The sequence below is a fragment of the Thalia democratica genome, chromosome 1, assembly GCF_965202585.1.
Source record: "Thalia democratica chromosome 1, ktThaDemo2.hap1.1, whole genome shotgun sequence".
In the NCBI taxonomy this organism is placed as follows: Eukaryota; Metazoa; Chordata; class Thaliacea; order Salpida; family Salpidae; genus Thalia; species Thalia democratica.
The window spans coordinates 104,444,589-104,516,677 of record NC_139165.1 but is presented as its reverse complement, the minus strand read 5'-3'; the positions used below and the strand labels follow the sequence as shown (position 1 = coordinate 104,516,677).

The window sequence follows — 72,089 nt, the reverse complement described above, 5'->3', positions numbered from 1 at the left end:
AAGTTTTTAAAATATAAAAACAGTAGCCCTTATTTGGTTGTAAAGGTAGTTATCCTAGAAGTTTTCACTATTCGTATTGAAAATTTTTAAATAAACTTAACATATTTTGCCATTTACAATAAGATAAGTGTTAAAAGGTACACAAAATCAAAATACGCTAATTTTAGCAGCATTTATTAAAAATATCTTAAATAATATTCCCAATACAGATGATAAACCATTACTTGAAACAAACACTAATTGATATGTATTTTGCTATAAAATTCCCTTTTGATTAGGTTGTATAAGTTTATTTGTAAGTAAATATATTTTTTAAAAGAAGATAAAGTAAATTTAAAAAATAATGACATACTTTTTAAATAAAACTTATTTATATATCGAGAATAGAGTGTGTTTTGATACTCAAAAATTTTAAAAGTTAATGTTTGTGATTTCATTTCCTATTCAAAAAAGCTTTAAAAACAACAAGTGTTATATAGTAAAGGGTAATTTATATTAAAATTAAGATAACACTTCATAATTATTGACATAATATTTTTAACTACCTTTATGCAAACTTAGAGTTCGTATTTTAAAAATTCGTTTGTAGTTTATCATGTCTACTATTCATATAAAAAATGCGCTACTTAAACTTTTTAAATTAGCAATTGACAAACTTTAGAACTAGTAATCACAACTTTTTAGTAAAATCATAAAATTTAGGCTCAGGTGCAGTAATGAGGTTTCTAAACTTTTTTACTTTTAATAGTATACTATTAATATAACAAAAAAATCGAAAACAAAGTTTCTTAACCTAAAACTTTCAATAAAAGTAAGTGAAATTTTAGCCAATCAGAAACGCCTAGAGATTGCAGCTGACATCAAAATCTAAGCTTGAAAAACTTTTACTTGAATAAAAATCATAAAAAGTTCTAAAAATATATTTGTACTTTTAAAATACTATGCACTAATGACAAAAATCTTAAAACTTATCATCAGTTTAAACTTGTACCGAACTGTTTATTAAACAAGGTAACCTGTTTGGTAATATATCTTAACTTATCTTTAAAGTAGAAAAAACTTTATCTTTCCTCATTTTATAATTTCACTTCTAATTAAAAAAAAACAACCTTTGTTTGTTAAGGAGTTAGCAATCAAAATAATAACATTACCAAACAAGATCAAAAAGCAATATTTGTAGTAAAACATTAAATATAAAAACTTATAAAACTTAAACGGATAATAAAAGAGTTTGTAAGCCTGTACGACTCCTTAAAAAAGAAGTTGAGAACATTAACTGAATGTTACCCTTTACAAACAGAAACTTTTGATATACTAAAAGCTGTGATAGTGCCTATAATTGGTTATTAAAAGCTGAATGTTGAACTTAATAATTAAAAAATGTATATAAACTAAACTTATTCATACATCAATTATGTGGAGCAGACTTTAAGTGATTTTTAAAACATAGCATTTAAAAAGTTTGTTTAAATCAGATTTTCTCACATTTATAACAAGTTGTTTTCGTTCAGTTTATCATTTTGTATAGGCTTTAATTTTAGTGAAATGAATAAGTTATTTTATTGAAAATTTGTACTTCAATGTTCTTCAGGTTTTCCCAAACTTTTTTTCAAAAGGTCCCCTTTAAAGAAACTAAAAAAGCTATGGCCCACTCGAATAAGATTACTTCAAAATTTACCATTACAAACACTTCAGGCCTTTTTTTACTCTTCATCAGCAACTCCAAAATATCTAGTGTAAGTTTCAAATTATGACCTCATGGCCTTCCCTCTGGCCTCTTTACTACTCATGCCCCCCTAGGGGCCACGAGGCCCATTTTCGGAAACTCTGATATACTTCCTTTAAATTCTGAATCTAAGTATAAAGCAGTGAAGATTAAAACACTTTAGTACCACCAATACCAACGTTTTAAATTATATTAAATAATATCTTAACTTTAAAATATAAATAAACATTTAAACTTAAATAATCAACAAATGTTTAGAAACAATTGATTTGTCACTATAGAAATAAATGTTTAAAAATTGTTTAGTAAAAATATTTTTTTTGACAGTTGTAGTAAACAAAAAATACAATTTATATATTTTAAATAATTTTTTTTATCAACAATTTTGAATTTTTTTTACAAATATACTAGTCTGTGTTTTATTATATAAAACTATACTTAATTAATTAACAATTATTATATATGTCAGATCCTCAGTTATAATAAATATATAATTAAACTATGAAACTTTTGATTTTAGATCAAATATTTATTATAACTGATGATTTAATAATTATTTTTTTAATATTGAGTTAATTATTGTTTTATAAAGAAATTCATGAACTAATAAATTTGTAACTTTTTTTGGTTGCAAGTTAGAAACTTCGATATTATCTTATAGAATAAATTAAAGTAGGCAACTTGTGTTTTATATGAATACTTTTAACTTAAATAAATAGGATATTGATGCAATTTTTTTTATCAATACTTAAATATGTTCATCAAAAACATCGAAATATATCTGATGCGATAAATAAACAAAAAAGTAAACATTAACTTTATCACATTTAATTTTAGTATACCTACTATTTGTTTTCTTATAGTGTATCACTGTGTAGTATTTTTTAAATTATAAATTATTACGTTTTTTAAAACCAGAGCTGACTAAATTTTTCCACTTTAACTAGTATTAATTTACTTCGAATTTTAAATGTTATTGGAAAATAGCTTACAACTTTTTAGTAATTATAGTCGTTGAAGTTTATGACCAAGCATCGCAAATTAAAAAAATCATTTTAACAAAAAAGTTGCAATTAGTTTTTTTCAAACATTATTCAACTTAGTTAAGCTACTATGATAATGAAAAGTAACAAAATTTTATTTCTTATATTCTTTTTTTTTCCTACATAAACTTATTAACTTGTTTTCTATACTTATTTTATTTCCAATATACAATTTTTAATGAAACTGCTCATTTTGCACTTAAAATAAACTTAAATTTAGAAAATATTTTAAAATGATTTCACCTGAACTTTAAGTTTATTTTTGTAAAAATATTTACTACACATAAGAATTTTAAGAAAGAGTTATTTTAGTTTTGGTAAAAAAAGGAGTTTTCTTTTGTGTTTTTAATTTAAAATTGGTAATTATTTTTGATACTTTGCGCAGTATAACTTTTGTTTTTCGGCTAGTTTGAAACTTTTGAAAAAAATTTAATAAGTTTTAAAAATCTCAGGCTAAATTTATGACTTTTTTGTGCATATTATGTTTTTTTAGATATTTTATTATTATTTTAATGACTTTGGGTATATAAGCATGATTAATAGTAATTGAACACTTTGGCTCATATAAATATTTTGTTTTATACTCAGTCTAGTTTTTACACAATCAGAATTTTTTGCTTATAAAGTGACAACCCTGTTTTCATTGAGAGTAAACTAAAAATGTTTAGCAAGGTATTAATTATTAAAAATATGTTTCAACTCTTTTACATTTCATTATCAGGGTGTCTTTTTTATTCGGAATCCTTTGAAAACCTGGAATTAAAAATTTTAAGCAACAATAGCTTACAAGTATTTGGAAGTAACTACAGTTTATAAAAAAATCTGAAAATACCTCACACTTTATTTATAACTTTTTACCAAAAAAGATAGTACAACTTTTACTTCAAAATCCCGGAAAAAAATCTAAAAAACTAAAAGAAAATTTTAAAACTCAAGTGGACACTCTTTGTAATGCCTTTACTTATTGTGTTGAATTTAAATTTTAATATTCAAATGTAATGTATATATTTTTTTACGAGGATTATTTTGGCTCAAATAATTTTTTTCGCAAATTTTAAATATGTCCAAACATTAAATCTAACCATTTTTCTTATCTTCAAAGCTAACTTAGATTTTATTCAAGTGAACGCTAGTTTCAATAAAACTAAGGAGTCCTCCGCATTTTATTAAAACAAAAATTAATTGGATTGGGGTTGAAATCAGTAGTATGATCAGTTTAAAAATTTAACTTTTTGATATTTTTTTTACTTATTTTAGCTTTTACAATACTAAACACTTAATAAACTTAAACTTAAAATATTATGGTTGGTAGTTTTTTGTGGATTAAATTCTCCGACCTACTGTTTCTATTTCTCATCGTGCCGACTGAAAAAGTTGTCCTTTTTTTGAATTCAATTAGAACATACGATTTGTTTTTATTTGTAAAGCTATGATAACTTAACAAGTGTTAGACTTATATGAAATGCCTTTATTTTCTAACATTTATCATACATTAACAAAGCTTTTATATTAATAAACATATTAAATTTTCTGATGAGTATGAATTATATTTAAAGCTCTATCATACAGTATCTGATAACTATTTTCGTAATCTGAACATAAATGTTTATAAAGATAAATATTTATTTATAAAAACTAATACCACTTGAGGCGTTGCAATTGGATGTCTGTTTTGTTGATAAAACAATTACGTTTTATATTATCATGTTAACACTATTGTTATTCTTAAAATATAATGGTTTTTTATAATACAAAAATAATAACTAATGTATTTTTTCTCACTAGTAACTTTTTCTGTTCGATTTACTTCACAATTTTTTTAAACTTCACAACGTTTGTAATGATAGCTCAAGCATTTAAGTTTAAAGTGTCTAGTTTCCATATAAAAGCTGTTGTTTTTGCAGTATATTGAACACATTTATACTTCAAAGTATATTGGTAGATATGTTTGCACTTGTAAACAATTAATACTTGGTTTAAATATAAAAGTTTGCATATAAGAGCTGTTGTTTTTGCAGTATATTGAACACATTTATGCTTTTAAGTATATTGGTAGATATGTTTGCACTTGTAAACAATTAATACTTGGTTCAAATATTTGCTAAAAACATAACACTTGTTAACTTTGTAATATTACTAGATCATGAATATTTTACATAATAACATACGAAAAAGTAAGTAATCTGCCTACAAACAATGGATGCAACCAGAGCGAGAGTGGATGAATTTCTTAAAAATTATCTGGAGTTTAGTGACCTTCTTTTGACATTGTGAAAAAGGGTGAAGCCGAAATAACTAAGGAAAGAGATGAAGATGAAAATAAAAAGTTATAATAAATATTGCTTAGATTACGAAATTCGGAATTTTAAAAAGACTGCGATGCGCAACTTTAAATACAGACTGAATCTGTTGAAGAACAGCGATTTTGATTATAAGGTCGTCAGAGGAGCGCTTGGTTCAATAAACAAAACATTAAATCAGTTTTTGCTGGAAATGGATGATGAGAATTTTAGAATGTACAGAGTTACTTCAAATGAAAAAGTTTCAACGGTGTCTAAATCTTCTGAACGCTCCAGAGTTCTTTTGCTTTACGGAACACAAGCACGAAAAGTAGAAGGTATTTTGAAAATAGGATTCAAACCTTCACAAGGTGGGTTGTATGGGCCTGATGACCATACCAACAGGTTTGATATTTCATACGACTATGGTAGGTATTATGCGCAAGATCAAGGCATCGTTAAAAAATTTGTGTACATTTTTGTAATTGAATTAGACCATGTTGATGGAATAAATCCAGGCACGTATTTTGAAAAACTTACTTTTCAGCAATATCTCAGCACGGAACCATCAACAAAGGGTTTCAAAAGTCGTGTATATTTACCCTTCTCAGCGAGAACAGCCGAAGTAGAAAAATCATGCAAGGCACGTATCAAAGAGAGCACAAAAGCAGGCAAGTAACTTTAGCTTATCACAGCTTGGTAGCTCCCGCTTACTTACTCGAAATAGAAGAACAAGTACTTCTGGGAGAAACAGTAGAATATTTACTTTATTCCGAAATAAAAGTAGCAAACTATAACAAGCCAATACATTTTCAAAGATTCGACGACTTTCCAGCTCGAAGAACAACGATTTTGGTGAAGTGAAGCGGAACTAGAATAAGAAATAACTTCTAATACGCTTGCGAAACTGACGATGCTTGGAACTCAACTGGATAAGGATGTGAGTTCGGCTATGGAGCAGCTCCCACTATACTGGAGACATGTCCTAGAAACTAGTGACATCTTCAAAACCAAAGATTGCGCAAACGCAAAATACAAAACCGAAGTTTTAAGTAAAAAGGACGTCGATTTCAAGCTAATATCGCGCTCAATCAAAAGTAAAAACAACCTCAAAGTTTTCCAAGTTTTAAAAATAAATTCGGTAGATGAAAAAGAAGCCGTTATGCTGAAGGGTACGCTCCTTTCTGTGAGAGGAGTAGAATCACCAAAAGTGGAAGAATTTTTGAGTTTCGGTCGTTACCCTGACTTGGAACAACCGAAAACTCGAAATAGACAGATTCAAACTTGCATAAAGAAGAAATCGTGTTCCTACCGCCTTGAAAATCAACTTTCTGCTTCAGCTACTGTGAAATCGACGGAGCCGTGAGAAAATTGTTGTTCGCGGCCAGCTCGGGGGACAAACACTTGGAGTCGCGAGCGAGTAAAGAAGACGCTAGAGGGAGCCGTATCGGATGTTACTGGTTCAAAAACGGCGTCGGTCACTTCAAGGATATGAAAACCTCAATTCCTGCCTGCCTGGTAGTTTTCGATTTTGGCAAGAACAAAAGAACTAAAAAGAATATTGCTGCTCGTCTGTTTTTTTTGTTAAAGTTATTGTTTAAAAAATATAATAGTTTTTTAAATACTTTGGGTAATTTTCCCGATTTTTTTTAGTTATTGTATGTTTTCTTTAGCTTACTTTAAAACTGAAAGTAGTAAAAGTAGTAAAGATAATTTAGAAAAAAATTGGCATACTTGTTTTTATTCAAATTTTTAGAAAAGGAAACAATTAAACCAGGCTTCATAAAACTGCGGCCACAAACTTGCAATTAAGACTCGCCAAAGAATATTTTAAGGTTTGAACTGATTAAAAAAAAAGAGATCTTAGGTTATATCTCAATGAAGGTTCGAAATCTACATTATTTTGTTTTATATTTATGTTATGAAGAACAAAAACTAAAACTATAACTTCGGCAAGTAAAAATAAAAAAAATACAAACTTTTAAATGCGTGCTGACTTCTGTAACATATTATGTATCTTACTACTGTATTAAATTAAAAAAAAAACTTTTGTAACATTTTAATTATCTTACTACTTTTGTCTCATGGCATACGAAAGTCAAGGCAAAGGCTTATAATTGCTATTTAGACCCCAAATTTAAAACAATATAAGTTTTCAAAGCAAAGTTGTTATGAGTGAAACTTTATTTATTAGAGCAGTTCACTAAACAGTATTTTAATCATCTCTACTAGCCACATGATGAATTAAGTATAAAAGCTTGTCTAAAAAATTATTCTTAGCTGTTACTCTCAGCTGTTTTATATACAACTGATATTATTTTACTATTTTTGTGAATGCAAATTTAAATATAGATTGTTTAGGAAGCTACTAATTATTAATTAGTATCAATTGGTAATAACTAAAAACATTAATTTGTATTGTATTAAAAAAGAGTTGTAGTTTTTTTTAAATTTTGTTCAGGCGGGGGAAAAATAGGTAGAAAAACAAATTAATAAACTATTAAACCAGTATTGTAATATTGAAACAATATGTCATATATAATTAATTAAACAATATTGTAAAATAGTAGTAATGTATAGTAGTATAAAAAACTTTTGCTTAATTTTACCAGAACAACTTATTTATAAATCTGAACTTTATACTTAATTTGTAACTTTTTTTTACTTAATTTTATAAATATTGTCCTAGACAAGACGTTAAAAGGTATCCGTGGTGTGAGACTCGATAACCGAAAGGTTCTTTGTGCACCAGGTCCCGGGACAAAATATTTTGAGCGCTTTATTGTCGTTAAATAAATTATAATAAAATGTATCTGATATCAGTTTAACTTCCAAAGTTCTTACTTAGCTCTCTTTGTCACAACTGATTTTATTAGATGCCATACAAAGCAAGGAAAAGTATACGTTCAAATCCAAAATTTTCCCGAATAAACAGAGCCATGTTGTAGCTCAACCAAAATGCGTTTAAGAAAAATGAAAATTTTAATTATATTACTATGGAAAATAATAAGTTTAGTTAGATTTACATAAACTTATAATACTGAATAATTATTATTGAATATATCATTTGTAAAGTAATCTAATTTAAAAACTAAAACTGTCATGAGTCACCCTGAATTTAAAAAAATCTTTTGAAAAATGCTAAAAAAATATTTAAAACTTTTATTAATTACTTTAGCTAAAATAAGTTAAAACTTTTTAGGTTATAAAATGTAAAACTGTTTAATATGAAACAACTGAATCTCATTCAAGATCTAAAAAACGGACTGAAATTAAAAGAAAAACTACCCTGAGTCTTTTTTAAAAAACTAAAACTGGATTAAGTCATCCTGTGTATAAAAAAAACCTAACTATTCTGAATAATCAAGGTTTAAGAAAACTTCAAATTATCTTGAGTATCCTGAGTTTTTGTCAACCCTAATTAATTTTTGTTGCTATCAGCTCTACCAGCCACAACTGATTATATAGTAATGACATAAACGTTATATATGTTGTTTTTAATATTAACGCAATATTAAAAATAAATATCTATCTAGTGTGTTTAGTATTTTTTTCTAATACTTAGAAAAGGAAATTTTGTTGTAAAATTATGAAACTGCAAATTGAAATTTGTTACTTTAAATCATATAAAACTACAGGAGTTGCCGCTCTTTGAGGAAAAAGCTAGCCTGGGTGACTACAGACTATACTAAGTTTATCCAGGCAGTATTGAAATGACTTTTTAATTTATAAAAAAATTGAAAACTAGAACAAATATTTGCTAACTAGCATAAATGTTGCCTTAAATGCCTAAAACATATAAGTATTATCATAATGACTTAATAAAAAATATAAAATGAAGAGATTTTATGATATAAAAAAGTATAGCTAAAACTACTTTTAAAAAATATCTAAACAAGCCTAATTTATCTAAAAAAACTAGTCTGAGTAAAGCTGAACTTTTGTAAAATATAAATTTGTGTTCGTTGGCCTGAGAGATCTTAGTTTGCGTAAATTTTAAGTAAATTTTAAGTATATTTTATAATAAATATGTATAAATAATACAACAACTGAAAACTTTTAAGTTTATTTGTATGAAAATTTACCTTATACTTAGGCAAGTCATCAGATACTTGTTCATAATTCATGGAAGGCAAATTCTCAGAAGAGGTCCCGACTATCCCACTGAGTTGTCAGGAATTCTGATCTCTGGTCAAGCTTTTGTGAATTTTTGAAGTAGGGTATTAAAGTTTTGACCATGGTGTGTCAATATGCATTAACAATGAGCTCTGTAGAAATGTTTAATTGATAACATTTTACTATAGAAAAAAAATAATTAAAAACAAAAAAAAATCTAAAAAAATATTTCTTAACAAGCTTATTGAAAAAAACTGTCCCAAGTGACCTTGAACTGTCCTAAAACATATTTTTTTGGTACTACTGTGATTGGCGACGCATACGTGTTGGCGTGTTATTAACAATCAAAAAAGTATTACGTAAAGTAATCAAAAGTATCATTTAAAATGAACCAAAAGGTTTTTATTGATCCAGTTTGAGAAAATTGTAAATTTCCCTTTCTATTTTTCTTAACATATTTTTATGAATGCAACGAGAACACGTTTTACATAAAATTATTGTAAACCTAAAATATCTACCATCTCCGTTATTAAAAGTGTCTGATACAGTAACCTGCCAACTAGGCACTTTGAACACAGTGCAAAAATGCTTTCGAACCGGCGGTACGGAGATTTTGGCCTGGAACTACCTACTTTAACCCTAATACAAACACGTTAGAGCCAATAAAGATCACAAATGACTATTTGCCAAAACAATAACATTCACTTCAAAAACAAAACATACTTGTTAATGTAACAAGTCTAGAGTATTCATTTGTTATACGTTTTTATTTATGTATGTATGTATGTTTAAATTTCAACCCACTTAGTTTTTTATCAATATTAAATCTCCTTGTACCTTAAAAACTTAAATAGTACGCCTAATTAAACACTAAATTATAATAAATAGATATTTAAGTATTTACGTATATTCATTTACTGATCATGCTTTTATTAAGTTGTTTTAATTCATAAAAGCTAGTTCATGGTTATAAAGTTTTACTCCTGCTTACTTTTTGTTTAGCAATTTTTTTACATTTCAACTAACTATCTTACTGGAAAACACAACAACAAAGGATAAAGTGGTGTGGTGCTCTCAGGAGAAAAGACTGTAGTTTTCATAGTCAATATTGGCAATGCTTGATTTAAGTAAGAGCGCTTAAAAGTCTTTAAGTTGAACTTTACTTTATTTGTTTGTACGTATCAACCTTGGTTACCATAATCTCAGGTCACTTTGGCTAACCAGTTCAGGCTTTAAATTTTAAAATCATTTGGTTTGTTTTTTTTTTTCGATTTTTGAACACAGCATTTTCGAATAAAAATACGTACCTTACTGGCAATACGTACCGAGGAATGCGTACTTAGTTAGTATGTTAGTGTACTTTGGACTTATCTATGTTTTATGACCTACTTGTGTCTTTTTAGGGAACTTTTTGTTACAACTTAATTATGTTTTTTTTTATAAATAAGTTTTATTTAAAAAAAAAGGCAATTACTTTCAATTTATCGATATACTTAATTCTACTTAAATTTTTGCTGGACCTGGTAAATCATTGTATAGAATTTAAAATAAAGAAATGACAAAAATTTATCATCAAATAATCATTACTACAATAAGCACCTTTACAATAGTGAGTTTAAACAAAAAAAAAAAGCATTTTAATATTTGATTATTTTCCAGTAGTAACATTAAACAGTTACATATTTAAATGCGTTGGAGCTTTCAACGAATTGCTGTATTTCATAAACAATTTTGAGAAATTTGATTTATAAGCATTTCCGAAAAGGATAAAGTAATTCAGTTCAGCCTAATAATTTTTAGTTACATATTTAAAAGAGTAATAGTTTTTTAACGAGTTGCTATTATACAATTTTGAGAAATTTGTATTTATATGAAAGGATATCAAAAATTTAAAATAATTGTGTTTGGCCTAATAATTTTTTAGTGTGAAAATTCGCATTAGTACTTCCTTGTTGGAGTTATTTTGTCGCCGTCTGTTTGAAAGCGAAACGGAAGCGTATATGTTAACAAATGAATACAAGTCAATAGTAAAATGTATTAAAAAAATCACTTAAAAAAATGCTTGTCGAGTTTCAATATGACGTAGGTTGCAGTAATTTCAACAAAAAACGCAAAACTCGATAAAAAAAATTTCACGAGAAGCAAATGGCGTCGGGCGTACCAAAAATCGCCTTTTGTTTCTTCTTGGTCGTTTTACAAGCAAACGGCCAGGTATGGATGGGAGATGAAGTGGACTCCAAGCAAGATTATCCTTACCAGGTGTTCATCGAAACCGTTTACCGGGAAGAAGCAAAACAATACCAGGAAGGGGACTCGGTTCCGACTTACAGGTGCGGAGGGGTGGTGGTGAGCGCTCGCTTTGTCCTGACTGCAGGCCACTGTGTGCGAGAGGAAGTAAGGGAACAAGGACGGTTGTTAAGGCGCCAGTCCTCCACACTTTACTTTGGAATGGTCCAACTTTACGAATGCGAGCAGCAAATAGAGGTGGACCGCGACAGAGACTATATACTGCACGGTCAATGGAGACATGAAGGTTCCGACATCGCGTTGATTCACACCCCCCAACAAATCAATATCGACAACATCGTGGTGGCCAGGGCAGTGCTGGGCAACCAAAACAGCTTGAGCCAGGTCGGATGGGCATGCGACGTTAGCGGATGGGGACCTTCCACTCAGGAAGAAGTAGATGGCAAAACACTTTCGCCAGTGCTGAAGTTCGCAACAAACTCTATCAGGGACATCCAGGGCGGGATAATTGAAGTCGAAGGCGTGAACTACATTCCCACGAAGGGAGACTCGGGCGGCCCGCTGTCGTGCTACCCACAGTCCAGACCGTACTATCGCGATCAGCACCAGTCTGTGTACGGCGTCGGGTCGAAGCAGCCGCATGGACAAGTGTCGTATTACACCAGGATAGCCGCGCACGTCGACTGGATCACGGAGCGCATGGGGGAGCGCGGTGACGAGAACGAAGTGCTGTGGGACGGGAGGCACGCCGTCATGGGTCAGTTCCCGTACCAGGCCGCAATTTACACCGAGAACAACGAGCTGTTCAAGTGCTCGGGCGCCGTCGTGAGCGAGTCGTTGGTCCTGTCGGCCAGAGGGTGCTTCGAGGGGCAAGGGCGGGTTTTCGTGGGAGCGGTGGACCTTTTCACTTTGGCCAACCTGCAGTCGCGTCGTTGCCGTGAAGTGGTTCAGCAAGACAGGCTCGAGCTGTGCAGGGTTGAGAGCGCGTTCCGGTTCGGCAGGCATGTCGGACAAATCGATTTGCCGCCGCAACCCCACGAAGGGTTGAATCCGCTCGAGTGCCAGTTTGCCAGCTGGGACAGGGACAACCGCGATGGTGATCATTACGACTACTTGACATGGAAGAAAGTGCGTTTCCACGGGTTCGGTCAAAACGGCGGACACTTGATCGTCGGTGAGGTCAACTTGTTTCACGTCGGTCCAGGTGACCGGACGAGCAAGGGATCGGGGCTGGTGTGCGGCGGAGCGGTGCGCAGAGGAGTCGCGCGCATGGGAGTCGCGGGTGGCGCGGGCGGCGCAGGTGGAGGCAGGTACTTGATCGGGATGAGCGCAGACATCAGGGAACGCGCGAGGTTCGTCGACATCAGAGGATACGTTGCGTGGATCAACCGAGTTAGAGCCCAATAGGAGTGATGCAGACTAACATACAAACAAATGCTATAAACGGTTTAATTATATCAGTAAATTAATTCAAAATAAAACTCAAGTAATAAACTATTATGTTAACAAAACTTGTTGCAGTTTTTATTTTTTATTCATCGCAAATAATTTGTTTGACAGTCTAATGCAGTTAAAATATACGTAATATATAACTTAAACATTTTTCGGTAGGACTTTTTATGTGTGGTTTTAAATATTGGGTACTTTTAATTGCAGAAACTTGCAAAAAAAAAACTCCATTATTTTGTTGACGTCATACCCTATTTTAGGTAGTTTTCTTTTAAAAGTTACAGAAATTCACCGCGCTGAAAAGTTAATTGAACAATTTGGCTTCATTAAAATTCGTACTGCTAGTTTTTGGAGCTTTATTTTTGTTTACACATGAATAAGCGTCTCTGCCTATAAAAATAAAACTTTCTATGCGGTTTTTAATTGTAAACAAATAAAACCACATGCATAGAAATATAAAGAAAACTAGTTTTCAATGTTTTACAAAGTTTTAATAAAATGCAATGACAACTATAAAGTAGGTTAATTTTAACTTACTTGTAATTTTATTTGAGTCGAGGGTACTTTTATAAACTTGTTTACTAAGTTACAGCTACAGTAGAATAGTCATTAAATTGTAATTCCAAATTGTTTTAAAAATACATACTTGGAACTTATCTAACATGATACAATAACACTTCTTCTTTATTATGATTTTCTTACATTCATGACTAATTAATATAATGATTAAATGCATTTATGTGTGTAGCAGGGGCATCGCGTGAAGCGTTGCGCTGCCGCAATTGCAAAAATGTTGTAAGAAAACATTAAGTATCTATAACGTTTTAGTTCTTTTTTAGAACAAAGTCTCTTATAGAACTCAAATTTAGGCCATTTTGCTCACTACACTGCCGCAAACTCTAAGCTGACTGCCGCATATTAACTCAAAAAAGCAAAATTCTATCAAGAATTACCGCAAAATCAATATCTTGCGGTAAGTAAGCTATGTTGAAAGTTTCCTTAAGCAGTAAAGGCTTAAGTATCATTCCACAGGCGATTGTAAACAAAAAAATAAGTACAAAGCTAAGCAGAGCAGGAGCGATTCGAGCATGGGCAACTCAAGAAGGGACAACTCAAGAAGGGACAACTCGAGAAGGGGCAACTCAAGAAGGGACAACTCGAGCAGGGACAACACGAGCAGAGGCGATTTGAGCAGAAGCAACTCAAGCAGAGGCAACTCGAGCAGGGACAACTAGAGTAGGGACAACTCAAGTAGGGACAACTCAAGTAGGGGAAAATCGATCACCGGCAACTCGGATTTTTTTTTTCTTCACTACCTAAAAAAATACCACGCGACGCCACTAATGTATAGGTAAACTTTGCTAAGGAATAATTAACCAATTTACTTCTAAACTAACTTCATAGAGGCTGCTCACATCGTTTTTATACAACAAAAACTTAGTAAAGTGGTATGTTGTTGTAAGCTGTTTATCATATTTATTTAGTCAATACTTAAAACAAGTCATAAGATTGTAAAGTTTATTTTTTACAGATTTTTTCACTTACTTCTATTTGAAAACTTAAGTTAAAACTATGAGGCTATCCAATTATAACTATTACACTTTATTTTTTCATTAACTATAAATCGAATTAAAACTTATTTTAGTGGTATACAAAATTATATATCTACTTTAATTTTATTAAAAAACTGATTATTATACTTACTTCGTTTCCAATTGTTTTACAAACAAAAATGTGTTTAGAAAAAAAAATTTGTGCTTTATTATCTTTTAGACAACTAAATTATGTTTAAAATGTGCTAGTACATACATTTAGTGTCATTGCACTGCATGCAAAGTGGGCAACTCCCATCCACATTTGTGGTGCTTCCACTTACATTAATAAAGAAAATACTGAGTCATTTCTAAAATGTGTGTACTTTCCTCTTTTTTGTACAACTGCATCTTTTTTGTTAACCTACCATTAAACAAATACGATAAACAGATTACAACAATTTGAAACTATACCAAGTTTTTGTTTTAAAACACAATGCGAGCAACCTATTTAAACTTAGTTAATAACTAAATTGGTTAATTATTCCTTATTTTAGTTCACCTATACACACACATACCTTTAATCATTATATTAATTAGTAAACTACGTTTTAATAAAAAAATTATAATATAGAAGAACTCTTATTGTACCATGTTAGATAATTTCGAAATATGTAATTTCAAATATGTAAACATTAGTAATTACCAGGGGTGTAGCGTGGGGAGGGACACTGGCGCATGCGTGCCACCCAAAAAAAAGAAAAGAAATAAAAAAAAAAAATTAATATCTTTATCCTTTATTGTTAATTTTTCTGCTTAATTTGCCTTTTTTGAGTTATGTTTATCTATTATTCGAAAAGTTAAGCGAAATTTTGAATATTGATTAGTGACAAGTCAGGGAAATTACCCAATGTACTGATTCGGTGCGTAAGCACAAGTTTACTGTTTACAAGTTTTTTGATGGAAAAAACTGAATATGCAAAAATTTTATAACTTCATTAACTTCATAAGAATTTAGACTCAAAAAGAACGCAACTAATTAGTGCACCGCAGTAGTATAACCTTGTGACAGATTTTTCTACAAAAAGTTTACAAAAATACGCTTAAAGGAAAATTAAACAATGTTAGAAGTGTTTTTTATGCTACAATAAATGTTAAGACTACTGCTAGTTTTCTGATCTTTATTTTCGTAAACATACAAGAAAAAGCGTGTCGGCCTATGAGAAATAAACTTTGTTTGAGATTTTTATTTTAAACCAATACAATCAGTTGAATTAAAATTAAAAAGTATACTTTTAACTATATTACAAAGTTTTAATAAATTGTAATAACAGTTATAAAGTTGGTCTATTTTAACTTCTGTGTAACTTTATTTAAATTATGTGCAATGAGGTGTAGTTATCACTGTTGTATTGTATATTATAGAGATTGATACTTTTTCGTAAATAAAATAGATACTTTCGTTTTATTGAATATATTCATTTAAAAAAATTAAGTTTACTGTAAGTAGTAAAAAAAAGTTTTGTTTAGTAAGTTTACATTTGTGCAAGTATGAGTAATTCTAAAGAAATTTATACTTTTCTTAATTGTTTAATTTTGTAATATATAAGTATTTTTAAAAACAGTTACTTTGAACAATGAATTTATTTCAAATATATTACTTATAAAAAGATCTTTTTATAGCTAATAACAAAAGTTTTAATTCTGGGGATTTTTTGAGAAAAAACATTTGCTCACCCTCTGACAAAAGTACCACGCTACGCCACAGGTAAATACAATTTAATTAGAATTCTTCTGTAACTGTAAGTTAGTTAATAAGTTTATAAAAATACCCTTAACTCAAGTAAAATTACAATTAAGTTAATATCAACCCACTTTATAGTTGTTATTGCAATTTATTAAAACTTTGTAAAACATTGAAAATATGTTTTCTTTATATATCTATGCAAGTGGTTGTATTTGTTTACAATTAAAAATGACATGGAAAGTGTATTTTTTATAGGCAGACACACTTATTCTTGTGTAAACAAAATAAAACTCAAAAAACTAGCAGTACGAATTTTAATGAAGCAAATGTTCAATTAACTTTTCAGGGCGACGAATTTCTGTAACTTTTTTGTACAATTTTTAAAACAAAACTACCCAAAATAAGGTATGACGTCATCAAAATGTTGGAGCATATTTTTCTTTTCAAAATTTCTGCAAATATACAGATGAAATAGTACCCAACATAGCTCGATAAAAAACTTTCCATATAAAGTCATACCCAACATTTTGAGCGGTGTAGTTTTATTTGACGTCAAAGGCGACGCGTGGTGACGTCATCGGATGTGCGAAACATTTTGAACTATATCGAGTGTTACTACATTGCATATCAAAATAAATTATTAAGTTGATTAATTTTTCCAGTTATCCAAATTAAAAAAGAAAACAGATACCAAGCTTACTTAAAAGCAACAAGTAGCTTTATTTTAAGTAAGGGATATAAAGTAGTGTAAAACCACACTGAAACCTTAAAGAAATTTAAACGCTTCTTTCACTAAATGCTGATATTAATTAATCTGGACTACTCTATACAAAATTAGGCATGAAATAAATGAAATTATTGTAATAAAAAACAACTGATAACACTTACATATATGTAAAGAACATCATACTTTAAATGTGATCAATTCTTTTCCAGAACATTTAATCTAGCAGGACCATATTTTAAGAATGTTTAAAATAAAACCAGGTTTAACTACTTAAAACGTAAAAAAATACTTGAAAATATCAACATCACTAAAAAATACTTTATATAATACAATAAAAAAATATAAAAGCCTATTCTGGATTAAAATGTCTACTGCAGCAGTCTGTAGCTAGAATGCCTCCCGGATTCAACTGTTGAGAGTTAATAATTATGGCTGTAATATTGAAATGTAAACTTGCATCAGTAAACTCGTGACTGCTATTCATTTTCTTCTTATCTAAACTTGCATCAGTATAACACGTAGGCTTTCTCGTAAACGCTTAGATAAACAAGAAATTGAACTCAAAACTTAAACAGTTATCAAATGCAGTTTGATATCCTGTTACTGAACAATAAAAAATTCCTAAGTATATTTAATAGTTTCAATGTTTCTTTATTTTGTTTTTCAGCGCAAATGCCATCCTATACTTTTATATTTTATATCATAAATTCCATAAATTGAAAAAAAAGTGTTATTTAAGTTTGCTAGAAAAAATTCCAAAAAGACAAAAACTGCAAATTTGGCTGAGTTTTATATAAGTTTTACAGTTTTTAGAAATTATAATACACAAGTTCAGATTAAACCCAACTATTTTTTTTTGTGGGGGAGGAAAAATTATGTAAACTAAAACATAACTTTTTTTTTTTGCTTAAATATCCAGTTAAATTAGTAGTGTTATTCACTAAACTCACACTAACATAAAAACAGTCAATTTATCAGAATAACTTAATTTAAGTTTGAATGCTACTTTATAGTTATAAAGTTTTCTTATTTTAAAATAGTTTTACGTCCTGAAATGTTACTTTCTCAATCTTCGTAACAATTGACTTAATTAAATATTTTTTAATACTTTAAATTTTTTAATTTTAATTAATAATCTGAAACAGTTCTTGGAGTTAGTTTTATATTCATAGTATATTTAACTAGAGTATGAATTTCATACTCTAGTTAAAGCATACTTTAAATATTAGTTTTAAGCGATTTAAGTGTGCGGGCAATAAAAAGTAAAGAAAAAACTTAAAATTTATGGCAATATTGGAGCGACAAACAACGTCATTTTAAATTTTTTAGGTTGAAATAAACGGGGAGCGAAATAATTTTTTGTTTAAAAAAAAGGGTAATTACGAAAAAAATTTTGAAAGACCCACATCTACAACACACTTTTTAAAAAATATTTTTACTTGTTTTAAAATATTCTTGAAAAACGCAAAAAAAAAACTAACAAAAGGATCATCAATGAAAACATATTATTTTTTTTTGACATAACCTTAAAAGTTTTTATTACATTTCATAAAACATTTCAGATTTTTTTAAATGTTTTGTGTATGTATTTCGATAACTAACTAAATAAAGTACAAAAACTTTGTTAGTAATTTATAGTTTATCGCAATAAACAACTTTAAAAAGCTTAAGCTTAATAAAAGATAAACAAAACACTACAAAAATAATTTTTGGTCACTATTTTCTACTGTCAAATCTTTGTTAAACTTCATGAGATCGAACGACTGAGCAATAATATTTTCTCTACAGCTTGGGCACTTTTTATTGTTACTAACCAAAATGCTATCAGCACATTTACAACATAATGGATGTCCACAGTTCGGAACTACAATATGAAGGTCTTCATCAACTATCTCTTTGTAATTACTCAGGCAAACAGAACATTTTTTGTCTTCAAAAAACTTCATGACTTCACTGTCCTTGTAAACTTCTTTTAATTTTTGTTTCAATTCATACTGAGATACTTCGTTTTCTTGTAGATCTGTCGTGGAATTATCAATATTGTTCGTTTTACATGAAGAATGGGGTTCTGGTAGAACAGGAATTTCCATGACGTCAATACCATATGGTGATTCTTCTCTTAAACGCAACTGTTGAAAACCTTGAATGATTTTCATCCTGTAATATTCAGACTTGTAATCTTTTACAAAATCATCTGCTATTTTACTTACAGCTTCCTCTTCAGTTAAACCATATGATCTACTGAAACCAAATTGGCGAAATTTGTTATTTCTTTCAATTTTCAATATTAAATGGTCAAACTGACCAGAGGTAGTATACCTCACCGTTAGTATTTTATTAATCGAAGTAGACATTTTGTCAGTTTAAACCTGTAAAATATAATTATTATAATAAAATAAAGAAAATACCTAATTGTATTAACTATAAAAATATGTATTCTTGAACACTGTGTATGCAAGAATATTAGTATTCTTTACTTATTTGAACTATTCATCATAACTAATCCTACCTTATTCAATTTTTATCTCATAAATATTAGATTCTGTTTGGAAATATTTATATATATAAGACAAGACAATTTGAACAATATATGTTTTATATTAAGAACCACAAAACACTATTATAACAATACTATTTCAAAAAAAAAAGTTACTTGTAAAAATTATTTAAACTAAATAAAACTTAACAACAGTTTAACTTTAAGTGAAAAATACTTTAAGAATTTTAATTTATATGAGCTATGAAATTTTTTAAGTTTTAAAACAATTAAATATCGTTTAAAAAACATTTTTTATAATTCAATTTCAAAAGTACAGTAAGATATTTGCATGTAGTTTTTATTAAATAATAAATTTAGTTTTTAATAAAGGTCTTATTCTCAGTCCCTAGGACTTGCCAACAACTAAAGGAATAAATGCAACTAGAGAGAGTTATTCAATAGTATGCTTGATTGCACAAATCCAAATATAGTCATTTTGTTTACTAAAACTTTGTAGTCAAACAATTAAACCCCATCATCAAAATATGAGATGCAAGTAAACACAGCAGTCTCATTACAACTGAAATTATTAAACATTATGTGATACGCTCAATTCCAAACCGCACACATTTCAATTAAAAACAATCCCATCCGCACAATTTCCATGCATATAAATTTCCACCGATCAGTTCAAAGTGAAAAGGAACAAAAACACTAAATATATTTCGAGCAATTCTCTTCAGAAGAGTACAATGCTAACATATATTTAGATTTTACACACTTATATAAATACCAAGTAATCATAAAGTAATCAAGAGACTAATTAAAAACAAAACAATTAGTAAAAGTTAAAACTCATTTAAAGTCCATTTTCGTTATAATTGATCTACAGTAAGACTAAACATATATAAAATGAAAACAATTCTTATAAAATGTTACGAATGAAAAGAAACAGTATAGTACAAATCTTTTTGCTTACATAAAACAGGTTTCCTTAACAAAATACAAATGGCTTCTAGTTTAATCAAAATAAAAACATTAATACTAATTTTAATAATTTAAAATCTACCTATATTATAATTATTTGCATGAGTTGGATTATTAACTAAATGTTCTGAAACAAATGAACGTTTAGATGAATTTAAAACCCTAACCGGTATATCATCTTTCTTATCTGACAGGCAAAAATTCTCTACACATTTTGGTATATGTTCTTTTATTCTTTGCCTTATATGTCTAGTTTTAATCCAATATAACTTGCTGTACAACAGCAACTGTACTGGTAGATTACCATACTTTTATTTAATTTTGATACTGGATCCTTACCACCTGGTGTTATTAGTGGTTTAGATGTAGAAACAATTCTAAGGTTCACTGCATAAAAAGTATTTTTTACTAATTATCTAATTCTCTTTTCTAACATCTCTGAGCTTTTATTAATAAATGGAATTATTAAAGTAACTACACATTTTCCGGTCCTATTGTCTTTATTCTATCCAAATTTTCAAATGTTAATGAACTGTTTTGTTAACTAACTCTTGTGGGTAAGCGTTTTTGTTTATAAGTGTTTGGATTTGTTTGATTTGACCTAGTAGCAACTCTGGGGAACAAATTGTGTGTGCCCGATGACACAAATTTCTTATTAAACTTACTTTTATCTTTAAACTGCAGTTTGACTATACTGTTTCTTTATTTTCGTAACATTTTATAAGAATTGTTTTCATTTTATTTATGTTTAGTTTGACGATAAATCAATTATAACAAAAATGGACTTATTTGGTTTTAACTTTTACTAATTGTTTTGTCTTTTATTAATCTCTTAATTACTTTATGATTACTTGGTTACTATATAAGTGAGTAAAATCTTATTATTTGTTAGCATTGTACTCTACTGAAGAGAATTGCTCGAAATATATTTAGTATTTTTTTAAAGTGTGTTTGTGTAACTTATTGTAATTTACTGGTAACTTATGTTCCAATATCAGAAAAGGAACAAACACACATAAAATAAAATACCAACCGAGGGTAATAGTTAGATGTAATAGTCGGAGTAAAAAAAAAATGAACAAAAAAATAGAAAGTAAAAAAATATGTTTTTGTTAAAATTTGATCTGATTTAATTCAGATGTAAAATGGCACGGTAAGGAGTTGTGAGTAAACCAAACAGTATAACATGAAAAGCTCTCAATTTTAATAACATATAAATATTTTTAAACACATAGTTAAAATATATTTTATTTTTATTAATCAATTTACAATAATAAACTTAGAGTAAAAGACCAAAACACATAAAAATATACAGCACACTATAAATACCTAATCTAAGTAAAAAGGGTGTAAAATTAAAGATCTTAAGAGCTTAAAAAATCTAACAAGCACAAGTTGGCTTGCAGTTTTTTTATACTTCATCAAATTATTATTTAATAATTTTCATGTATTTCCAAAAACCCCGATTAGTTCTATGACGACGAAACTGTAAATGAGTAGTAAGAAACTAATAATAAATTTGTACATTCAAAGAAATAGTTTAGTAAAAAAAGACATATTTATTTTATAAAACTATAGATTTTAGAAAAAAAAGTTTAAAACCAACCTGAGTTTTACAAAAAATTACAAATATTTTTGAGTTTAAATAAAGTTTTAAGAATTATATATACGTTAATTTAACAAATATATGTGGCTGAAAAAAGTTTAGTTAACTTTAGATTTAAGCTTTTGATTCAAGTAGTAAAACATGTTTTATTTAAAAATTTGGACCGTTTGCTGCTCCTGGACCTCTAAATACCTGTCATGAACCCATGCGGTTTTTTTTTAATTTTTGTTCAAATTCGAGGCTTTTTACAAAATTACTTGGATTCGAAGTTGTTCCAGGTTATTTTTGCCTTAATTGTCGAATTCCAGGTTTTTCAAGATTTTTCCACGTTTTCAGGTAAAGTGGCAAACATGACTACATTACATAAATTTTACTCGTCTATTTTTCAATTACATGATAATATAGTACAAAATAAAAAGTATCTTTTTAAAGTCAATTTGCAAAATATAAAGAAAAAGTTATTATGTTGAACTATCATATTGTAAATCTACTGATAAATGTTTTAATTTATAACCTTTTTAATTTAAACAGAATAAAAATTGAGATTTTTGTTAGGACTTAAAGTTAAAAACTAAATAATTAATGATTTTTATCAGGAGTATGATTGATAGCTGCAGGGTTGCTACAGATCAAGCTGAGAAAAATTTCCTGACTTTTTACTAAAATTTTCCTGACTTTTTAAAATCAAACTCTTAATATAAACTTATTCTAAAACCTATAATTTATCACTTAAACATTTATAACGCTTTTAGTCTTATTTGAATACAGGTTAAAACAACAGTTTTTTTTGCTGAATTTAATCATTAAACTTACATTACATCACTTAAACCAACTGTGTATGATTTATGTAATTGCAATAAACAGCTCTATGAGCAAAATATTTGTATTATTACCTTATAAACACAGCTTGTCTGAAAAAAGACACTATTTTTTAACATTTATTACTATTAATGTATTAGAATTTCCTACCAACAATGTGTATATATACATAAGAAAATGGAAAAATATACATTAAAAAGACAACTATATACTGTTGTACAAAATATTTCCTCTTATCATTTAGTATAAAATTTGTAACAAATAAATATATTCTTATATATTTTGAAAACTCAAGTTATTCTAAAAAAAATACATATAACTAAAATTAATCATCACATATACCTCTCTTATAACTTAACTTACAAATTTCAACAACTTAAATAAAGTTTTAAAGAGCTTTAATATACACATCAACTTGTTACATAAAATACTAAAGTTACTGCTTAATTACAAAAAACTCAATTACTAACTTAAACAAAAACACTATGATTCTAAATTTATGCTAGATAAACTTTTGTGTATATATCACAGTTTCAATATTAAAGTGTCCTTGCTAAAGATCATCAATAATCAAAAACTTACAAAAACTGCTTGTTCAAGAAGGGTACTTGTTTAATATGTTAATAGAAAAATTTTGCAGTTTTATATAGAATTTTTCATTAATTTATGCCAGATGAAGGCATTGGAAATTAAATAATTCTGTAAACTTCTAGGAAATTTTGGAAATTTTCTATAATTTTTTTTCTAAAGTATTTTTAACTAATTTTCAGTATTGAAGGATTTAGAAAATAATGAATTTCGTAAATTTAAACAGAAAAAATCTGACTTTTTTTTTTAGTCAAATTTTTCTGACATTTATCTTTTTTTTTTAGTTTTTCCTGACTTTTCATTACTTCCTGCATTTCCTAACCTTGTGGAAACCTTGTTAGGTGTGCCTTATTGAACCAAAACAAAATCAGTCTGAGGAACCAAAAACAAGCATGAGCAGGGTTGCGATTTTTTGAGATAAAACAAACAATCTCAAATGACTTTAAAATTTCCTGAACAATTCTGAGTTTTTATGTAAATAAAATAAATTATATATTTTTTAATTAATAAAAAATAATAGACAGACTTTCAACAAAAATGGTTGAAAAATACCTGGACAACAAAACTAAAACAAAAACCTTATCCAAGGTGTAAAAAAACACTGTTCAGAGATTCTATAAAAATTGAAAAGTATGGATGTTGGTGCACTTAATTTATTAGAACAACTCATTATAATCTAATCCTAAGTTGTTTAATTTACTACCTTAAAAGTACTAGATTCTATTTGAGATTACAAGAAAGTTTAAACAATGTATGTATTATAAAAAAAAATCCACAAAATGTTATTACAAAAGATAAAATAATTTTTCAAATCACTCGGATTTATTAAAACTTATTTACAAATTAAGTTTAAATGAAGAATACTTTTAAACTTTCAATTATGGAATCTATAACACATTTGAAGAACTCCAAAACAACTTAACATTGTTTTAAAAATAACTCTTATATTTATACCAGAAATTTTGCAATTAGAATGAAGTTCTAAAAAAGGTCTAATTGCTACTTTGATCAAGATGTTAATACCAATTTTATATTAACATATTACAAGTTACTCTTCTAATATGTTTTTAAAGCAAATGCATAAGTATTTTCCAGTGTTATTGGTTGGGCTTATTTTGTAAAGCTCAACATTCGAAGTTACACAATAGAATATTGTATGAAAGATGCACTCCATTACAAAATAATAAAAGTAAGGAGAGTTTTATTATAAGTAAATGATAAGAACTAAAAAAACGAGTTAAAATTAGTTGGTCAACAATATTTTTTGGATACACTTTGACAACTAAGTTTGTTAGTTTTTTATAGCCTATTTTAACTAGTAAAAATAGAAGTGTAGTAAGTAGTTCTGCATAAATAATATTAAAGTTAACTCAAAGTATAGAATATCATAATACATTTTAACTTAAATAATAATTGAAAGTAGTTAGAATGACATGATATGGTTAGTTTTAGTAAATTATATAAACAAAACTAGAAAAAAGAAAGTATGAATCAAAAAAAATAACACTTGATATTTTTTTAAAGAATGTTTTTGAATATAACCCAATTTTATTTACTATAAACAAACTTAAAAATAACTGAATCTTTGTTGGGAATTTTTGACAGTTTAAATATAGAAGATAGTAAAGTTTACTCGTGTTAAAGTTTCACCTCGTGCTAAAAAAACCACCAATAAAAACTATCTTGACTAAAGAAAAAAGTTTAAAAGAAACTGTATTTAAGAAATTATGTTTCGTTATTTATTAAAAGCCAGAAAAATAATAGATCAAAAACTAAGAAAGTAAAAACAAATAAATAAATATGATATATATATAAACTAGCAAAAGCTCACAATAACGCGCAGCAGTTTGGTCGAGGTGTTAAGACGCCGGCTGTCAAGCACGATGAATCGATGTGTCGTGGGTTCAAATCTTGCTAGTTCCAGTCTAGCTAGTTGATTATAAAGATGTTTATGTTATTAGGAAGAGATAGTATTGATAACTAAGATCTGAATGTCTACCCACTAAGCTCCTTTGAAGTAAATATCAACATCATGACTGATTCATCGTTTTTTGATCTAAGTATTATTTTTTTTTTATTTTATAATTTTATTTGTCAAAGTTTTTTACCATAAATGCTATATTTTTTATAAAATGATAAAATTAAGCAAAACTTTACCATATCTAACATGTTTTTCTTAATGTAAAAATAATGCTATATTTGCTATATATTTGTCATCCTGCCATAGTAGCTAAATTTAAACATATATTGCCAAATTTTTCTCAGTTTGGAAAAACTTGGCCACATTTGCCATTTTTTAAGTTTGCTTTTATTGCTATAATTTGCAGTATGTTTGCTATATTTTGCATAGTTACCATATATTGCGAAATTTTCTTATATTTGCCATGGTTTGCCGTTATACTTGCCAAATTTGCCAAAAAAACAATATTAGTAGTATTACATAGCATTTATGACATCTAATTTTTAAGCTTTTGTTCCTGATAATGTAGTTGAAATTTACTAATTGTACATTTGAACTTTTGTCTTTTACATGGTAGTTCAAAATTACTAACTCTAATAGAGGATTCACGTTAGTGTTACAAAATGGCTTCATTAAAGTTTTACATTTGTATTATAAACTTTTATATAAACCTTGATCGTGTCTATACTCTTTAAGAGAAGTAGCACTTTTTGCGATTTATTAGTAACTAAATATTTATAAAATAAAATATTTAGTAAAAGTTTTTATAGTATTGTTACATAACGTTTTACTATATAACTTTAAAAGTTTTTCAGGTACATAACAATGTTTAAACTTTAAACTACTTGAAATTAATAGCAAAAAAAATGCATAATGTTTTTGAAAAATCAAATTCTTAGATATTAAGTTAAAGAATTAAGATATAATGTAAGTCCTGTTTTTATTGACAAAATGAATTTTCTCTACCTAGTATTTTGAAGCTAACATCTACAATGAAACCTTTTATACATAAAAAACTAAAAACGATGTACTTATCAATATAAGGAATTAGTTAATCTTAATAATAGAAATGTTTATTCAATAACATGTAGATAAATTACTAAATAAAACAGTTCCAGTTAAATTACTTTAGTAGAAAATCAAACTTGAATAAAAAACAAACTATATTTATAAAAACAAACCAGAGACGTGTTTTGACTGGTTTCCTGTTTCCTGTGAACCCCCTGAAAAAAAATAAAAAATAAAAAAATACTCTTAGAATATCAATAAAAAAGGTGTTTATTGATTTTGTTTTGTTATTTGATAAACTTTGAATAATGAATGTTGAATTTATAAAAATAAAAGATTATAAAAGCTTCCTTAACAAAAAATGCTCTTTTTAATAATATATTTGTTTTAAATAACTAATTTGAATTTTGATATACAACTTGAAAGTTCATAACTTTTTTCTAATTCTTTTAGTTTAAATTTATCTAAATATAATACAGTATAACATAATATTTTTCTATTACTACATATATGTTTTTTTTTCTAAACCTAAAAATGAATTTCAAACACAGAGTTTTTTACGCACAACGCGTACTTAACTGGAAGTGCATACCTAAGAAATGCGTACTTAAGCGGCAGATAAAAAAAAAAGTGAACCCTCTTTAAAAAATGTCTAGACACGCCCCTGGTATAGGGTACAAAAATATTTTTATTCTCTAAAAGATAGCAAAAACAATAATGTATTGGAACTCTGACTCTATAGAATTTCGCCAATGTTTCTGTTTAAGCTAAAATGACAACCTAGATGTACTCGAACGTTAAAAAATGAAAGTTTGAAATGTTTAACTGAATTTTTTAAATTATAATTTCCACACTATCATATTTTCTAGTTTATAATAAGTTTGGCTGATTATATTAGTAACGTTAAAATTTTTTAAAAAACATTAAGTGCTAAGCAAAGCTAATGCTTGTTATTCAAATATTTATTACCTAAAGTCAGTTAGCTTTTAGAAAAACGAAAATTATAAATATTTATATGCTATTTTTAGATAATTTTTTTGATAAAAAAATAATACTTGTTTTAAAAGTCTTTACTTAAAAACTTGTGAATTCTTTTTACTCTGTAGTTTTAAAGATAAATACTTTATCTTTTTGTCGTGCTATGATTATTTATTTAAGTTAGATTTAAAGATTTTGTTAATTAGCATATACCACAAACATTTTTATGTATAGCTTTAAAATTTAAAAAATACTTTAGTTTCAAAAGTTTACTTTTCTTTCAGAAATTTTGTTAAAAATAATCAAAACAAAACTATTCGGTAAATCATTTATAAAATAACATTATCCAACCTGATACCATCCTCGTTGAAACTGATCAAGCAAGCATAGATACAATGAGTCTTTGTACAATCAAATGTTATTAAGTATTTTGCACTGGAACAAAAAAAAAAGTTGTGTTTACGTATAACTGATTAGTCCTTTGAGAACAAAAAATACCATATGGGCTGTTATTTTTCGTCGTACGGTTCAGTATAGTATTTATTAACAATGGTGTTTAATAATTTTACATTTGCTAAAAACAGCCAAAAATACTATTTATGAAAAATAAAACACTTTAGAACCTTGTTAAAATAAGCTTTTAGAGAACAAAAAATAAATGCAAACATTAAAAAAAAACTTTTTATGAAAAATTATTATTTTAATTTTACAAAATTATCCTCTGAACAAAATTTATTTAAAAGATAGATAGATAATCTTTGATTTTTTACATTATAAAAACTTTTAATTATATAATTATCTGATATAAACGAAGTTCAGTCAGGTTTTACTTTAAGTGTAAAAAACTTGCAATGTATTATATTATGTTTTTTACCTACAACTTAAATTGCTTTGTCTTCTCTATTTTTTCTTACATTCAGTTATTGTTAGAATTGAAAATTATAATAAACCTATTTCACAAAACTAAATCTAGTTGTAGCACAAAAGAAAAACATATCAAAATGTAATTTGTTTAAAACACAAAACTGTTTTTTAAAAATTTAAGAAGTATCCATAAAACAAAACATAAAAGTTAAGTACTGAGTCCTGACAAATCGTTTAACTGTACCCGAGTGGTTTAGCTCAATAAGCGAGAGGTTTTAACGTACACTAATTTCGTGAGTGTCTTGTTTTTGCTGTATGATAAAAATTCTAACTTTTAATTAGCTAAAGTTTGTCCTAATGAGAGGTTTCTGTTATTTACATACTTGATTATATATTCCATACACCTTTTTCTAAGTTTTTTTAGTTAATTAATTTCGTAGTAATTTGTTTGATTTAGTTTTTTTAGTACAAAATGTTATTAAAAATGTAACATTGATATATAAAGATTTATCTATCGTTTAGTTTGTTTCGACTAAATCTACTATGCTGTTGTCGTAATTGTATCAATCTCTGTTATAAAATTAGTTTATTTTGTATACTAAAATTCATTTTTGTTTAAAAACAAGAACAACCTGTAAGTTATATTAAGCTTTTATATTTATTTACTTACCATTTAATTTCTTTTTTTTCAATTTACGTATTTTTGTTTTATTTTTTTTTCAGTAACTAAAGCTACTTTTGATAAATTAAGCTGCATTGTAACACATGCTTATCCTGAACAAGACGTTAAAACGTACCGTGTTAACTGACTCAATAACATAAATGTTTTTCGTGCTCCAGGTCCTAGGACTAAATAATTTCGGCATCTTTTTTGTCGTCAAATAAATTATAACTAACAATAAATTATATCTTTGATGTTTAGCTAATGTCTGTAACTAAACATAAAAAAATTGCTAAAATTATTTTTTTAACTTTCTTATTTTCTTAATCCAAGTATTGTTTTTGTTTTTAATAACAGTTATAATTTTTAAATTTGAATTTTATGGTTTGAAAACTATACTTTAAAATACAATAAAATAATCCGTTATATTTTTTAACCAAGCAAAAACTTAGACAACTTTACTGTTTCGCCCTTTCAAATCAGGTGATTACTGTTTTGAAGATTTTAAAATGCACTCAAGCGTTTTGTTATTACAATAAGTGCATTGTGTTGCTACTTGATCAAAATTATAAACAAAACTAAAAATGTTTGATTAATTATACAAAAAAATTGTAAACAAATATATGTTTAGGAATAACCTAGTCTATTGGCTATGTAATTATGGTTTTAACACTTAGTTATTACCAAAAAGGGGCAAAAATATGGTAATATTATGGTTTTATAACTATGACAAAATTTCAGTCATTAAACTTTTTTTTTTCCCTTTTGCCATCTAAAATTTCCACTGGTGCTTCTAAACTTCCCAATGGAAGCTACTCATCAGAAGAATTTTCATCTTCCCCCTCTTCATCCTCCTCATCTTCCTCTTGAGTACCTTCAGTTTGCTCTTCCACTTCCACTAAATCTTCCACTTCCATTAAATACAGTTCTTTTTTAGAACAGTTACAGAGCATTTCAAAATAAGAACCATATTTTTTGTACTGTTACTGCACATTATAGTTATGAAATTTTTTTATAAGTACGTGCTTTAAAACTTATCTGGACATTTAGGGCAAGATTTTTCTGTAAACATTTCCGTTTAACCAAAATTCCCAATAAATACAAAAAATCATTTTTTTCATATAATAATATAGCTGCTGCATATATTGCAATGCATAATAAAAGTGTTATGGTAAAAACAAATACATAGTGATTGTGAAAACTTTTTAAACAAAGAAAAAAAAAAAACAGAAATGAAGAAAAACAAAAAACTTAGACTAAGTTTAAAGTCAATCTAACGGAAACATATCACTCCTAATAAACTAGTTTTATAAACAAACTAGTGTAGTATTAAAACCCTTTTAAAAACCACTTTCTTGTTTATGTTCATCAATATAGTAATTATAATGTTACAATTAAAATTCTAAAAGCTTTAAAAACTTTAAACTGATGTTTGAAATTTTTTTAAATTATCTGTTGGGTTCTCAAATTCTACTTAACTTACAGGTTGTAATGAGTTAAATAAATTATATCAACTGGGATATAAGAAACAATTACAATATTAATGTGATTTATCTAAAGCGTAAATCTATAAGATGATAAAGCAAATACTAATACACAAAAAAAACATTGAAATTAATTTAATTACCAGTAAATAACTATTGCTCATAATTAAAAATTTGAGTTTTCAAATAATATGAATGACATAGATTTTATTTTTTGAAAGTACAAGTTCATTTTATGGTTAAAGTGTCAGAGACTATTGTTATGATATAAGATACCGCATGAAACATAGTTTTTTAAGCTTAAAGTTATAAAAAGCTTACAAGTGTTTCAATGATTTCTTTTGAACTTCAGTGTCTTCACCATCATCAGATTAAAAATATCTGTTCATAACAAAATTTATCCTTATAAACACAAAACAATTCATTACATATTTTTATTTAACCAGTTTTTGTAAATTAAAATATGCTTTACAGATTAAATCTGCTTGATTTTAAGTTTTTTGACAAAAAGTTGTTATTATTTTTATGACCAATGTGTAAACAGCTTTAATTAATTTGTAGATAAAGTATCTATAATACATCATAAATATAATGTTCTGTGACAATAAATTATCTGTGTTCTCAAACTAGCAAATTATTTTGATCAGTGATCAATTTTTTTCTTAACACTTAATTTGTTTTAAATTTACTTAAATTAATAAAAAAAAAGTTTTCTTTTTGGATAGTTGGAAAACCTAAAAACATTAATTTTATATAATTATAGTTTTTTCTCTAAAATTTGTTCTCATGTTATTCTTTTGCTCTTTAAGCAAGCTGTATTATTTTAGTTTCAGGTCAGAAAACTTTGTGAGAAGTTTGAAATTTATTTTAGACTTTGTAAAGTTTGAGAAGACTTATTTTTTGTCATCATCTTAAATGTATTTTATAAAAAGTAGCATTCAAAGAAAAACTCCTCTTTGTTTAAAAATTAAAAAAAAATGTTTGTAAGTAACATTTGACACTAAAATTAGTTTTTTGCTTCAACAAGTGACACCCATGTTAATATTCTATGTTAACAAGCTTTTTTATGTACAAATGATAACTTAATATTTTGTTATGCATAATGGGTTCCAAGTTTTTTTTTATCAAAGATTGAAATTAACTCTGATTTTAAATTTCAAATTTTATGCTTATAAAGAACCTTTTGATAGAGAATTTTTGAGAGAAAATAATTTTAGTAAAGTGTTTGTTACACAAATGTATGGAGAAGAAATTTTTCATTTATAATTTTATAAGAACTAAAAAAAAATCTAAAAGTCTATTTTCTCTTTTGTTTTTAAAGAAATTTAACCGCAAGTTTTTAGAGAGTGATAACTTTGTAATATAAAGTTGTATTGTAAAAATTTTAAAGTTAATTCTAAGCTTTTATATATGACCAAAACATTATTTTATTTAACAAATTACTTTAGTTTTTAAAAACTCCCTACAATGTGGTTGTTCATTAGCAAGTTAAGATTATAGTGATAAAGTTTGAATACAACTGCTTAGAATTGTAGGATTAAATTATTTATAATTGAGTTTTCTTTTGTTTTCCCTTTTAACTTGGCCCTTTCATAACAAACCTATCAAACTCAACAGACTTTTACCCTTACTTTTCAAGGGACTAATTTGAATTTCAAAAAAGGGAAACCAGTAACTGCTAGCTAACTTAAATATTGTTAAATGTGATCAATATCTAAAAAAGGTTATTTACCCACTTATGGCCTCGATAGCTGTTAAAAAGCAGAGTGGTTCTTAAATATATATGTATAGATAGTTTTAAAATTTTATTATATTATTCATAACAAATTTTGTTTATATGTCTGAGTATAATTTTAAATGTAAAGGTGTAAAATAACAATATATTTTTTATATAAATGTTATGGTTTAACAGACTTATTATAAAAGAAAATTGACAGATTGGTATAAGGTTTTTTTGCAATAACATATATTTTTTAATTCATAAGAATTAAGGCCATATGGGGGGCAAGCCATGTTTTTTACAAGTTGATCTTATTTTTTAAGAAATATTTTTAAGCTTCAAGATGCTTTTTATTGTTTTAAAAAATTCAAATTATTCTTTGAGATATGACCAGTCAAAGTCAGGGCGCACAATAGATTCCCTATGGGAAGGGAAACCTTAAACAACAAAAAAAGACTGTTTTATTTAAATTATATCTCCTACATTTTTCAACCAATCTTCTTCAAACTTTCACAGTATAATCTTTGTTCAGTAACAAAAAACGTTAATTAAGACTTTAAAGAATTTTAGTAAAAAGTTAACAAAAAAAAAAACTTTATTTTTTATTTTTGTGATAAATTTTTATTTTTATGAATTGTTTAAATTCATGAGTAATTTTTTTTCTTTTAAAATATAAGGAACATTTCCTGAATATTTAAAGAAGATTGCTTGAAAAATTAGGGAGGAAATAGATTTTTAGTAAATTTTAAAATTTATGAGGTATTCATCCTAAAAAGTTTGCGGTCTAAAAGTTTGTATTGGAAACTTTTTACAAAAAATAAAATATTTCAAAAGTTAAATGATATTTTGAGTTTAATAAAAACTGGCTTATAATTTGTACTTAAAGCTTTCATATAAACTTAAAGTTAATTTTTCTAAAAAGAGTGTTTACCCCCCTGTGGCATCAATTCTTACATAGTTAAGAGCAAAGGGAGTAACAGTTATAAAAAAAAAGAAAATGAGAAGAACAAAATGAGAAAATTCAATATTTTATAAAGAAATTTAATTAGTTACAGCTGTGTGAATTTATAATGTTTAAAAATTATGTTTATTTTTAATTTTTAGTGTTGGATGTCTGCAGTAAAGAACTATCAAATTAAAACAGTAAAAAATTAACAATAAACTTAAAATATTTTCAGCTATGTTAAATTTTAGCTTTTACAACTCATTACTATCTACTTCAAGCCACTTGCTTAAAGCATAAAACATTTCACTGTGAATTGCAACCAACCTATAGTAAACTCCCGTTAGTGACCTATAGTGAACTCCCATACATGTACGATGGAGCCAATAGGTGATTACGAGTTTTCGATGTCAGACCAGCTGGGTCATGGTGCTTTTGCCATTGTTTACACTGGAAGGCACAAAACTGTTAGTTTGGTTTTTGTTTTTTTGAAATTAATTTTAATATATGGTTCAAATTAAAATAAAATTAACTTATTTTATTTTTGTTTTTTATTCTTAAATAGTTTGAAAAAAAAATTTAAAACAGTAACTCCTTTAAAGGGTAATAGTATTTATACATATAATTTTTGGGACAAAAAGTACAAAAGTTTAAACAAAGTTTATTTGCATGAAATTTAGTAACAATAAATATTTTTTCAAACTTTGATTAAATTTTATTTTCTTTTCCTATGACTTTATTTATGCTATAGAGATAAACATTGTTTTATTTGTAATTCTGCATACATTTATTATTCTTTAAAGTAAAATGTTATAAATTAAGTACTTACCTTATCCTGGACCTTTTTAAAACAAATATGTTCTGCTGTTTTGCTTATAAGCTCTAATTAAAGTTTTGATTTTAAATCCTTAATAAAAAAAAAACAAGTTGTAATGTCATATCTATTATAAGGAAATTTTCAACTTAATCTTATTTATTGCGTTTTAGTATTGTTGCTTATAGTTAAAGTAATAGATTTTTTATTGTTAGTTTTATTGGTTGTAAACAATAGTTTACCAACTTAGAGCAAAATTAAGATGTAGGATCTATTTCTCATATAGAATTAGTTGCTTTCCAAAGTTGCCACTTAGTTTGAGAGCTGCTGTTGTTAACAGACTATATTATCCAAATGTCAAAGTTTGTGAGAATAATGTTTCTTATAAAGATTTAAGTATTTACACATAGTAAGATTATGTAATTATTTTGGTTTAATAATTAGTTTTTAAAAGTTAATTAAAAAATTTTTATCAAAGCATTCTTTTAATAATCGAAATCAAAATATTTTTGTTTTCAGGTTGTGTTCTACAGTTTATTTGTTTTAGTTTTCTTACAATGTATAATAAAGTATTAATAAAAACTGACAGAACCATGAACTGAAAGTTGCAATAAAAGCAATAAACATGACAAAAATGTCGGGATCTAACTGTCGTGCTATTCCCCAGAAAGAAATTAAAATTCTCAAGGTTAGGAGATTAAAGTTTAAGAACATATTGTACTTTATACATTCTGTAAATTATTTAAAAAAAACTTCGAATGATGAGTGTTTCTCTTTTTTTTTTTGTATTAAGACTAGTTATTTTAATTTTTAGTATAACCTTTCAAAAAAAAAAAGTATTGTAGATTATGAAAAGACTACAAGTATTTATTAATAATAAGTTGCAATAAACAGAATTCAAGTAAGCATTTAAGCTTTACTTTTATAATTTATGTGAAATTAAGTTTTCTCACATATAAAATTTTTGTATTTTCTCTATCTTTATTGTATTTCAGGAATTCAAGCACAAAAACATTGTACAACTTCTGGATTGTAAAGTTAGTTTGTTTTTATGTGTAAAGTTTAACTGTCAACTTACAACAACAGTTTAGTAAAACTTGAAATAAACTGATCTGAAAAATTTGTTTATTTTAATCTTTAAAAGTCATGTGATACACATCTTGTTAAAATAAGTTGAAAAATAAGGCATCAATCCTGTTTCAACACTTACACAGTAAATTAAACTTTATGTTTTATTAGGTTGAATTTATTTGTAAAAAGATTAAATGTTCACCTACTTATTATTTACTTATTACTGATTTTTTAATTTTTTTAAAGTTTTTTTTTCTTTGAATAAGCATCTAAAATTTATAATTCTTTTTATTTTAGTTATACATAGCAAAGTCTTATATCTAAATAAAGCATATTGCAAACAAATACAAATTTACACAGGAAAAAACAAAGTTCATCTACCTCATTATGGAAGTAAGTTTTGCTGCTTAATCTTATTTCATTACTGTTTTTATACATTTCATATCAAATTTTTCATTTAAATTGATCAGTCAAACAGGATTAAAAAGTGAAATAATTATTTTCTCAATATTTCATTCCCTATTAGATAGAATGTTTTTAAAGTTTAACAATTTTGACTTAATAAGGTGTTAAATATTTTAACCAAAACACTAAATGTTTTTTTTTCAATAAGTAGTAATAACTGTCGTTGTTATATACAAATAGTTTAATTAATTGATAATTTTACAGTATTGCAACGGTGGAGACTTATCAGAATATCTTCGTGGTTAGTTTGTTTTATTTAATGTTAAAAAAAGTTGAATATCTTAAAATACTTCTAAATATAAAATAAACATTGCATGGCCAGTCTTTTAAGTAAGTTTCTTTAAAGTTACTTAGTTGAAATTTGTTACAAAATTTGAAAAATATTAACTATAACTTGTTTGTAAGTTTATTTTAAAGTTTTAACAATTAGCTCATATTCAAAGTAGCATTTTTATTTAATTATTTTTTTATAAGACTGCTTGACTATTGTTATAAAAAACATCATTATCTCACGTACTAAATGATAAACTACTATTTGTATTTGTTTTAATAAAACCACAAACAGTCCTTGAAACCACTATAACCTTAGTTGACTTTTTATGTTAAACAAATACTAAATAAGTTGGTATTATTTTAAAAGTTCAAAAACAAATTTCAATTTTTGATATTATATAGTTAATAATATTTTGAAATTTATACAGTTAATTTTTTTTTCAATGAAATTTTTATCCAACAAATATATCCAACAAAGTGCTGTTTATAATTTACAGAAGTGAAAACTTTATAAAAGCTACTTTACTACAGTTAATAGATTAATAAAATTAATTATATTTTAATCTAAATAAAAGTTGAAAACTGCAACAACAGTTAAGACTTATTTTGTTAAAACAGTCGTAAATAACTGTTTCTGTTATGTAAAATATTTTCAACTTTAAACATCATTAGCAATTTTGTTTTTATAAAACCACTAAGTTTTAATATCATCACCACAAAAAATTTTATTGGCTTTTCTGTTAATTGCCTCAATAAAATACAACACTGAATATTTTTGTAAGAACTTTGAAAAAACTTTAGCAAATTATTTTCATTTTGTTAATATGTTTAACTTTGATTATGTTGTGTTAAAGTTATAGATTATTTTATTCAAAGCGTTTGTATGGGAAGCTCCTATTAGTTAAGGCCATGGGGGAGAAGTAATCACTTAATAATTTTTTTTTACAGTTTAAGGGCATAGGTAAAACACTTTTTTATAAATTTTTTATGTTATTTTATATAGTTTTTACTAAGCTACAAGATGAAATATACTAATATAAAAATAGACTATTTCACTAAATATATATCTTCTCCTACGTTTTTTGAGACAACTACCTCAAACCTTCAGGAAATGTTCCTTGATATATTTAGAATATTCTGTCAGAAAGAATTTAAAAAAAATAAAGAATAAAAATTTTATAACAAAAGAACAAAAAGAATGTTTTGTTGTTTATTTTTTATATAAAATTTTTAATTTTTGATTTTTCAGTTTGCGCCTCCCATAGGAACCTATTGTTGCCTCCGATTTTGACCGGCTATAACTCATAAATTATTTTGAATTTTTATAATCTGTAAAAAGCATTTTGTAGCTTAATAAAAACTATATAAAATAAGATCAATTTTCGAAAAAAAAAGTGTTTTCTTCCTTAACCCCCCTATGCTCTTAAATTAAGCTAAACTCCAAGTTTCTATTTACATAATTCAAACTTTCAATTTATTTTTTGAAGTAAACTCATTAAAATTGGAAAGTGAAATAGGTTCCTTATGAGAGGAGAAAAATTGGTTGTGAACTTTAAGGCTCTATGTTTTTATATTTCATTAAAAAAAGCATTTAAAAAATTCTAACTACTTACACCTGCAAACTTAATCACCTCTCCATTTTTATGAAAATACTTTTATTCCTTTGGTTATGTTAGTTTTTCAAAACAGAAAAAGGCTCCCTGAGCGAGGACACAGTTCGGATCTTCTTGCGGCAGATGTCATCCGCGATGGAGTGCTTGCATGAGAAGAAGATAGTTCACAGGGATCTAAAACCCCAGAATATTTTGTTGGATGTTTCGAGGGGTATGAGTGTGAACAAGTGCTCACCGAGAGACATAACTTTTAAAATTGGTGAGAGATTATAAGATATGATAAAATTATAAGATGTTTTGTGGTAAATGTATATTTTTGTTGAATATTTTCTTGTGTATATTGGGAGGTCTCTCAGTTAACAAGTGCTCACATAGAAATATTACTTTCAAAATTGGTGAGATAATAATTAATTTTTCATTTAAACTTGTATATTTATTGAATATTTTGTTGAATGTATTGGGAGGTATTTTAGTTAACAAGTGCTCATCAAGGGATCAGTTTCAAAATTGGTGAGAAATTGTATAATGAGTCAATAAAAAAAATTAACTTTATGTTTTAAGATCGTATGTGTACGTAGTTTTACTTAGTTTGTTAAGTGCAATTATACGAATAACTGAACCAAACAGAAGTATTTAGATATATAGTAGTCTTATTGTTATGATTACAAAGTTACTCCAAACTTAATACAGTGTATATTTTTTAATTCATTGTTTTTTTAAAATAACAATTAAATAAGTGTTCCAATGACATCAGCATTTTTTATTTGTGGACTATATATATACAGCTCCTAAAATTTGTACAATTTATTTGGATTTGCAAGGTTTTAAAATATTTTCTAATAAGTTTAAGGATTTGTAAATCGAGTTGTACAAATTTAAAACTTTTTAAATTAAATTTTTGTTCTTCTTATATTCTTAAAAAAGTACTTCACTTTATACAGCTGATTTTGGATTTGCAAGGTTCCTAGGTCCACATACCATGGCTCAAACTCTATGTGGTTCTCCATTATATATGGTTTGTATTTGTTTTTTTAATTATTTTTTCAGTTTATTATATATTTTGTCAATACCATTTACCACTCTCTACTTTACATGATAAGTTTTTACCTAGTTGTTTTATTTATTTATTTTTAAGTTAAAAAGAGTTTGATGAATAAACTCTCATTCGACTAATCAAAATAAAGCTTGAAACTTAATAAAAAGTTTAAGTAAAATTTTTATTCTTTAATAACAACTTACAAAACAACTTACAACTTGTAAGATAAAATGTAAAGAAGTTTGTTCAGAAACTTTATTTTTAGAATAGTTTAAAATGATGCTAAAACTTACTGACTATTTTATTTACTGTTTCTGACATATAACAACAATTTAAAGGCACCTGAAGTTATATTAGCAGAGAAGTACGATGCGAAAGCTGATCTTTGGAGTCTTGGAACCATAATTTACCAGTGTTTGTACAGGAAACCACCATTTTGTGTGAGTAAAAATGAATTAAAATAAAGAAATTTAACTATCAATATAAAATATTTGTACTATAATTTACTGGTGTTTGTACAGAAAACCCTTGTTTTGTGTGAGTATAGTTTATTAATAAAGTTTTAACTTTTGCTGCTATAATTATTTTTTAATAACACCATACTTACTGTAAAACTGATATTTAAAAAAAATCCTCTATTAGAATACTAATAAGAATATTTTTAATAAATTATTAACATTTTTCCATAGAATTTTGATAAAAAGAATTTAAAAAATACATTTTATTATCATTTTTAGTTGCTTATACTTGACATGATTATTTATACATACTAATACCACGTTACAAGTCTGCATTTAAATAAAAAAATAAGTAAAGTTATTCAACTCTTTTACTGGATTGTATTAAATCATTATTCATTAAAGTTGAAACTGTAATATTATTAATATTATTTCTACATAATTTAAATTGTCACATACATTTTACTTTATAATTTATTATAATCGTATTACAGGCACTTACCCCATTAGAACTAAAAAATATTTATGGAGCCGAAATTCTGAAACCGATGTGAGTTTTAAAAATACTTTGGTACCAATAACTAAAAAAATATATTTCATAATTACAATTGTATATGTACAAATACATTTAACCAACTAGTGATTTTCTCAGCAAATTTTCTTTCACCTTAAAAACTTTTTTTTTATTATACTGTTATTTTGGTTGTAGCCATCCACTGCGTATTGTTTTTTAGTACTTTATTTTGGATAACTTGAAATAAAACCTCAAATGATTTATTAATATCATTCATAGGATACCCCCAAACGCGAGTGCTCCATTGAAAGACTTACTGATGGGACTTTTACAAAAGAACTCCAAAAGAAGAATATCTTTCAAAGACTTTTTCAACCATCCTTTTATATTGAAGACAATCACTTATAAACAGAGCCATTGTGAGTTGTTTTTGTAGTGTACCTATAAATTTAAGATTAATAATGATAAATTAACTAATTTTTGGTTAATTTTAGTATGTTTATTTTATTTATAACTTTAAGTATATTTTAGTTATTAAAAGTTTACATTTGATCTCCCTTTTAGCAAAGACTATAGTTTGTGAACTAATTCAACGTACAAGTAATTTTATTTTTAAAAATAAACTTCTACTAGCCATATCTACTTAATTTTTTAAATTTTGTCCTTATTTTGAATAACATACACTTCCACAGCAAACCCAATTGGTGTACCTCGGAGAAGCAAAAACTACAGCAGCCCTGTATCGAGTAACAACTCAGATCCGAGAGCTTTAATGCAACCTTCACCTAAGGTAATTCCTTTTTTTGATAGTAATTTGTTAAGTACTTGATTACATAAAAATTTATTGTAGCACTTACGTCCGATTAGCTACTTTATTTAATGTTTATTTTCGAATATTTTTTCTAATAGTTAAGTAAACTATGTTTCAGTTGTTTTTGTTTAAAGATATTAAAATTGGACTACTAACATTGAGTTGCATTTTTTAATAAGTGTATGACTATTATGATTATAAAGTAATTGTGAAATCTTAATAACTTATAACTTATAATTTAACTTATAAAAGTTAATATATAGCTGTAATTATTTGTATAATTATAAAAACTTTCATATATTATTATTTTGATTATCATTATTACTAATTAATTCAGATACATAGATCTATTTTATTAATAGCAACTTGATTTAAAATTGTTTTGCAGTTCTTTAATTAATTGTAACTTTTGAGTTAAAACAGTAACTTAAAAAATATATAAATAATATGTATTTGAAGTAAAACTTAGATAGTCAAGCTATTAAGAAAGCCAATAGTTTATGTAATGTTTTAAAATTTTCTGACAAGTAACACGAACTTATTAGAATATGTAAATTATGGTAAAAAGTTAAACTTTATTTTATTATTTTACTTTCATTTAATATCAAACAGATTCTACTAAATTTTTTTTAAAATATACTTCTTTAAATATTATGGTAAATCAATTTAAAACGCAATATAGAAAAAGCTGCATTTAATTACCTTTACATAACCACATAATTTAATTTACATTTTTTCCTCTAAAAGTTGTACAACAACTAAATTATTTAAAGTATTTATATGCTTGAATTAAGATTTGAGTCCAAATAAAAACTATATTGCATTCAGTATTATATAGCAAAAATAAAAATACAAAAACCAGCATGGTATGATAAAAAAAATGTTAAATGTCTAACAACTACATATTTTGTAGATGTAAATTATATTAATTTATATTTATAAAGTTCTAAATTATTTTGTTTAATATACTTCTTTTAGTTTTGTGGTTTTTATGCAATATATTTTAGTTTCAAACATAATGAAAAAGTATGATTTATTCATTGTACACAACCACATAATTTAATTTTAATTTTTCCTCAAAAAGTTGTACAACAACTAAATTATTTAAAATATTTCTATACTTGATTTAAGATTTGAGTGAAAATAAAATCTATATTACCCACAACAATATATAGCAAAAATAAAAATACAAAAACCAGCATGATATGATAAGAAAAAATTAATCTAATTAAATGTCTACCAACTACATATTTACATCACGTTTTAGCTTATTTGTATCTAGCATTTCTTATTACAAGCCTTATAAACTAGTTGATATTTTTTACATGAATTTTACAATGTAGTTATTTCTTAATAACTACGGCAACTAATCTTTTCTTCAGTTGGGTATTAGTTTAACAACAAAAACAGTTTGTAGAAGTTTTTAATGTTTTATCCTCGACTTTTGGTTTTAATCGTGTTTTCTTATATGTATAGAGTTGACTTTTATAAAACATTTTAACATGAAAAAAAAACTCAGTCACTTGTAATTGAGTTCGAATTCGCCTTAATTGTTTTACTTAAGGTTTTTCTATGTATAGAGGTTAAAGTGTACCAACAAACTCAATTAAACCTAAATTACTACCAATTAAACGACAAAACACATTTTTAATTCTGTTTTACGTAGTTAATTAAGTTAATGACGTCTAAAAGTGTTCGAAATCATGTTACTTTGCTTTCTGCTAAACAAAATTTTAGTTACTTGTACTAAGTATTTTCAACTTGGTGAAAAACAGTGTCAAGTTTATCACTAAAGTTAAGTTTAATGTATTTTAGTTCGTGTTTTTCTATATGATAATCAACCCTATTTTGTAAGTTTTTTATCTTTATTTTTTATCCATAAATAAATAAACTTATTGATAACAATTAAAATTGTAAATTGTAATTTGTAAATTCAATAGCTTGTAAACACATAAATTTTTATTGATTACATAATTTTAGAACTTCTTGGAATAAATTGCAATTTTAACAGCCAGAAAGTAGTTAATCCAAATAAATTTAAATCAAAATAAAAATGTAGTTTTAAACTTAGATAGACCTTTTTACAAATGAGCTACAGTAACCTTTCAAATATTAACTACAGTAACCTCTCTCAGCACGTGAATTTTAATCACGGGTTATCTTACTATCTAAATATATAAGCATATTATTTGTTTTTGTTTTAATACTTCATTGGCAACAAAATGAAACTATTTTTACTTTCTTACAATATTACGTAATTTTTTTTTGTTTTAATGTTTTTATTTATACAACATAATTAATTTCATGTCATTTTGTTATTGAAAATCTTAAAATTAAATACTTTGATTTTGTTTTGAAACTTTTAATGAGAAATTGTATCATGTTTGGTGTCAAATTTATCTCTTAATTAATCTTATGATTGATTTTAATTTATGTTTTTCTACATTTATTATCGAATAGTTCTCTATTTCCTGTAATAGCATTGTTATCTTATTTTTGTTTGTATTTCTTTTACTTTCTCATAAACTATGATCCTAATGCCTATTTGTTTGAAATTATTATAAATTTTTATTTTATATTTGTATGTAAAAGTAAAAAATCAGATATTTTGTTAAATTAAAATGTTTTTTCTGGTAATATCTAAGAGTATATTTTGAAAATTTGTTTTTAGTTTCAAATCTAAAAGTAGATAGAGGTATAAATTAAGTTGTATTATTTTTATATAGGAATACTAAAATAAGTCATCGTAATAAACCAAATTCAAAATAACCAACTTTTAATTTTAATGTCTTGCTATTTAGTTTGAATTTTACTACAAACATAAATTTTTATAGTATACTCCTTTCATAGTAAACAAAACTATTTATGACCACATTTTAAACAGCTGGTTTTGTAAAACTATTTCAATAGTAATAAATTTTGACATTTATGTCGTTTATGACTTTAATAATTTATTCACAGTTAGATGATACTTCATCTACAATGTTCACATTATCTGAAATTGATAGCGACAAAGACGATGAAGGATTTATAATCATCGATATATCTCCAAGTAAATTTTGTTTTATTTAACATTACTTTAACAATTAATCTATATAAAAGATAAAAGATTTAAAACATTTGATGTTTATCAGAATAACTTTTTTGAGTGTAATACCTTATTTATTCAAATATGTTATTCGTGCTAAGCAATTATAAAGCAAAAGACTAAATTGAGTATGTAGCAATACCAAAACATTCATTTACCAAAACAAAACTTTTCTCATTTTAAAGTCATTTATTTTTTAATGAGTTTGTTTAGTTATTAGAAAGCCTAGTTCCAATATTTGAGTTTTGGAGACTTGATAAAAGTCATTTAAGAAAAATTGAATGTAGGAAAGTTTGTATTAAACAAATAAGGTTTGAAGTATCTACAACTGCAGGGCGTATTTATAATAATTATCAATTATTAAAGCATCAATTTAGAAACATTTAGAGTTTTTGAAACTATCAAAATGCCTGAGGGGGTAATGACTATACAACTATTAAATTGCGTATTTGCACTAAACAATTGATTAATCGTGCTTTTTTTTTCTGTATTTTAAGTTTACTAGCATTAAAGAAAATTTTATATTTTTATTTAATCATATTAGTTCACAAATAGTTAAGCTGAAAACTTATGCTTACTATGTAAAACATTTTAAATTGATATAAAAAATTTAGAGGAAATTTTTATGGCTTCACAATTAGCTCATATTTTGTAAAGTCTGCTAAAAACCGCAAACATTTAAAAGTTGCATAAAAACACTTGCACAATTAAATTTTTAACCCAAAAATACACAGCTTTATATAACTATGATATGCAAACATTTTCTTTGCCTTCATTATTTTTCTATTTTCATAAAAAATGCAGTGAATATTTTTAACTTTAAAAGTTCACAAATAATTTATTGGATCTGTTTGAACATAAAGTCATTTAGATTTTTTTTACCAAGTTTTTAAATTTTAAAAAGCACCTAGCATAATTTTATACTTTATTGAATAGTTTTTTAAATTTGGTAGGTGCGTTAGGTATAAATTAATATATTTAAATTTAATTTAAAAACCAATTTAAATCAGTTGTTGATTAACTTTTTATACATATTACTACGCCTTGGCACAAAAAGATGTTTATAAAGTTCTATTGTTTCGATTATTGGTGTTTAGACATTGATCAAAAAAACTAAATTTATAGTAAACTAGGTAACTATAAAAATTAGATTAAAAAAATACATATAATAAAACTCATCATTAAAAACTTATTTAATTTTATAAAAATGTTTCATTTTAAGATGACAATTTTTTATTAAACTTATATTTTCAAATATTAAAACGTTATTAGACTAGACAGTATTGAAAATATTTCAAACTCTATCACTCGCTTATGCATTATTCATTAACTAAAAACTTGAAAGTTTTTCAAAATGAAAATCACAAAAATTTCAAACAACATTCCATTGTGTTAGGTCTATGCGTTGGAACTTTTTTACAGCTTTTAACTTTAATTTTTTTTTAATGTTGAACTTAAATTAATGATTACTAATCGTTAGTAATATATTTATTTCTAGTATTAATACTTACTCATAATTCAGCAGTAAACTCAATAAAACGTTGTATATTAAATATTAAGTTCCTTAAACAAAATACTATATAAAAGATAAACGTTATACACCTGTAATTCAGTGTTTTCCAAATTAAACAAATATGTTGCCCACTTTGTATAAATTTTCTTTGGGTCCTATTGAAAAGTTAAGGTGTTTCCCCTAATAAATGCTAAGTTAACAAACTTCTTTAAAGCTTTTTAATTTTTTTATACCCTTATCCCTAACCCAACTTACCCAAACATATTAAAAGTAACTCAAAAAATAATTTTTTGGTAACTCTATTTAAAAACAACATAGACAATTTTCTTTGGGAAGTTTTTATGCGTCTATGGGTTTTGTCCATAGGTGATTCCAAACAAAATTCTATTTTATTATGCCTATGCGTTAGATCATTTTTTTTCAGCTTTTGACTTTAAATATTTTTTGACGTTGAACTTAAATCAATGGTTACTAATTGTTTGTAGTTATTTTTAGTATTAATATTGCTCACTTATAATTTAGCAGTAAGGTTAGTTAAGCGTTGTATGTTAAATATTTAAGTTCTCAAACAAAATAATGTATAAACATTATACACCTGTAAATCAGTGTTTTCCAAACTATAGAAATACATTGCCAACTAAGTATCAATTTTTTGGGAAGTTTTTATGCTTTTATGGGTTTTGTTCGTAGATGGGCTTTATGGTGTTTATAAACTTTTGGAAGTTATGTTATAAGTGAAAAGTATATATGATTTCTGATACATCTCAAACTAGTTTAGAAAGGTTTTTAACAAACCTATTTCGAATAAAAATCTAAATTTCTATAAAAAAATTAAAAAAAACTCCTTTATCTCTCTAAAAGAGAAGAAATATTTAAACTATGGTAATACTAAAACATTTTAAAATCAATATCTTAATCTTAAATTTCATTAGATGGTTTTGTGATGACATAAGGTTTTCGAAAATTCGAATTAAATATTTACTTTAGTAAGTTAGTACTACAAAGTTTTTCTGTGAAAGGAAATAAATTAGTTTAAGCAGTTTTTGGGATTTAGCATTTTAGTATAGGTTTAGCTGGACTATTTCAAAAGTATATAATACAAAAACAATAATCATTAAGGCCATAGGGGGGGGGGGTAAACCATGTTTTTATTACAAGTTGATCTTATTTTATAAAATTTTTTTTAAGCTTCAAGATGCTTTTTATCGTTTTAAAAAAATCAAATTATTTTTTGAGATATGACCAGTCAAAGTCGGGCCGCATAATAGGTACCCTATGGGAAGGGAAAACTAAAACAGCGAAAAAAGACTACTTCGTTTATAATCTATCTCCTCCTACATTTTTCAAGCAATCTTTTTCAAACTTTCACAGTCTAATCTTTATACAATAACAAAAAAACGTTACATTGGAAATAAATTTTTTTTTGTAAAAATATATTTTTTTTGAAAAAAAAAACACTTTTTTTTTTAATTTTTGTGATAAAATTTTTATTTTTTTTAATTAATAAAATTCTAAAGTAATGTTTTTTTTTCTTTTATTATAAGAAACATTTCCTGAAAATTTGAAGAAGATTGCTTGAAAAATGAAGGAGGAGATAGATTTTTAGTGAATTTTTAAATTTCCGAGAAAATTGACCCCAAAAAATTTGCGGTCCATACGTTTATATTGAAAAATTTTTCCAAAAAATTAAATATCTCAAAAGTTAAATGATATTTTTGAATTCTATAAAAACTGGCTTGTAGTTTGTACTTAATCCTTTCATATAAAAGCCAAAGTTAATTTTTGTAAAAAAAAATGTTGGACCCCCCCTATGGCCTAAATAGTAAATTGTTCAGTAAATAATATTGTCGATCATATTCAAGTTATTTAATGTGTGTTCGTTGAGTTGGAAGTCTTAAAAACTTGCAACTAAGTAGATATTAAAAAGAAATTAAATTTAATTCATGTAAGGATCTTTAAATTGCTGTACAAAACTTTTGTATGCAATCATTACGTATATTTCATTTTGCTAATCAATAAGTTTATTTGTCATTCTTATTATACGTCACAGTGGTACGATTTTACAAAAACTTGATAAAAACTGTATTTACATAACCACATATATTACGTTGTATATTACGTTGTATATTATTTATTATTATTGTACGTTTAATCGAAGATGACAAATAATTTATTGTTTTGCAAAATGCAATAAACGTATTAAATGCACACAAAGAAGATAACGCATTATAACTAGTTTGTGCTATTAATATTTTGTTTTTCTTTGTTTAGTTGGTTTTTTTTCTTTGCTTTAATGCTTATTACAGCTGTTTAAACAGACTTTTTTTTTTTTTCTTTGACTCTGTCAGCATGTATTCAAAACTTAAAGCATTTATAGCAAGTGAGCAGTTAAAACATCTTGATTTAGATTTTAAATAAATGTTTAGTACATCATGGAAATCCTAGCAAAATTTGGTTTGTTTTTTGTCAAGCTTTTATACTTTATTTAAAAAACAGTAAACTAAAAAAGTTACTTAACTATTTAATCCTAATTTTCTACTAATATATGAAACTCATGTGTATAAAATAAAAACTAAGTTAGTCTACTGCTTTAAGAAATATAGTAATTTATTATATAAAAATCTAAACTTAAGATATCTAATATATTTTTGTTATTTTTAAATATCAAAGTGAATTTTATTCTTCACTAGTATCATTGCTTGTATTCTTAAATCTGTATTAAAACGCTAAAACTGACAAGGAGTTCAAGTTTGCTTGAACTTTAAGGCGAATAGTTTAGAAAACTATCACAAAATCTTTTTGTAGTTACAACTCAGTTAGTACTGATAATGTTGTCAGAACTTCTTTGATTGATTGGTAGCATATAAAAATATTGCAAGATTTTTATTAGATTTATTTAACTTTCAGCTTTACAAATTTTTAGAACTATTTTCTTAAATATTACTTTTATTATTTAATTTTATACTATCTATCTATGATAAGAATTTTAAGTACTAGGATTTTACATGAAAAGTTTTTTCATGGTGTAGTAAAAATAGTAAGATTGATAAAAATGTAAATCAATAAAAAAAAATAAATACTATTTAAGTGTAAAGCATTTTATAGTAGTTTGGAGGTTTAATTTATTATTAAAAGATGATGAATATATTTTTCACTCTACAGAGAATAAATTGAGAAACGATCAAGTGAAGAGACCAACAACAATCCGACCTGTGAATAGCAGAAGAGTTAGAAGAACAACCGAACCAACTAGTATTTGTAATATTTACGAAAATTCACCCCAACAATTCCCCACTAGTTCATCTCCTTCATTTCCTAAAAATAGCTCAGTTGTTAGTATGATTTAATTATATTAAATATAAGTTAAATATTGAACTAGCATTTGTAATATTTACGAGAACTCTCCCCAACAATTTCCAACTAGTTCATATCCTTAATTTCCTAAAAACAATTCAGTTGTTAGTATGATTTAATTTTATTAAATATAAGTTAATTATTGAACTAGTATTTGTAATATTCATGAGAAATCAACTCAACAATTTCCAATTAGTTCATCTCCTTCATTTTCTAAAAACAATTCAGTTGTTAGTATGATTTAGTTATAATAAATATAAGTAAAATATTGAACTAGTATTTGTAATATTTACGAAAACTCCCCTCAATAATTTCCAACTAGTTCATCTCCTTCATTTCCTAAGAATAATTCAGTTGTTAGTATGATTATAATAAATATAAGTAAAGTACTGAACTAGTATTTGTAATATTTACGAAAACTCCCCTCAACAATTTCCAACTAGTTCATCTCCTTCATTTCCTAAGAATAATTCAGTTGTTAGTATGATTTAATTAAAATAAACATAAGTTAATTATTGAACTAGCATTTGTAATATTTACGAAAACTCTCCTCAACAATTTCCAACTAGTTCTCTCCTTCATTTCCTAAAAATAATTCAGTTGTTAGTATGATTATAATAAATATAAGTAAAGTACTGAACTAGTATTTGTAATATTTACGAAAACTCACCTCAACAATTTCCAACTAGTTCATCTCCTTCATTCCTAAGAATAATTCAGTTGTTAGTATGATTATAATAAATATAAGTAAAGTACTGAACTAGTATTTGTAATATTTACGAAAACTCACCTCAACAATTTCCAACTAGTTCATCTCCTTCATTCCTAAGAATAATTCAGTTGTTAGTATGATTATAATAAATATAAGTAAAGTACTGAACTAGTATTTGTAATATTTACGAAAACTCACCTCAACAATTCCCTACTAGTTCATCTCCTTCATTTCCTAAAAACAATTCCGTCGTTAGTTGTTGATATTTTTTTCAAATGTAGACTTTTGTAAGTTAAACATTTTTAGTGTTGGTTTATTAGCTGAAAAGTTAATTTTTTAAGTTTTAAAGTGATACATCAAGTATATAACTCTACAAATTTTTTATAATATAGTTGTTTTTATTTTAGCTTCACATAGTCGGTACTTATTGACTATAATTATTGAAAAAATGTATAGTGATAGATAAATTATTTTGTGAAATTTTTTTTTAATACAAACTTTTATCTCGTCTCATTTTAATTATTATGCACTATACAATAATTAAAACATACAAAAACGAATCCTACATCAACTCTTGTACAAAAGTATTTACTTAATTATGAAAGTTTGTTAGATTTTTTTGTAACTAAAATTAAATAAAAAAAATTAAACCACAAAAACTCACACAGATGCAGAACAAACCATCGAGCGAGACTGACTTCCAGGTAAGAACCAATTTCCACGGTAACAACAAATTCACCATTAAAGAAGACCATTTCAAACCGTATAGTAAACACCATCTAGATCTTGGCGCGCTGGTTAATATGCTTGACGAGGCTGATGACCACCCTGTTGCTGATAACAATGGTTTGTTTGTAACACTGTTATATATAGAATTATAAATTATACCCGAAAATATGTAAAGACACATTTCTACCAATTCCAATGGATGTATTTATTTTCCCAGATTAAAAAAAGTTGTTTTGATGTGCTCTTTGAGAAACTATGTTCCAGAGCATGGTTTCCCAAACTTTTTTTTCATACAGCCCCTTTGAGAAAACAAAAAAGTATGTGGCTCCCTTCTACAAGATTTCTCAAAAACCTCCAGAATATTTAGTGTAATTTTCAAATTATGATCTCATTGCCTCTTTACTACTGACGATGCCCCCCATAGGCTCCTTTGCAGCTTATGGCTCCCTAAAGTCCCCAAGGCGGCCGATTGGGGGCTACAAACAGCAAAGGGGCCAAAAGGGAGGGGGGGCACCGTGAGTAGCAAAGGGACCTTGAGGCCATAATTTAAAACTTTCACTGTATATTGTGAAAGAGCAAAAAACAAAGTTTTAGGCGTCATAAATGGTAGTTTTGAAACTTATACCAAATACTATAGTGAAATTTCAGAAATTTAATGGGTCATAAGCCGTAAAAGGGAAGCCAAAAGGTCATAATTTAAGACTTACACTAGATATTCTGTAGTTGATTATGAAGAGCGCTTTTTAGTTCTTTATGAAAAAAGTTTAGCAAATCCTGGTCTCGAATATACTGTATGTACGACTCTTGAAAATCTGTAACATGCTAAATTAATTTTAAACACTTAGTTAGCATAAAATATTTAAAAAAGTATGAACAACTAGTTAAAAATATTTTGAATAAGTTACCTTTTTTGAATACGTATCTTAAAATTTCTACATTTAATGTCTAGTTTAACTTTTAAGCTGAAGTTAACGTTTGTAAACTTTCTTTGCCCATTTATAAAAAATGTTTACAATTAATTCGTTTGTGTCCAACCTTATATCAAATTTTTCATGCATAATAATTTCTAATTAATGCTTTATATTGTTGTTGATAAATCAAAACTAAGTATTGCAAATGTTGATAAATCAAAAAGAACATCAATTTATTCTACTCATAATAATATATATCATCAAAAATGTTAAATAAAAAATAATTTTCAGAAAAATTAGAACTAAGTTTTGCAAATGTTGATAAATTAAATAAAACACCAACAAACAGTACTCACAATAATAGTGATACTTTTCTTTTCAGACAAATCAAAACTTAGTTTTGCACCAACAGAACAATCAAACAAAACTCCGACTAATAGCACTCACAATAATATGAACAATAAAAATATAATAAACAATAAACTTATTTTCAGACAAATCAAAACTTAGTATTGCGCCAGCAGAACAATCAAACAAAACTCCAACTAACAGCACTCACAATAATATGAACAATAAAAATATAATAAACAATAAACTTATTTTCAGACAAATCAAAACTGAGTATTGCGCCAGTAGAACAATCGAACAAAACTCCAACTAACAGCACTCACAATAATATGAACAATAAAAATATAATAAACAATAAACTTATTTTCAGACAAATCAAAACTTAGTATTGCGCCAGCAGAACAATCAAACAAAACTCCAACTAACAGCACTCACAATAATATGAACAAGGCGCAAACAGTACCTGATCTTATAAAGTACGGAAAAATGCACGAAGAAAACGATAGCAATCTTCATGATATACAGTTAGTTTGTTATATTTGTTTTACAAGTGAATACTTATTAAGGTGCACGGCAATTCAAATTTATCTTTTTTAGTTACTTTTTATAACATCTTTAATACCTAAACCTTGATTTGGTAAATTTATTTTTTTCAATTTAGTTTTGATAAATGGCCCCTTGAATTTGAATTGGCATGTAACCCTTTTATTATACTTGATTGGTTATACTAAGTTTTTAAATGGATACGCTCTGAAAAATAAAATTAGTATCTGTATCTGTAAAAAATTAAACTACACTTTTTAGTGCATTAATATTATAACTGCATATGCATCCTTAGTTTACAGCTATAAGATTTGATATATTGATATTTATTATGTGAAGTTCTTAATCAAGCTTACATAATGTTTACTAAAAATTATGTTTTTCATCAAAAGCTAATTTTAGCACTTGTGCAATAAAATAAATGCTGTCGTTGGCCATGTGTTGTTTTGTATTTTTTCTTGTTTGTTTCTTTTTCATTGTTGTGTTTCAAACAAAAATGACGTTTTAATTCTTAAAATAGCTTATGCAAGTATGTTTACAAATGGGTAACTTCTTAATACAATTTAAACAAGTTCAATCATGGAAACTTTTAATTTTTAGTATCAATTTTAAGTAGCAGTATGGTTATCATTGCAAATAAATAAATGTGTTTGTGTTTTTTATTCTGAGTACAGTATTTTTTCCATTAAAAATGCTTTGTGTTCTTACAAAAGTTCTATTTACATTTTTTTATTATGTAAAATTTTCTAAAGCAAATGCTGCTCTCTCATTAGAATGTCCTCTAATCTTAATATTTTAGTCTTTTTAATTTTTCTTACTGTTATTTTACAGTAAAAACCATTTACATACTTTAATGTCTCTTCACATTTTAATTAATTATTTTTTTAAAGTAAATGCCAATCTTACACCAAAATGTCTTCAAGTTTTTAACTGTTTTTAAATATTTTAATATTTCTTAATATTTTTAACAAAATTTTACATCACACACCAGATCTTTGCACATATTTGTTTTTATCTATTTTAACATTTTTATTAATTCTTGTTATTTATAGTAAATGCCACTCTCACACAAGAATGTCTTCACATTGGCTTCGTAAAAATTTAGAACTTCAACAACAGCAAGTCTTTCCAACTTATAATGGGTAAGTAAACACAATATTTTTTATTGATTAAACAGTAAAAAAATATATATACCTACTTACAATTGTAATTCATAAGGTTATAATTAAGTGTGATAATAAAAACTAACAATATAGTTTTTTATTTCCTATCGTTAATTTGTTAATATTTTTCAAAAACATAAATTTTAAGTTTCTGTTTAATATTTTATTTTTAAATATTTTGTAGAATATTTTATTTTAAGTTTTACTTTACTTTTAGTATAATTTATGTGTTTATTATAACTTGATAAGATGAATATAAAGTTTTAAATGCATTGGTTTTGAGAAAAAATTTTGTCTGGCCACAATTTTATTAAAATTTCCAATTATATTAATGTACTTATACTGTTGAAGCCAACAAAACGCAAGATTAAATCTATACAACAAATGTATAAAGTTACATTTGTACATTAATTTAAAACAAGTAACTTTACAGATTAAGACCGAACTTTTCGGAAGCTGATTTCAAAAGACTATCAAACAGGCAACAACGTTAGTTTAAAAAACACAAGGTAAAATAAAAATAAGAATATTGTTAATATCCAAAATTTTAACCACTCATATAATACTAATGAATAAAAGGAATAAACAAATATTTATAAGTTTTAAGCAAGATATTACTAAAAACTACAGAGTTTGTATTATGATTTTATTTTCAACTAGTAATCATGCAATTTTTTAAGTAAGTATTTCAGAGCTGTCTACAAATGTAAGCTAAAATAATATAGTTACTCGTCAATAAGACTTAATCGTTTACAGTTCTTTAAATCTTTTAGTTTTTACAGCTAAAATATTAAAAGAATATATAGCATTAAAATAAGTTCTTACAATAAATACAGCAAATCAAAATACTTCAATTAACAGAACAAAACATGGTAGTTGAAGAAAAATCCCCTACATTGAAAGAAATTGCCAAGACGTTTTTCCTCGGTGCCTCTCCCCCTAAAGGTTTGTATAAATTGTTATAAAAAAAAATCTAAGGTAATTTTGTAGGGGTTAAAGATATGACTTTTAAAACAGTAAAAAAAAATTAAATTTTTTGAGAAAATATTCATTTACTTGTTTAATAGTATCACAACCATTGTTTGAAGTTTTGCCTTGTTTATTTTGTATCTTAAATAAGTAGTATGAAATAAATATTTCCTCCAACTTAAACTGATTTAACGACTACTTCGTCGAAAAAAAAAACTACAGCAAAGTTGACATTTTTTTTCAACTGAGTTTTTTAATGTAATGACGAAAATGTTTTTTGTAAACCAAACTTTAGTTTATACCTAAACGGTATCTATGATATTTTAGGGTGATAAATGATTATTCACACCTTTAAATTTCACATTTTATATTTTGTTTTTAACAGAAACTTCAGAACACAGCTCATCTGTTGACAGTAGCATCTATATAAAAAGAGAACAAGAATTTTCACTACAAAATAATAAGGTAATTATTGTTATAGGTATAATATTTATTAGGTTTATATAAAAATGAACAATATTTTTCACTTCAAAACGTTAAGATATTTTTGTTATAGGTATAACATATATTTAATTTATATAAAAACGAACAATATATTTCACTTAAAAATGTTAAGGTATTTTTGTTAACTGCATGTTTTAATAATTTAAATAACATACTCAGTTTAACTTTTTTTTACTAATGATGTCTAAAAGTTATTTCTAAGTATAAAAAATTAATATAATGCTTTGATTGATATTTAAAACTAAGATATTTATGATTATTAAACACTAAATTCGTATTTCTAAAAGGGTAATACTGAAAATCTAAATAAGGAGTAGTAAACAAAAAGTTTGAAACTAGCTAGTTTTTCTGGTAAAAACTTATGGAGTACGTTCTAAATTTCCGCATGATATTTCTATGTTCAATTTATTATAAAAGTTTATAATACATAGTATAAAGTGAAGTTACTTCAATGAAACTAAGTTTAATGTTTTATTTGTAAATCTTTGAATTAAATGTATTAATGAACGAAACTTTTTGAAAACTGAATTATTAATTGAGTAAAAACATAACAGTCATTCGTTTTTGAAAGATACCTTATAATGCCTACCATACTTATCAATCAAATTTCATAAATACGATTTTATCTTATTTAGTTTTCCTTGTTTTTATAAGTAATAATGTGAGATTTTTTATAAATTTGAAGTTATTTTTTTTATAATTTTTTTTAACATAAAATATAAGCATTGTTTAATATTATATAAATTTGTAGATTCGCAATAAAATAATATATATATTACTATCTAATTTCAGTTGTATACCAGCCTTAAAAATATTTAAAACAGCCCTTAAAACATGTTTTATAGAGTTTCAATTTTTTTAGACTTCAATTAATGTAAACTTTTTGTTAAATTTTTATTAAGTGTTAAACCCAAAACACTTATAAATTTTTTAATTTTTATAACGAGACTAAATATTAGTATGTTTTTAATTTTTCACCTGTCAAAGCTTAATAAGTTCTCACCATAACATTGTATTTACAATCATAAGATTAGTTTGTTATTGCTTGTTTATTAGTTTGTTTTTTTAATCAGTTTTTAGAATATGAACTAAAAACGTTATATTGATAAACTCAATAAATAAAAAGGGTCACTTAAAATCAATAAATATTTTAAAAATATCTTTTAAAGTATATATTTGTATAAAGTTTTTTTAGTCATTAGTTTGTATTTATAATTGTTTAGTTAAGTATGACCTAAAAGTATAAAGTTGATTAAACTCAACAAAAAGGTTCACTTAAAATCAATGAAGCATCTGCTAAACTTCTTTACAAGTTCAATTCTATTTAACCTATCAACATATTCTACTTTTCTGTCTATTAACAGCAACATGCATATGTTTAATGTAAGATACTATACCGAAAGAAATTTTTATTAAACTAATACTGTATTTTCAAGATTATAATTTTTTTGTTAAGTTTTTAGGGTTTTGTAATTTATAAAAAAATGTTACTCAAGGATGCTATAATATTTATAATAAGATTTAAAATATTATAAAGTAGTTATTTTAAATAACATAGACTTTATTGATATATAAAAAAGTATTTATATTTTTAATATTTTCCGAAGTTGTTTAAGATTTTTTTAATTAAAAGTAATTTATTGAAACTCTACCTATTTAGAACTACAAGTTTTTACTAATCAAAAACAACATTGTTAAAAAAATTCAAATTTTTATGTGTAAGATAGTTTACAATATGTTTCTTACTATTATGAACACTATTTCTTAAAACATTATTACTAAAGTTTTTTTTAGTGTTATAAGGTTACACTAGATTTAAAATTGTATTTCTTGTGAAAATATTTGTATAAATGTGAAAATCAATATTTTAGATAATATAGAAATACATTTATTATAAAAATCAATAAACCTGTCTGGTCTTATTTTGTTAAATGAAATGTATTAGCAGCTCTGTTTTAGAAATTAAAAATAATATTATTTATGGTATTTCAAAATAATTCAAAAAAATTTGTTTGGCCTTACGAAATATAATTAAATAACTTTCTAGGCTAATAAAAATATTTGAATTTTTTCCTAAAAAAATTCTTTAAATGTTTAGCATTCAGAATTTTTACCAATTCTTAACTTTTTATTACGTTTTCGTAGAATCATAATACATTTAAGTTTAATAAATCGGCACAGAAGTAGAAAAAAAACATAAAACATAGTTATTGTTTTCAGAAAGTATGTACAAGCATATGAATAATATACATATTTATTAGCAACACAATAAACAAATGTAAATGAAACTATTTAAACTTTTGTGTTATTGTTTGCACAAAAATTGAAACTATTTCATATAGGTGTACCTATCACATGCTTATTAAATATACGTAGATTTCAATCAAGTTTTACAAATTTGCTAAGGTGTTTCATTTTAGAACGATAAACAATGAATGTAAATAGGTAGGTGAAAATTTTAGCTTATAACACACCAAAGTTTATACAGTTACAATAAAAACACACATTTTGTCACTAAAAATAAACAAGCTTTTGGGTTATAGTTTATTTAGTTTATATGTTGTTTGCTATATGCGTTATTAGAACGTGCAAGTGTGCTTAACACTAGCGTTATAATTATTTAAAATAATCAATAAGCATATTAATAATGTGATATAAATTTTGTTTCAGGAGCTAAATTATTAGCATTTTTAAAACAAAGTGATTTCTAGCAACTGTATGAACAAATAAAAATGAAACTAAATGAACTTTCGTGTTAATATTTACATAAAATATTGTGGTTTTTATGTTAAAAGGGTGTGGCAGTCATATGTTTATTGAGTTACGTAAATTGATATCGTGTTTTATTGTATAAATATTTAAGGTTAGTAAATTTTTACAGACATTTTTCTTAATTAGACGAAAAACTGAATTAAAAAATCTCATGAACATTTACCTAATTTAGATTATCATTTAAGCTATTCAATTGAGTATATTTACTCCAATATTAAAAGTAAAAAAAAAGCATACTTTAATGTCAACGTATCAAGTTTATTTAGTTTTAGTATTATTTACTTATTGCGTTGCTAAAAAATAGAAAAGTATTTTCAAACCAACGTGTGTATTACCAAATTTTAATAAACATTGTGAGTTTAAAAGAGTTTATAAGGTTTATTGTTGTTGAATCATGTTTTATTTTATCTTTTTTCAAACAATTTTCTAATACTTCGGGTTCCGTAAGTTTTTTACTGATTTTCTAAAAATTTGCCTCAGTAAAATTTTTCATCTTTAGTTTATCTTTAGTTGTACTTTTAATATGATTATTGAACCACTCACTGAAAACTTATTTAAAAACAATGCTTTTATTCATATCACGATTTTTATGTTTTAACCATGTAAGACAAGTTTTGGTAAAAATATTAATAACAACTTTTGTTAATGTTATTATGACAAGTTTAAACATTTAAATTTTAAAAACATTCAATACTTATTTTGTAAAAAAAGTGTCATAAAATTACTTTGATAACATTTTTAACTTCTAAATTTATTTATAAGGAAACATTGAGTATAAGTAGTGAAAATTTATAGTTCTTATAAAAAACTTATATTGAAAAGCTTTGGTAACTTATTATTCTATGTATCTCATTGATGAATTTTCGTGTAAATAAGTAATTGAGTATTATCTTTTTTAATTGGAGATTAAATTGTAAATAAATTTATTTATCAAATATTGGTGATTTAAGTTTTATTATTGGTAACAGTTATAGCTTTTAATGAAAATTAAAAGTAAATTCGGTCAAAAAAAAAAGTTTAATTGTTACTCAACTTAGGTAAACATTAACATTCTGTCATCTAAGGTTGAATCGATATTTATACAAACAATATTCAAGTTCATTCAGATACATAATTGCTTATTTAATTTGTTAAGAGTATACTTAAATTAGTTGAGTTTAGAAAACTAACAGTAGTAAAAAATTATAAGGGTTTTTATTACATGTAGTTAACAAAAAATAGCTCGTGGTTTTTAAATCTATACACATTTATGTATAATTGATATTTCATAATATTTTATTAAAAGAATGCTCTATTATATTTTACTCAATATAATAATAGTAACTAAAGTAAAAGATTCTCTCGTAAAGCATTAATGACAGGTTATAAAGGTTCACAATATTCTTGTTTATTGATTTGTTATTAATGTTTTTTCCCCTTTACATTATAAAAAGTTGCAAATATACATGAAGTTATTTACATTAAAACATGAATTAATGTATATTCTAGTATTGAATAACATATTTTAGTTCCTAGTTGTAAGTATGTTTATTGATTTTTTTGTTAATATTTTTCACGACATTAAGAAAGTTTATTAAATATACAAAACAATTTACGTTGTACATATAAATATATTTTTACTGACTGAGTAACCAGCTAAATTTATTTATTAACATATATTTATTGATTTTGACCAGATAAAAGTCTTCAACTTTTGTAGTGAATTTCAAAACATGGTTTATTTTTATTACACTAAATAATTCTTTTTTATGTGCATTGCTATTTTAAATATATGAAAATTAATTTTACTACAATTGTTTTGTATTCGTAGTTTATAACTTGTTTGTGAAAATGCTGTCATAGTGTCACACTTTGTGTCACGTTCTGGGTTTTTTGCTTAACTTTACACATATCTAACAGCATTTTTTATTTTTTTAACTTATCCATTATTTAGTTACGGTTTTATTTTAAAACAAACTATTTATTAGTCATGTTAAGTGATAATCGTAATTTATTTTGATTTTGCTTGGATTTTCTTACGTTAATTTTATTTTAAATTGTATATAAAATCTTACGTGGGTGTACAAGAATTATAACTATGAAATGCTTTTGTAATTTATCAACAATATATTCTCTTAGAAGATATTTATCGTCTTACATTTAAATCTTTCTATGTTTTAGATTAAATAAACAAACTTAATTGTTTGTACAACAAGTTTTAAATTAGTTAAAAATTGTTTTATCTTTTTATTTCAAAATGTCAATTTAGTCTGGAAACTGTTTGGCAATTGTTTTAACTATTGATTCAAAAGGTTAAAAATGTACTTTATTTGTTATCCAATCTCTACAATAAAGACTTTTGGCTAAGTTCAAAGTTATATAGGAAATCACAAATAGCTTTTTGAAGTATTTGAATGAAAAGTTTTTTCTGTTAATGTTAAAGTGAACTTAACTTAAAAATTCGAGTTGGCTGATAAAAGATTTATGTGGTATTTGTTTTAAGTCAACAAAAGTAGTTATTAAGTTTAAATTATAAACATACTTTAAATTGTTTTCTATATTAATGCTTACTATGAATACTAAATAACAACACACGGATTTTCAATAACTTAATTTTTGTATGATTAAAATTTAGTACTTACATTTTTTAAAATTATTCAGTTTTTATACATATATGAGTGTTTTAAAACGTTTTGTAATTTTAAGTCCTTAAAAATTAATTTCATTTTAAAGTAAACATAATAAAAAGTTATAGCCATTATAATTTAGCTTTAATCAACTCAATACTTTAAATAGCATTCAAGTCACCTTATTTTATTTTCAGTATAAATTTTTTAGACTTACTTAATTCGTTGTAGCCTAGTATATCCATAATAAAAGGTCCAGAATGTTTTTTTGCTAAAATTTTTTAATGTTTTTAAAAAAACATTCTAACAACAATAGTTTATGTAAAAACAAATCATGTTGTTTAATACCAAAGTTGAATTAGTGTTTCAAACAGACAATGTCCAGCTCAAATTAATTAAAATGTTGTTCATTTATAAAATTGCTAAAAAATATTTAAGTTATCACACAAAAGATATGCTAGTGTTTACTCAGAAATTTATTAAAACATGGTAGTTGAGGGTTTGTGTGTATCGTTTATATCAAAAGCAAAATTTGTGTTTGATAATATATGTTTAATATATAGCCCATTTGTGTAAAATTATAATAAACTTGTAGTAAAACTCTTTCATAATAGTATTTCTGTCATACAGCAAAATGACAGTTCGAAAGAGTTGATATTTTTATTTATATGGATTTATTTATCTTATCCTGTATATAGTGACAATATTGCAAATATATGTGAAATTATTTATATTAAATTTATTATTTATGTCTTTACTCATATTGGATAATTCATTAAAATTTCACATTTTTGTTTATTGATTTTAGCAAGATTAATGGCTTACATGTGTAAGTTATCGATTTTAAGGTTTATTTTTATGTAATTTGAAATTTTAATTTATCATACATACGTTTGTTCTTTTACAAATGTATTAACGATTTTCAAGAGTTTTAAAAAAACTTTATAAAAAAATAATTGTAAACACTGTTATCAATCTTACATTCTTGTAAATATAAAAAAAACTAAAAATAGTTTCAGAAAACATTTTTCAAGCTTTTATCCACTGTTTAATATAACTAATTTACTGATTAATTTTAAAAAAAGCTTCAATAACAGTACATATTAACAAAATTAAAATGTGCTTAAAAGTTCCTTTTAATTTATGTTAAATATTAAATTTTTTTTTAGTCCTTAATTTTTTCTATAATTATTTAATATTAAGGAATAACTTTACAACCAAATCTAAAACACCTGTTTAAAAAAAAGAAAGTTTCCTATATTTGTATTATTAGAAATAAAATATCAAAACTTGATTTTTTAACTTATTTAAGTATATGCGCTTGTAAACAAATGTTTTTATTAACTAATTCAAGTTTTAAGTTGTATTCAACATGCCACTTTAAACTAAACATTTTGGAAATGGTTTCGAAGTGTTGACTGAAAAATTAGTAATTGAGAATTCTTTTTGATTTATAAACTTGTCAAGTTCTGAGAAAAGTTCAAGCTAATACAGGAAACACAATAACAATTGTTTAAAGTACTTGGCTCCATAGTAGTTTTTGTTAATAGTAGTTTTGTTGTAATCATTCGAATGATTTTAGTTTCCGAATTCTAAGCGAAAATTTACAAAGTAATTTTTAAAATAGTAAATTAGAAAAACATTTGATTCTTTTTTGAGCTGTTTCATAACCTTTAGTTTCTTTATAATTTGCTTAAAGAGCTTAAGAGTAAAACTACAAGCTCTAAAAATTTAATTTATTTAACTTAAATTTAGTCTTTTTTCTTGAAAAACTCAACATATAAACACAACTTTGTTGTGAATTTTGTTTAATTTTAGTTACACTTTATAACTCATCTATAAATAACATTTTTATAAAATTAACACTAAACTGCCATTGGAAAACTAAGCAAACAATAATAAAAAGTTAAATTTTGATTGGAGTTTTTAGTTGTAGCGACTACCTCGTACAGATGCAACGAAAAATAGAGGTAGTTTTCAAAAAGGTTAAATTAGTATTTTTTGATACCATTTATAATTAATCCAAATTGACTATTATATACAATTGTTATAAACTAAACAAAGCATATTTGTGTACACTACTACTAATTTGTTGTCATGAACGAAAATTCATTAAAAACCAATCACAAAAACTTATAACAAATTATCAACCAATCAGGTAACAGCATCAGACGAAACAATCACTTCAGAACTTGATGATTATTCATCGTACAAATCAACTTTGGACAGTTGCACTTGCATACTAGATGTTGCTCAATTGCACACTAGTTTCCTGTACCACCAGTACAACGATCAATATGACCAGCAGAAAAGGTTGGTTGTGACGTAATGAGTATTGTGACGTAATAAGTATAACTGTGTTACAAATTAAGATATTGTTGTGAGGTAATAAGGCTTTTCTATGATAAGCATTTCTTGTCAACATTTCAAAAACAAAACTGATTTTGTTTAAGTTTATCATGAGTAAGGATATATATTTATGTGATTTAATATTATTTACTATTTATATGTTGAGTTTATATAACCTTATCGTTTTAATGGTTTAAGTTTTCTGTTAGGTTGCAATACTTCAAGGTATGTACTTACAAATAAAAGACTTGAATTAGATAATATTTGTAAATGATGAAATTGATTAGTTGTTACGTCATTATAAATGTTGTGATGTAATAAGTAAAAGTTTGAAATGTCATCAAGACTGGTTTTAATGTTGAGTAGTTATTAGCCCGCATTTTAAAAAGAACAAAATTTAACAAAAACGAAAACTAAAATTTTTAGATAATTTAAAATATAATAAAACCTTTATGCTCAATTGCTCTGTAAAGAGTTTTACATTAAGCTTTGTATTTTAATTAAAAATTTTATTAAATATGTTAATATTTTGACTAATAATTATCTTTTTCTTCAAAAACATTGTTATGTTAAGAATATTTTGATGGTCGTATTTAACTGTTATTTGAGATTTTTACTTAAAATATGTTTTAAAAATATATAGCATTAATAACATGTAATTTATTAGTTCCCATTTTACAAACTCAATTTAAGATATAAAACTTTAAATTTAAACCATAGTTTTTAGTTACATAAGTAAAATTTTACTAAAAAGTATATTAAATAAGTAAACAATGGTTTAAATATTTTCCTAAATTGCCATATTTTTTACACATAAAAACTAATGTATTATTGATTTAATACCTTTTTCGCTAACATGTTATTTACATATGTATTCAGTAGCAGCTATTTTGTATTTATTTTGGAAGCAAGGTAGTTTATTAAGAGCTGTTTGTAAGTAAACTAAACCTTTTGTGTATTCTTTTTGAAACTAATTTTATGTAATAAAACTGTTTAAATATTTTAAAAGGTAGTTTTATAAGTTTTTGTGCATATGTAAGTTACAGTTAAACGTTTTTATGTACAAAATTTATTTATATTATAAAGCGACTTTCATTGATTCATAAGTATTAACGTTTTTAATAATTTACTAGTTAACGACTTCTAAAAGTATAACTTGTTAGCACGAGTAAGAATAAATTTGCCATCTAAAAATTCACTTTTATTGAAAAGTTTTAAATATTACATCTAGTTAAAGCTATTATAAGTAAATTTTTGATTGTTATAATTTTGTGTTAAATTTTTTCTCTGTGTTATCAAACTGACACTTTGTTTCCTTTATATAATAATTAAACGGAAATTACAAAATAAACTGTATAGTTTACTTAAATAGATTACATAAATTTAGCAAATATTTCCACAGGGCTGCCAAAAAATCTAAAACCCTGGAAAAACCAGGATTTTGAAAATTTTGGCTAAAAAACCTGGAATTTAAGAAGTTTTGAAAAAATCTTGGAATTTTGAACAAAAACCTGTAAAACCTGGAATTTTATCAACCTTTACATTTTAAGTAGTAAATTTTCGATTTAACACAAAACCTTTATCGTATTGTTAAAAAAAAATTTTATCATTAATTTTTTTATTAAAAAACACTTTTAAAGTAGCTTTTCAACGTTTTTTATACTTCTTAAAACATTGTTTTACCTTTTACTTAATTTTAAACTTGGATAGACCCTAAAAGATGTTATTTTATAATCCCGAAAGAAATTCTAAAAAATTAGAGAAAGTTATCCAAAAACATTTGGCAACCCTAAAATATACCATATTTTATACACTTATATAAAACAACACATTTGTTGTTGTTAATTGATAAAAAACAGCTATATTTTTCTATCAATACGGTGAAAGAAAACTTTTGTTTTGAACTCTTAACAACTTGTTTAGCTCCAAGTTTTAACCGTGTTTTTTTTTACTCTAGATACAATGAAAAGTTACTTCTGTTAACAAGATGTTTGCGAGTTTTGAATTCAACATTACACACATTTCGTAATAAGGTACAAGCTGGCCTAATAAACCCAGATAATCACTTCAAAAAATGTTTGTTTTTTTTTCATTTATTTTTTAAATTCAAAAATACTTGTAATTTTTAAAAAGCTAGTCTATTAAATTTAAAAAGAGTTTCATTATTATATTCAAAAATCAGACAATCAAATCAAAAAATGTTTGTTTTATTACATTGTTTTATTAAATTCTTTTTTTTTTTTTGTTAAAAATAATGTGTTTAAGACCTGTTTACATGTAAGTGTCATTTATATATTGAGTACTTTATTGAAAGTCTTTTCTATATTACTTATTTTGTTAAATCCAATATTTTTAAGACTTGTTCACACAATTTGTATAAAACCCATTTATAAATTGAGTATTTCACAAAATTGTGTTATTGTTTATATAACTCATGTGTATGATATATATATTCTACACAAATTAGTTATACATTTTTTACTATTTAAACACTTGATAAAGCACAATAAGTTAAATACTACGGCGATTTATAATTAATCTAAAATAAAAACTATGGTTTTTATCAACTAGTTAATTTAATTTGGTAAAATAGTTATAAACCGTTGGTACTTTTTAATACATGGAAGTTTAAGTTTAAAATTTGAATTTCATGACAATAAGTTTAGTTAAAATTTTACTATATCATACAATAATACTAAAATTTTTGAAAGTTTACTTTTGTTTATAAATATGCAGTGAGTAACTTCCTTTTTAAAGTATAAACTTATTTTGTAGTATGATAATTATTTTGCTGCTCTTAAGTTTATTTGCAAGGTAAAAGTTTTCTCTTTTGATATTGTACATAAAAACAGTTAAAAAAATAGTTTGCAAAATACCAAGTCAATATAATTTAGATATTTAAAACTAAAAATAGATTTAATTGTATTTACAATTTAAAATTTTGAAAAGCTAAATGTAGAAGAGTCAAATTGATGACTATAAAATATAAAATATTTAAAAGTAACTTTAAAAGTTTACCTTTTTTATGAAACAGTATGATTCATACCAAATTTTTAGTAAAACTTTGCTTTTTAACACAAAATGGAATTATAAAAAAATACTCAGTTTTATACTAGAATATTTTTAAATAAAGATTTTTGTTTTCAAATGTTTTGTTTTTTACTAATGCTTAATATAGTCCATTTAAAATTATGTATGAGTTTTGTTTTTTTTAACTGTGTTGACACTAGTTTACTAGTGTTTTTCTGTTTTAAAAATATTTAGTTTTTTTACGTTCGTATGTGTCATTTTCTTAAATTAGAATGCAATTAATAAGGTCATTAGTAACATTTAGATAAGTGAAATTTAGTAAATGAGAAAAAGACTTCATATTTCAACCTTTATTTTATTAAGATTTTCTCAGCTTTTAAATATTTTCTGGAATACTTTTCATATTCACTTACTGAAATAAATTCATATGTTTTGTAATATACTTAAAAGAATTAAAAGTAAACAAATTTTATTTTTTAACTTCTGATTTTGACGTTTTAACATAGATTAGACATTTTAACTTCAAAAATCTTTAATTGGGAACGGTTCTAAATTGCACGAGGGTACTAAATTTCACAGAGACTAAATTGCACGAGGGAACAAAATTGCACGAGTCGTTTTTGCATCAAGGGTCAATTTTCCACAAGTTACTTTTTTGCACAAATGCAAAAAAAAAAAACAGATAAAAATAAAAAGTAAACAGAAAGAAAAATATATAAAATAATTTAATAAAAAAAAAAAAAAGTTACTAAATGAGGGTAAGGGTTAGGGGTAACAGTGATAGTAAAGATATAAATAACTAATAAAAGTTACAATAAAAAAAAAATTAAGCTACCGACCGAGGGTAAGGGTTTGGGGTAATAGTGATAGAAAAAAAGGTCTCCGTGCAAAATTGTTTGCTCGTGCAAAGTATCTTCGTGCAACTTTGAGCACTTGTGCAATTTTGTCCCCTCGTGCAATTTAGACAGCTACCCACTTTAATTTTGTTTGACATTTATTAAAAATCAAGCTTGTTTAATTTATTTTACATGTTCTCAACGATTTTTTATCTAATAAAAGTGCTAAAACGTACTATTTTTACATACCATTTTTTTTACTAGTACATTTAAAACATTAGTAATCAATTAATTTTTACACAGTGATAACGGATGTGAATAATTTGTACAAATTTTGTGCGCAATTAAGCAAAGAAACTACGAATAAATGCGACACTTTTGAAAATACCAACTTCAAATGTGCCCCGGTAGATTCTGTTATACTTGACTATGCTGTTCAACAAGTAAGAAGTTATATTAATATATTTAAATTGATTTATAAAGCTATGTAACTTATTTATTCAATGTAGACTGAGACTGTGCTGTACAACAAGTAAATATTTTTATTTTATTATTTGTTAGTTTTAACGAACAAGTGTTTCGATAAACATATTATGGTTTTAACTACTTTGTTGACCATTTTTATGGAGCATTAAACTAAAACTTTGTTTACAATTTTAACTACTTTAGTTCATCAACACTATAAAAAGTAGTAAGCAGTTATAAGTGGGTTTTATTACAAAATATATGTAAAAACATGTTTGACAGAATAATTATTTCAATAAAACTTTAAATAATTTTTTTTGTAGTAAATTAAAAAAAATCCTGGTTTTCAAACTTAAATAAACATTTTCACATCTACTCAATTTTATGTTATTAGAAAATAAATCATTTTTTTTTAAGTGTGAAGACGCTATTATAGACGAGGAAATATCAAACAATATACATGAATGCGTATTGAGATATGAAAAATCACTCCATTTGATTCATGCTGTTATAAGCAGTCCACAAAAACATGTTGATTATAATATGGTGTACAAGTGTTAGTTATATTATAATATGGTGTAGAGGTTTTAGTTATATTATTATTTACTTAACTATTTTGTTTTCTTGTGTTAATTTGTCTATTAAAAGTCCACAGAAACATGTTGATTATAATATGGTTTATAAGTGTTAGTTTAAACTTTTTTGTCTACTAAAAATTGTTTAAGTTTCTTATGGTAAAAAGATTTGATTATTTTTAAGGTTTTCTAAAAAAATAGTTTGTAAATGTTTATTAAAGTTTATTTTAAGATGAATGGTTATGCAAATTTTTTAATGAAATCCTAGCTTAAAATATGTGTTTTATCATTTTATATACTATTTTTGATATGTTTTATCATAATTAATTTTAGTTAGCTATTTAATATTTTAAAATAGTTGAAAAAAATTGAAAACGTAGTTATATACGACTAAGTTTCAGGCTACTTTTTACTTTTTTATATAGTTGTACTAAACTTCAAACATTATTTTCTGTGTGTATAAGTTTTACTTAAAGTTTATTATATAAAGTATGCCACAATCTAGAATATTTTTTTGTAGTATGCTTTTAATACTTGTTTAAAAAGATGATAGTTATCTTTTAAATGCTTATACTAAATGTATGTATCATATTTTATATAAATTAAAATTAATATTGTAAATTAACAGATAAATCACAAGTACAGAACAGGCTTCGCGAAGCAAGAAATTCATTATCTAGTAATTCTACATGTTCTCAAAAATAATTTTAATTTGTAAGAAATTCATTATTCACTAATTCTGTTGGTTTAAAAAAATAATTAAAAACTTTAAGAAATTCAATATCTAGTAATTCTACATGTTCCCAAAAATAACTATAAATAACAAGAAATTCATTTTTAGTAATTCCGAATGACCACAAAATTATTATAAATTGCAAGAAATTCATTATTTTAAGCAAATGGTAATGTTCACAAAAATAATCACAAATATAATTATTTAATTACCCAGTAATTTTACTTGTTCTCAAAAATAACTTGAAGTTGTAAGAAATTCATTATCCAGCAAATCTACATGTTCGCAAAAATAATCTCAATTTTATTAATGACATATTTATTTTTGTCAAAACGTTTTTGAATCAAAATACTATCTGTTTAAATACAAAGTAACTTTTATAGAGGTAGTTACTATTTTATTGTTCTTTAAATTTTTAAGCAAAGTTACATTTATTTTAATTAGTAAGTGTAATAAATGGTTTAAATCTTTAAAACGTTATGTTTTTAAAACGACATTTAAAAGTTTTAATTTTTAAACTTTTAATTGTTTTGGTATAAACTGTTTAAACTACTTTAAAAAGCCAAAGGTTCATATAATTCGTAAAAACTTTAATATTCAAATACCTTAGAAAAAATCAGGTACTAACTAAAATATTTAACTTACTATACTTACTATAAACCCTGTTTGTTCGTGTCTTTAATTTTAACTTTTCTGTTTTTATTTCGAAGTTTCACAGCCTTTTTTCTGTTGTTTTCAGGCAATATTTTGTAAGAATTTCAAATCATAAAAAAATAAAATATACTAAAAAAGTTCTTAGCATTCTTTTTAATTTTTAGTGTTTTAAAAAGTTAGTGTTACTGAATTGTTTTAAAACGTTTACTTGTAATTATGAGACATGAGTTTTTACTTTTTTTTATTTGTTCTGTTTAATTTTGTTGCTTTTTTTTGTGTTTTTGCTGGTTATTTTCTTTTTTTTTGCTCAAAAAAATAAATTCGTAGATAAAAACAGTTTTTAGTAACAATTTTTTCATAAACTTTCGATTCTCCAGTGGCGACACAGGTTACGTCATAGAGGAACAACGTAATTTAATTACCAAGATAGCTTAGTTTTCTCCGTAGATCATATGACGTCATTACGTGTCCCAACTTACATCATTGAGTGTATCCTCAGTTGAGTAGTCCAATGAAAAGCATATCACAACGGCTTGTTTCAATATTAAAGCTTAAAATAGCAAAAAATTAACTCTTAATGAAAAAATTCAATACGTTTTTGAAGCGTAATAAATTCTGATTTTTATGTTTAAACTTTTAACAATTATCTATGTTTTTACTAGTAATAACGATTGAACTACAAAAGAAAATTTTGTAAAATTAACTATTTAGTTTCTTTTCTGCGTTAGTTTTTACAGTCAGTCAATGCATTCTACTAACAAAATATATGAAAACAAATCGTATATACTTATAAATCGTATATTTGACGAAACTTTGATTTTACACTTCTTCTGCATCCCATAAGGTTTTGGACCTTTTTTGAAATACTGTAGGTGGTAAATGGGCGATACAAAGTAAAAAGGGGTGCGATTTTGTTTTAGTAGGTAACTTTTTCACTAGTGTTATAGAAATTAAAGCTTGATGTTTTTTTTTTCGATAAAAGTTTACACAATTTGCAAAAATAACAGACCTTTTTAATAACAGACAATAATTTCTTAAAGATTGCCTGCAAACTCATGCCTTAGTTGAAAAAGTATTAGTTTCAGTTTCATATTTGGATTTTTTATTGCAATGATTTTTTTAAATTGGTTACATGACAGTTCTTTTGTTTTTATTATTTAAGAGGCTTTATCTAAAAAGTAATATATTTAAAAAAAAAAAGCGGTTGTAGACATAATTAATAATATTATGGTAGTAGAAAACACTTAAAAAGTATAATTATTAAAAGAGAATTTTAACTACTAAATTTTAATTAACTTATAAACTTATTTTAGCCATAGTTAAAAAAATTATTAAAGTTTTGTAAAGGTAAAACAAAATTATGTATTTACTAGACATTTATTTTTGAAAATTGTATTACTTTTCTAGCTGTGGCGCTTAATTTTTTTAAAAGAATTTTAAGTTTTATAATTCAAATAGTCGTGTACCCATTAAAATTAAACCAAAATTAAGCTCAAAGTTTTTTAGACAAAATTAAACTATTTAATATTAACTTCATATGAACTATTTAAGTACATAAGTTTAGTTTAGATAATTTAATTACACTATTAGTACTAACTCTATTATGCATTTTGCAAAAGTTAAAAAGTCCTTATAACTGTTTCAATTGAAGTAATTATACATTAAATAAAATTTTTAAAACTTTTTTATACTGACATACTGACAAACTTTTGACTTAAATACTTCCTTTAAACACTGATTAACATAACCGAATTGTGCATCGTTACTAAAACAACAATTAAATTAATTAACAGGAAATTTAAACAAACAAAGTTTTACGGCTTTGAAATTGAAGTTTAACTACATTAAAAGTAATTTTTTTAATGATATTTGAGTATCAGTTTTGCTAAAGTTTTTAAAAAATTTAAAAACAAAACTTTTATCAGCATATTTTAAGCACAAAAACATAAGCTGATCTTTGTTAATTTCTATTTTTCAAACACCGCAAAAACAATTATGATGAAAGCTTAAGAAAGTTTCCAAAACATTTTTAAATGCAATTCCTTGCAAAATTAAATTTATTTCTATTGAAAGTTATTTTAAATATAAAGCTAACCATACTGCTGCAAATAATATTGTTTCTGAGCGTTAAATTTTTAATTTTGGGTTCTTGTTTTAGTCTGTTGTGGATTGTTTTGTGTGTAAACGACATACTTTTAGATACAAACATTAAACTGAGATATTTTGCAGGTGATGCTGATTTATCAACATTGTGATTTTAGCCATGTGAATGCTGTTATAAGTATGGAGTTGAGAAAGATTTATGAATGTTTATGTAAAAATATACTGCCTCTTAATTATTCAAAGGCAAAGTTTTTGATGTTTTACAGGTTGATTTCAGTGTTAAGGTAAATGGTTTTGAGGTTTAGCAGAGTAAAATCCCGAGGCGTGGTTTAGATGAAAATTTTAGTTGAAAGGCACATTTAACATGTCTAAAACCTATACTTTTGAGAAGTTGTTTTTTGATGTTAATATTGAGTTATTATTTGAAAAAAAAAGACTTTAAAACTAATGTATTACAGTTAATTTTTTCCGCATATTTAATATTGTACATCTGCCTTAGGGTGCTGTTGCTAGTTGCATTGGAGACCATTTGTAAGCAGCAAAAACAATTGTAAGATATGTTTGTCGTTTGCCTGCACTGATTCCAACAAATTCTTTGTTTGTATAAACTTTGTTAACATCAATCTGATCAGGACAATGTGTCATCGTGCACATTTAATCTGTTCACCTAAAATCTTTGAAGAAGAAATTGATCACATTAAGACCTTGTGGTAAAGGGAAATATATCCTCCTGAGTTAGTAAGTAAAACTATTAAGTCTCAACTAAATGGTTTAAAAAGAGATAAGGAAATGGGACCAGAAATATGTGTAATAACCTTGAAAATTCCACGTATAAATACAAGACTTGTTTATATAGAAAAGACTATTAAGCAACCTATAAGTTTTATTTTTTAGCTGCAAAACCAAGAAACATGTTTACTTCAAGTCCTATATTAACACCTGAAGGCAAAAACCAGATGTCCACAAACTCAAATTTTGTTGTGACAGTACAGGTATTACAACAACACAGCTGAAGAAAAGGTTCAAACAACATATACCTGCTTACATTGATAAGTTTTTTTAAATCTGCTGAACAACAAAAAATAAGTCTGCTAAAACTATGATTGTAAAGAATTTGATCTGCTATTGCTGAACAATTAGTAAACAATCAAAGTTGTACTGAATGTTTTAAATTGGATAGATTTGAAATGATTAAATTTTGTAACGTTTTTGACTTGGACAAAATGAAGCTGTATGTTTTTGAAATAGAAAACTACCCTTTGTAGGCAAAGGATTTGACTATAGTGTTGCTTTATTTACTTTATGGTCTTATATGTTTGTATTTAGTTAAGTCTAATAATTAGTATTTCGGTTAGTTTTGTGTCTTTAAATTTTATATATTTATTATTTGTTAATGATGGTTACTACTGTTACCATATAAATTAAATATATTTTTATCAATCGCTATGGATCCACTGATTAAAATAGCGTTAAATATATCTAGATTTTTGTACTGAGTGTCTTTTATATAGTCTTTTAAATTAGTTTGACTCCAAATGTTTGTATTGCTAAGACTGGTATTTTTAAATTTAACGAGGTGTTTAACTTGCAAGTTTGTAAGTCGATGCTGAATACTTTGAGATGATTTGAGGTTGACCACAGTTGCTTTACTTCAGTATGGTTTATAACTTTAAAGCTGAAAGACCTTGACAGGTCGTTGCCTAAACTTATTCAAGGATTTGGCACCTTAGCTGTGATCTAGTGTTTCAGATTTTTTTAATTTAAAAAAGGATCAGTTTATATACAGTAACAAAAAAATATGTTGCGCCAGTAAAATCATGAATTGAAAATGATTTGATTCTGTAATTTGTCTTGAACGTTGATAAATTGTGTTCAGTTGGTATTTTTCATTTGTTTATGTTGGTGTATGTGTTTTTAATATTGTGTATACTTATACCAGAGGTCAGAAAACTGCGGCACGTGGGCCAAAATTGGGCTCAAACAGCCAAAATCATCTGCAGCCCGCGAGGACTAATAAGCTGTAAACACACTTTTATAAAGAAAAAACTTAAAATGTTTGTTATATGTTTGGTTTTAAGAAAACAAAGAAAGAGATCTCAACTACTGGAGGAGAA

At 25.4% G+C, this 72,089-nt stretch overlaps 1 protein-coding gene across 1 annotated transcript; it reads left to right on the top strand.

Annotated features, from left to right (window-relative positions):
• Window positions 1-33,203: 33,203 nt before the first annotated feature.
• LOC145849955 (uncharacterized) lies at window positions 33,204-68,047 on the top strand. Its single transcript, XM_082955086.1, has 24 exons — window positions 33,204-33,430; window positions 34,367-34,465; window positions 34,773-34,814; window positions 35,209-35,241; window positions 35,518-35,554; window positions 37,276-37,458; window positions 38,141-38,214; window positions 38,574-38,675; window positions 39,188-39,243; window positions 39,487-39,626; window positions 39,900-39,997; window positions 42,980-43,070; window positions 47,782-47,951; window positions 49,354-49,531; window positions 51,044-51,197; window positions 52,269-52,358; window positions 52,813-52,868; window positions 53,241-53,324; window positions 53,734-53,813; window positions 61,389-61,543; window positions 63,537-63,655; window positions 65,749-65,888; window positions 66,328-66,466; window positions 67,114-68,047. The coding sequence occupies exons 1-24, from the start codon at window positions 33,341-33,343 to the stop codon at window positions 67,188-67,190; spliced, it is 2,487 nt and encodes an 828-aa protein (XP_082811212.1). The 5' UTR covers window positions 33,204-33,340; the 3' UTR covers window positions 67,191-68,047.
• The last annotated feature ends 4,042 nt before the right edge of the window (window positions 68,048-72,089 follow it).

What these genes read in the sequence shown, in the direction of transcription:
- LOC145849955 (XM_082955086.1), top strand. Translation starts at nt 33,341, where the DNA reads ATGGAGCCAATAGGTGATTACGAGTTTTCGATGTCAGACCAGCTGGGT. An exon ending in ACTATCAAACAGGCAACAAC is followed by an intron (nt 52,869 to 53,240) that starts GTTAGTTTAAAA and finishes TTCAATTAACAG; the next exon opens with AACAAAACATGGTAGTTGAA. An exon ending in TTTCACTACAAAATAATAAG is followed by an intron (nt 53,814 to 61,388) that starts GTAATTATTGTT and finishes TCAACCAATCAG; the next exon opens with GTAACAGCATCAGACGAAAC.